At 40.8% G+C, this 72,089-nt stretch overlaps 2 long non-coding RNA genes across 2 annotated transcripts; one reads left to right on the forward strand and one right to left on the reverse strand.

Annotated features, from left to right (window-relative positions):
* Positions 1–17,796: 17,796 nt before the first annotated feature.
* Positions 17,797–35,182, reverse strand: LOC310708375. Its single transcript, XR_014526968.1, has 3 exons — positions 35,055–35,182; positions 34,184–34,225; positions 17,797–18,311 (listed from the first exon to the last, which is right to left on the reverse strand). It is a non-coding gene; the product is annotated as an uncharacterized lncRNA (long non-coding RNA).
* Positions 35,183–36,210: 1,028 nt separating this feature from the next.
* Positions 36,211–43,673, forward strand: LOC310708381. Its single transcript, XR_014526978.1, has 3 exons — positions 36,211–36,302; positions 36,648–37,093; positions 43,555–43,673. It is a non-coding gene; the product is annotated as an uncharacterized lncRNA (long non-coding RNA).
* Positions 43,674–72,089: the final 28,416 nt, after the last annotated feature.

Below are 72,089 nucleotides of genomic sequence, written 5' to 3' on the forward strand. Positions count from 1 at the left end.
ATAAAACTACATTTAAACAGCTAAGATTTTCTGACAAGGATCTCTTCTGGAATCAAATAACTATAATTATGAGTCGGTATTCTGCTCTTACTTTAGAAAACATTTATAAACTAAGCTAATTAAAATTCTTAGTAATAAAGTAAAACTTATTATTACATGTTTAAATAGTAGAACTGTAGTCATGCCAAGCTGAAGTGCTTAAAAAAAATCCAGAGTGAGCTTAAGAGCAGAAAATAGTCTACAAACAATTGTGAATGAAACTAGGGCAGCCTTCCCCAAGCTGCTGCCCCCAGATGTTTTTTACTAACGCTCCTATCACTCACAGCTTGCATAAACAGGGAATTCTAGCTCAGATTATCGAGGGTACCAGTTGTGGAAGGATGAGTTAGGAACCTACATAGGGACGTGAGAAGACACCATTTTTCATTCCAATATGTATTTGTCAATATCGGCACTGCCCATTCCACTACAGTTTCCACAAATGTCTGCTTAAAAACCTCCAAGGAAGGCGAGTCCACAACGTTCTGATGAAGTCAGTTCTGCTGTCAAATAGCTCTTGCCATCAAAAGTTCTTCCTTATGTTTAGTCAGAATCTCCTGTCTTATAACTTGAAGCCATCAGTTTGGGTCCTGCCCTCTGGAGTAGGAGAAAACAAGTTTGATCCAGCTTCCATGTGGCAGCACTTAAGATACAGTGGTACCTCGGTTTAAGTACTTAATTCATTCCGGAGGTCTGTTCTTAACCTGAAACTGTTCTTAACCTGAAGCACCACTTTAGCTAATGGGGCCTCCTGCTGCTGCCATGCCGCCAGAGCACGATTTCTTGTCTCATCCTGAAGCAAAGTTCTTAACCTGAAGCACTATTTCTGGGTTAGCGGAGTCTGTAACCTGAAGCGTATGTAACCTGAGGTACCACTGTATTTGAAGATGGCAAGCACATCTTCCCTCAATTTCCTCTTAACTAAACATACCCAACTCCCTCAACCATTCCTCACAAGACTTGCTTTCCAGTTCTTCAGTCATCTTGATTGTCCTTCTCTGCACACCTTCTAGGCTTGCCAATATTCTTTTTAAACTGTGGTGTTCTCACCAGGGCAGAATAGAGCAGTACGTATTATTACTTCCCACTATACTTCTGTCGATGCAGCCTGGAACAACATTAATTTATTTATTTTTGCTCCTGCATCACACTGTAGACACATGTGAAGCCTGTGGTATGCCCTAGATAATGTTCACATGTACTGCTGGCAATACAGTTTTCTCCCATCTTATATTTGTGCAGCTGGTTATTCCTGTCTAAGTGTAGAATCTGACATTTGCCCCTTTTGAAATTCATTTTGTTAGTTTTGGCCCAATTGTCCAATCTGTTAAGTTAGTCTCGAATTCTGATTCCACTTTCTGAGGTACTAGCAACTCCTCCAGGTTTGATGTCAACTGCAAATTTGATCTCCTTACTTCCTTCATCCCAGTTGTTTATAAAGATGTTGAGCAACAATGAGCCTAGGACAGAACTCTGCAGCAGGCAGAGTCCCCCCCACCCCCAGGCTGACAAGGAAGAAATAGTGAGACCTGTTGGGCTTGGTCATCACTCTACCCAAACCATACACTCTCTTCAAAGGGACAGAGGATGACTACCAAAAGTAGAACCCTTTCCAAGGTGATACTGCAATGTGGATCTAGCTGTGTAAAGCATTTTAAGCATTCCCTCTACTAAAACATTTTGGCTTTATGAAAACTTCAAGGGGCTTGCTAATGGCTCAATTTGAGATGAGAAAATGCTCTGTTTATTGGCTTATTTAATGCAATTGCTGATTCTAATCTTGTGCTAGGGAAAGCAATCCTAACCATTGGCTGGGAGCAGGGGTTTTGGCTTAGCATATCGCCTGAAGTGAGCCCATGAGTTAGAGAACACACTTTGAGGTCTAGGTTCAAATACTGCTGTATAGCCCTTGGCTACCCTGATTATTACAGCCAATATATTGTTTGTCTCATAAGCAATTTGATTAAGCATTTTGATTTATTCTTGATTTTCTTTCTAAGGGTTAATAGTATAATAAATGCCTATTCCATCATTTTGCATTACTTTAGTATGATCTTAATAAGCATCCAACCTGCTGTAAAAAATAATTTAAATGAGTCTATTTTGTTCCAGATTCTTTTAATATGAGACACCACAATAATAAAACAGTATTTTGGACTGGCAATAGGCATACTGTGCTGGCATAATGGTGCTTAAGCCTTTGGATTGCTTTACTGACATCTTTCTTCATTCTAATATATTATATATTAAGACTTTGACATTTATATGTAAGTTTTCTTTATCAGCAACATATTATTTAAAAAATCATTTGTATGGCTAATCTGAAAGACAGATATATTAGACCTGGAGAATGGCTAATTTTCAGTAAGTAACTTTAAACTATGTACAGCTTGTCATATGATTCAGGTCTTTCATGGGCTAGTAAAACAATAAGGAATTTATTGATCACTGCTTGATTAATCTAATAAACACTGTGGAACTTTGAAGTTCCACAGTGAAATACTGAAGTATGGTAAGTATATAAAGAATTTGTTATATTAGTCTTTAAAAAAACCCAGACATGCAAAAATGAATTTAAAATGAATTAAACTCTCTTTCAAAACTTACCAGCTCAACGGTTGCTTTCACTCTCACAAAACTCTTTGAAAATGACTAAAGTTTATCATATGCCTTAGGCATGCATACTTACTTGGGAGTAAGTTTGGCTGAGCCAAGTGGGACTTATTTTCATGTAGACATGCATTGGATCAGACTGTATGCCAATCTTTTTTCCATTGCCTTTCCTTTCATATGCACAGCAAATATTTAAAACCGTACCATATTGCAAACATGTAACAATGGGGCATATATCACAGGGAATAGTATTGTTTCTATTGTCTTAATAATGTCTTAGAGGACCTTGTATCTTGCTGGAATCCTCATCTACTGCATCATCTTGATAGATGATAGGACCAACTTTATTGCTAAGAAGTTTGCTAGAAATAACCAAATTTTCAAGGTCACTGATAATCTGAAATGAAGATGGTGAACGGCAGGGGTGTGTATCTGCTTTGTATGTAGCCCAGATTATGGGGCAGATTGGGGAGATATGAAGAAGGTTTTCCCATTTCATTAACGAGGCATTTGAGGTAAGATCAGGGGTCCCCTAAGCTTCCAAACGACTTTTGGGCTTTTGCTCCCAAAATAAAAACACTTGGCCAGACTCCTGCTCCCCCACTGATTCTGCATCCACATGCCATTTCCTCAAAGTTCCCATAACCGTTACTTGCCACATTATTTTTTGAGCTTTCACGCAACATAAAAGCAACTTCCGGAAGTATTATGGAATATGGTGCAAGCTGAGTGCCCACTTTTGTATTATTTGCAAATGAACAGTTTTGCAGACAGATGCAGACTCAGCAGTCCTCCTGGCCATCTTCTGACTTGCCTGGATTCAGTTTCAATTTGTTGGCCCACATGCAGTCTAGACACTGCTTCTGAATTCCTCCAGCTTCCCCGATGTGAATGGGAAGACAAGATAGACATGAGTGACATTTGAATATTGATGCCACCAAATCTCCAACTCTCTAGAATATCTACCCCAGCAATTCAACTGCATGCTAATGGTGCAGGGAACCAGCCAAGGTATCTAACAGAACCACCCCAGGTGAACTTTCTGGAATCTATCCTGAAATCAAGACAGCAAGGCTCTATTCCACATATATGAAAACCAATGTGCCACAATAGTTAAAGTGTTTGGCTAGGACATAGGAGATTAGGGTTCAAATACCCACACATTGATACTCATTCTATGTACTTGAGCTGGTCACAATCTATCAACCTAACTGATTTAACAGGACTCTTGTAAGGATAAAATGAGGAGGAATACAACCATGTACACTAACTTGAGCTCCTTGGAGGAAAGGTGGAATATGAATGTAATGATGATATAATAAGAATGTAACCTAATCATATACCCAATCATAAAACTTTCTGTCATGAGGTAGAATTATGATAATTCTTCATAGTCCTGTCACTAAGTATAAAATCTTTCCTATTGATTTCCCCCCCTTTCTCCACTCTCTAATACTGTGAATGGCTGTCTACCTTTTACAAGAAATCTCTCACCCTGAACTTTAAAGTTACTACTTTCACTGGATTAATGTTAGTCAAAGGGGTTTTTCTTCTGATAAAGGTGTCACCCTTGGTTCAAAAGGTTACCTTTGTTACCTCAGCAAAATGTGTTTTATGTAAATCAACACCTATGCTTTTCCTAAAATGGCTTTATAAATACCTGGAAAATATTTGTTTTAATAAAATTGTTTTTTGAGTTCATAAAAATCCCACAAAAACTTATCCAAATAATTGTGTGAAGTGTCTTTTTAAATTACCTTCAGTAAAGCTGAACACTTGCAGAATATGTCATATCAAATGCCGCTCCAGCCTGCTGGATTAGCATTGCACCGGGTAGCTCATAAAGTGGCCTGAGTTTCCCACTCCCCGTTCAGTCAACAGCCCTTTTAAAATATTACTCTTTTTCAAAATGTTATTACTGATTATGTACCCTAGTTTTAAAACATCATGCAGATTTGTTTTGCAAGCATTAAAGCACTTACGTCTCCTCAGAAACCGATGAGCTCCATTTCTCTCAAAGCTATCAAGAATTTCCAGCGTCTGGGTGGGTGGGGAACCACTTCCATCGGTAAAGTCTTAATCTTTCACTTAATGAAACCAGTGGAATAGGTGCCAAAACATAATGGCTTGCTGTATGTGCTGAATCCATTAAAGAGTTGCTTCAGTGCCAGTTTGCAAGGTGGGAAAATCATTTTTTAAAAAAGAAGTAAAAAAGAAATTAAAATGGGCTTTTTATTCCTTAGGAAGAATATTACTCTATGTGTTAAGCTAGGGAAATTGGAGGAAATCAGGATTTAGAAGACCCTGTATGAAAGTAGGACTGGGTGGAATTCATGCCCAGTGCCAGAATTCAGGGGGCCCTCAGCACAGTGCCAACAATGGTCTCTCACCTCAGTATAAATAGAAACAACCTCAATGTGGCCACACAGTGGTGTTTTTTTTTTATTGTACTGCTGCCATGGAGGCAGCAGTGACACTGCTTCCAATCTCCCTGCTGGCCCCCTAGACATCATATTTTTGTAAAGTGTTGGTGGTGTTTTAGAATGGGAGCCAGAACTACAGATTTCATAGATCTATAGCCCGCAGCATGGCATTTAGGGTAAATTAAGATGGCAGGTGGTTGTCATGGACTGGTTGGATGCAGAGAAGTGGTGGGAAGCACCGGCTGGGGAATGCCAGGGAAAGAAGGCTCAGAGCCAGGGGATTGGTGGTGGGATGACGATGATTGGGCAGAGGGAGAAGAGACAGCAGGCTGGGAGGATGAGGCGTTGGAAGCTGAAGAGGCAGCTGGGTTTAGTGAGCAGGAAGAAGCTGTGGCAGACAGCAGTTCAGACTCTGAGGCTAAAGTGGGGGATGGAGAAGAGCGAGGCCAGGAGACAGAGAGGTAGGCTGCTGAAGAAGCCAGTGAGTTTTACAGGTATTAAAGGTATCCAAGGGACTAGACACCACATATTTTCAAAACAGGGCTGGAAATGATGCTGCCCACAGATGTTGCTGTCTCTCCAATTCCCACCCACTACCATAGTTGAGCAAGAACAGTCTATCAAGTTGGTGGTCCAGGCCTTTGCATAGCCCATAGTTTGTTTGCCACTTTGATATTCTCTTTTATGATTAAGAAGTATACCTATGTGTACAAAACATTTTTTTTGTACCAAGACAAGCCCTACTCACCCATCCCCATAGATCTGATGACTAGATCCCAAGCTAGCATAAGTTTCCTCTCCACGTGTAGATCAAAGGAGCTGCACATTAAATTCCGTTGAAATCTCAATGAATATGTGGTGAGACATTGGTGCTGACAAGCCTATAACCATTATTATGTCAGCAGGGCTAACTTGATTTAAATACGATCACCTCAGTGTCACATCAATACACAATACTTCACAAAAATTGTGGTCTGGATGGTTTTTGAAGTTCTGGCAATCTTTAGGTGGAGGTTTTCTTCAGGAAATCTCCAGTAAATCCCTCTTGCTTCCACAAAATAATCTGAATCCTGGTTCTACTGTGCTGATCTTAATATAATTAACATTTATTGTACACTTAAGCTTTTCTTCAAAGAGAAAATAATTCAATTACAGCCAAGGAACTGTACCATACAATTAATCATTTCCTTCTCCTCTGAAGCTGCATTTGTTCTCTCCATTGCTACCATTGCTTCTAAATTACAAAAGTGATGTGTCCATTTGTTTCTCTGTAGAGCAGCTTCTTCCATCCATGAAGGCCCCATCTGATTGAACCTCCAGCTTCTCTGGATCTTATGAAATAAAGGAATAAATCTCTAGCACTTCCAGCATGTACATCCGATCTCTGATATTTCCACATGCAAGAAAATTGCTCCAAGAATAACACATAACATGAGTCAAGGGCTTGTTATAATATGACAAAACTTGAAATGATTCTTCAGGGGGATTGTGGTTTACTAGAATCTTCTTTCCTTATAGTCCATGAGCTGTTGCAGAGGTCCTGACACACTTCGCAGAGCATAAGAATCCCTACCCCTGTTACTAATATCACCACTTGCTCAACTTGAGTGAAAATATTCACAGAAGGGTTTTAAAGAACCAAAGACATGCTGGTTCATAGTTGGGTATAATAATGAAAAGCAGATTCACTGGGATGAGAGTTGCTTTAGCTGAAGCTGGGCTGAGTAAATAGCTTTAGAAAGATCAAGGGGTTGGATCTGGACTTCACATTTTGTGGACAGAAAGATTCTTTCTATTCATTGGAGGTAGTTGATTCCATAGGTTGAGGTTCAGCTAGAAAAGTGTGGCAGGATGCCCCTAGGAGAAGAAGGGGGAGAGGAAATCTCCTCCCTTCTGCTAGTGGAAGTGTCCCGTCAATAGAGCTATACTTTAGTCAGAAGTGAGTGGTGAGAGAAAGCTGAATCTTCTCCTAAGATGTTTAGGTTAAAAAAAAGCGCACCGCTGGTTGACTCACTGACACACACTAGGGTTATTTATCTGTAACAGATATATTCTCCTGATAAAACACTTAGCTTTTGGCAGAGTACGGTATATCTTACAATCAGAGTTAAGATTACATTTTCCAGGGTAGCTATATTGACTCCAAAGTGGACCTACCCAAGAGAAAGTGGTTTGATAGCTGTACGCAGCAACAAATTTATTCTGGAAGCGAAACTGAAGCCCTTCGACTCACTTTGCCATTACGCCGAAGACACTTAGGAAGCAAATTAATAAACAAAACGCTTCCACTGCCGAAGACAAAGCTCTGTCGAGTCTTTTACAAGGCTTGTGAAATGAAGTAATTTCCTTAAATGAAGCCCCTACATATTAATCAGAAGTTCCACTATTGATTTCAGGGGCATTTAATTAGTCTCCAGTTGTAGAAAGGGGGGAAAGTGCATCTAGTTCGGCCATGATAGATTCTTTGAGAATTCATTATCTGTTTTTCACTTTAAAAAAAAGGTGCACAGAAACACACACACACACACACACACACACACACACACACACACACACACACTGTCTTTCAGTTTCAATGAATCAATCATTTTCCATCAGCACCACTCCTCCGATAAGCTAAGCCAATCACTTTTTTAATCGATTTGGAGTGGTGAAAAGTTGCCACAGATATGGGATCCTGCAGCAATCAAAACAGAGAGCAGCTTCAGAATTGAAAGTGACAGATTTATTCATCACATAGTTAACAAGCCTTTGAAGGGAAAGAGTGGGCCTGTCAGAGTTCTTAGGCTGTGTAGAAGAAGACTCTAGTGAAATACTGAAAGAATTGCCAATGAGCACTTCAGTGGAAAAAAGACTAGATAATATTTTCATTAAAGTTCCAGCATGGTAATGTGCCCAAACACTGAACCCTACATTTAGATGTCCTTAAATTAAATGTTAAAATATTTGTTTTTTAAAAACCCAACCCAATACTGGTAAACCTATTGTCATTCACCCACAATAGCTGTAATGGAGGGTCGTGTGAAAATAGCAGATTTTGACATTTTTGCACAATTTCAAACTGTTCCAGGCTAAGTTTAGAAGGCACAAAGATACGCTGAAACCATCAATTTAAGATCTCATCATTTCCTCATTGTTATGTTCTGAAGGGCCTTTTTGTCTTTTTGGCTCAGTGCCCTTTGCAAAATATTGTGAGAGCCCTGTGGGGATGTTTATGGGATTCTGTAAGATCCTGCTGGGTTTCTTTCTACTGTACTTTTAATGCATTTGTGAATTCACTATGTTCCCTGTCTGTGAGCACAGTAAGCATGTCACTTAACCATCCATTTGCAGATCATGCCTCATGGCAGTTTGTCTAAGATACCAGCCTTTCTGTCACACTGCAATTAGAAGAAACTTTATAAAAAAAAATCACTGGGGGAAGTGGGGGAGGAGAGAATCCTCTGTTAAAGTACAGAGTTCATATATAAAGCTGTATCAGTTTAAATGACAAAAAGCACATGGAAAGCAGAATAATTGTGACTGTAAGCATGAAATGAAGAGAGAGGTGGCACAAAAGCGATTTTGGAAAACATGGCCGCTGTTTATTTACTCTCAGCAGTGTGGCCTTGTGGGAAACAAGTAGTTATTCAAGGGTGGGTAGGGAGGCCTTCCTCACCCCAGTGGCGGAGGAAGCCGCTTGGGTGCCTGGGGTGGTGCGCCCATAGGGGTGGGGCACACCACAGGGCCTGCCTTCTCCCACTCAGTCGCCCTACAGCTGGGAGGGGGGGGGGAGAGGCAGCGGGAGGACCATTTGGGGCAGTGCGGAGCCTGCACTCGCCCAAGCCACCGCGTCTCTCCCAGGAGGCTGAAGGCCCTGTGGTGAGTGCTGCCTGGCATTTTTTCGCTCCCTCAGTGGTGACACCTGGGCAGCCCACACCCACCGCACCCACTTCCTCCACCCTTGTCTTACCCACCCCATCTTGGTGCCCCACAAATCCAGGTGGGTGTTACAAGATAGCACCAAAGATAAGCCTTACTTAGACAACAAGCCCCACAGATCAGGCAGGCACATTTTGTGTCTCACCTTTCATCTTAAAGGTGCCTAAAGGTGCTCACCACTCCCTACCCTCTGTCAGCTCGTTGGCTTGGAGGTAGCAGTCGAACCGAGCGAGGTAGGAGTCCCATGATTCAGAGGCTGGCGCAAACGGCGGGAGAGGCACAAGTGAAGCCATGATTCCGATGCCGGCTTGGAGGGCGATGGATGGAATACCGTGCTCTAGCCAGAACGGTCAGCTCTGAATTGGTTCTGTTCAGTGATTTCGCTCAGTGATTCAGCTCAGTGATTCAGCTCAGTTCAGAGGGTGGCCGCATCTGGCTGTGCTCTGATGTCCATCGATCCCACCTTCATCACCAGTGTTAAGTTGTGGGTGAACATATCAGACAACACAGCGATTCTTCAAACAGCTCTTGTTTATTCAGAGGCCAGAACTGAACTGAACTGAAGGCCTCAGTCAGCCTGCTTATATAGAGCTCCAGTACAATGTTACTGTAGCAACTTTCTAAAACTATCCAATCACTGAACGTCACTTTCGATCCTTCATTTGCATAACTATCTACAGTATCCCCCTGCTGGCCCAGGGTGAGAACTTCAGTACATAACAATACCACCCTATACCCACAGGTCTCAGGGTGGTTCACAACATAAAATCACAATATAAAAACACAAAATACATAATAAAAACAATAACAAGAACAAGCCAATAATCCTCCCTCCCCAACACATTTTAAAAGGATATTAGATGTCAATATGACTGGCGCCTAAAGGTATATAGTGAAGGTGACAGTCGAACCTCCCCGGGAAGAGGAATTCCCACAGATACCTGTCAAATGTGACCAACTAAACTAGGAAACTAGGGAAATGCCAAGCAATCCAATTCACAAAGCAGCACATTAACCTATTTAAACAAGCCAAATTAGCACAATAAGAGAAGCAGTACAGAGTAGGCCAAAAAAAACCAACCCCATAATGATCAGTCAACAAGTGAGCCAATTGGCAAAAATATCCTGCTCAACTCCAAAAGGCAGCCAGTGAAATCTATACTGCGCTCAGGGAGGGTGAGTGGGTGGAGAATGAAAGAGGCAGGTGGTGGAGCAGAGTGGTCTTCAATCTAGTCTTGCAAGCCCCACTCAATCATAGCACGCATGAGCATGCTGCATGACTGAAGTCATGCCAGAATCCCATTCCTGGTTTGGCCACAAAAGCCCTCTGCTGCTTGAGCTTTGAAGCCCAGTAGCCGAAAAGGAATTCCTCTCATCAGTAGTAGCCTTAACAGTGTGTAATGCTGGCTACATTAATTGGGCTCATGTCTTCCTCTGATACCCTCATTACTGTCTGACTCCCTGTCTTTATATCACTGTAAATAATAGCGGGCTTTGATACATAATTAAGCAATAATTTTGTTTTCACAAATGCCTTTCATAAAGCTTCCCTTAGGCAGAAGCTGCTCATCCAGTAAACATGAGAAGGCAGAAATATTAATCTGTTTGGTGTTTTTAGCATCTATAATCCAGGTTTGTGGGAATGAAAAAGGATTTTAAAATAACAAACAATAAGGTATAGGTATATCAAATGTCAATCTTGTTCTGGTGCTCATGGATACATCTACCTACCATGGCTTTCACTTTCAAGGACATACATCGGTTTCTCCAAATTTGTAATAACAAGATTCATTTGGTTTCTGAGGGACATTTCTTTAATGTGCTCTTGCTCCTCGCCCTCTCTTCTAAAACGTATCTGGTGGGTTATGATGCTTGCACCCAAAAGCAGGTCAGAGCTGTGGACAACTTTTCTCAAGAATCAGATCCAAAGAGAGAAGCCTTCTCTGAGTTCGGACTGCTGAATCTCCAGAATTATGGGCAACCCACTTCAGTTGTACACCCTGGGTTTCCTTGTTTGTTGTTTGTTGTTTGTTTAGCTGTGCACAGATTACACTTTAAGTTTGAAAATGTAATTTAGCGCCATTTAAATGGTCCCTTGTTTCCTGGGATTCCTCTGGTTGAAAATGGAAAATAGCCTATACACAGCTAAACAAACATGGATGGTGCTGGTAATATTCAATATCTTCTAAATATGTTTGCATATGTATATTAAACTAGAGTTTGTATGACTTCAGCTGATTAAAATAGAAAACATGTGACACTGAGATGCAGTAAAAAAAATAATGCCTCTCTTTCAAAGTGGCATAATCACTTTGACAGGGAGAGTGAATAACAGATTATTACAAAGTTTGGATAGATGATAGATAGATAGATAGATAGATAGATAGATAGATAGATAGATAGATAGATAGATGATATATAGATACACAGATAGATAGAGTCTTATCTACCTAAGAATTTAGTTCTGGTATATATGGATAATAATTTCTTGTAATATTTGTTTGAGGTTAAACATTGCATTATAATATTAAATGTCGCCTTTCCCAATTTCTTAGTTAGTTACAGTAATTCTTCCTTTAGTGATTCTGTTAACAAGTACAGCATGACCTTATTAAAATGGAAATCCTGTTAGTCAGAAGGCCACATCATAGTTGCAAATCAGATGAAGAGATGAGGTTGAAGATGTGACCAATAGGTGTGCAGCTTGGTGTACTATAAACTTGTGTTTACAGCAAGCACAATATCCTACAAAATGACAGTTTCTTAGCACACACATATTTTTTTTCTTTGTGTGTTGTCACTGAACTGTGTAAATTGGTTTGAATAAGAGGCTAGAGATCAAACTTAATCTTATTCTGTTTACCCGAACTAGGATAAGTCCTTTTCAACAAACATGCAAATTGAATCAATCCAATTCCATGAATATGTCACTGCATATATTTCCCTGCCTAATAGACCAATTACATCTAGACTTTGTCTTCTGCTGCACATTTCCAGGGAGTGTAAGGATAGCAGGCTTGCTGAAGTAGAAAATGCATAAAACAAACACATGTCAATATGTTTATATTGAAGCACTGGTATGTGGCCTTCAGGGATTCCACCTTGAAACCTTTGAGATGAGGAAGCTGACTGGTTATGCCTATATTTGGAGTGCAAGAGAGTTACTTGTGCCCTGACCAACAAGGATGTTCCATGCTCAGAACTAGGCTTTATTTCAGATATCCCTTTTGTATCCATCTCTGCAGGCAAAACAATGTTGCATGAATGTTACCCCTTGTTGGATTTGGAGAGCAGTACATACATCGCTGCACAGATACTGTCTGTATTGGCAGCTCTGAGTCCAGCTATGGAACCCTTGTAGAACGGCCCTGATATGATCATAGCTATTTTGACCTTGTTGTTAATGTTGAGTAAAAGGAAAATAATCAGCTCTCAAATATTTTGTTGATAGAAAATGATTTTCACAAAATAGACATTGATTCCCACTGTGGCATTCGTACAGAGCTCCCGGTCGTTTCACAGACTATTGACCTGTACACCACTGCTTTATTCTTGCGCTGCCACCAACCAGGTTTCTTCTGGTGAAATACTGAGTCTCAGTCAGGTTGTAAAGTCAACAACAAAGATTAAAGTTTACTGAAGAACAAGCAAGTTTTAAATATATTCAGAATGGTTTCTCAAATCACGCCCTTAACTATCTCACACTGTCACACTCTTCTCTCTCAGATCTATCTCTGTCTCTCATTCTAGCTGTCACAACTGCTATGTTCGCCTTACTGACTCTGTCTGACTCTGACTCCTCTATCTTCCAATGGTAAAACCCCTGGGCTGAGCCTCAAAACCAGGTAGGCTCCACCTCTGAGCTTTCTCATTGGTCAATCTACATTAACCATTTCCATCCCCCTTTACAAACAAAATCACAAGGAATGGGCAAATGCCACACCCACCCATCTAAAAAAAAAAGCAAACTTCAGTCCCGACAAAGTACTGGGGCTTCTCTTTATATCTGCAAAGAATGTGCTTCACTTTCTGCTATCCATTTCTAGGGAAGGAAAATAATTGCAGTTACTGTAAATTTAATGTGAATCTACCAAATTGGAGTTTGCTAAAACAATACAGAGACTGAAATGCAGTGAGTCTTCAAAATCTGCATTGCACTCCACCCAAAAACATATTAGGGAAATATGCATGAAAATTCACATATTAGTATGACAGACAAAAATGCATTATATTAAGCAAAATGGCTTGCAAATTTTTCTGTGTTAAAAGAAATGCACACTAAAATGCTGGTAATTTTTTGTAAGGACTTTATTTTAAAAGAACAACACAGAAACAGATGGAGAACTCTGGAGAACTGAATGTAAGAGTGGAGAAACTGAAATTGGCAGGTTCGTTCACACAGTGTGTGTTGTGTGTGCAGTGGCAGGACTTTGCACAAGTGGAAAACATGATTTTTCTGATCCTGTGGACTTGTGGCACTGCATACATCCTGTTGCAAACTTCAGTGTGTGCTGTTGTCTTTAAGCCATTTGCTCATTGTATGCACATAGAAGTGTCTTAATGTCTAAATGGGTCATCTGATAGAAACAATGCAGAGGGAGGAAAATCTGGTGTAAGATTTATGTGATATTCAAACATTGATTCAAAATGTATCCCATTCATTTATACAAGGAGCATGACACTTTATGCAGTCTCTCAATATATATTATGACACCAACAATATTTTGCAGACTAAATTTCTTTACTACCAGAAAATAAAATAACAAAAGTGATGGAAACACACTCATTCATCATTCAGCACCATTTTAACCCCCCTACCCCCCGACTGAAGGACTTTAGTTAACCCCCAAAGAGCACTTGGTTATTTGCTTTTGTCATATGCAGAAACTACTATTACTGGGGGGACCAAATAAAAAAAAAAGACATTTCACCACTTAGAGCAGTTGAAAAGATGCACAACCCTATGTGAAGTTACATCCAGGTCAGGCCTGCATAACCTGAGACCTATCTGGCTGAGTCCAGTCCACAACCCCCACCCCATCCTGGTACTTGATTATCTCCTGTATCTGCTTCTTAGCAAGGTCTATTAAGAGAGAAAACAGTGCTGTTAATCTGTTTAGGTGGGTGACATTTGGAGGACCTAATTTAGCCCTCCAATATCTACACTCCTTATGATGGATCAAGCTTCCCCAGGCTAAGAAAATGACAGGTTTTGTTCCTTTGCTTTAAAGCAGATGTATGGACATTCTGGCCATAGCTGTCAACTTCTCCTTTTGTTTGTTAGAAATCCTATTTGGAATAAGGGAATTTCCCTTAAAAAAAGGGAAACGTTGACAGCTATGATTCTGGCCTTCCAGATGTTGATGGGCCAGATGTTGCCACACCATCCCTTAACATTGGCTATAATGTCTCAAACTTATTTTTGTTTTTTTTAAATGATATTTATTGAGAATTTAAAATTACAGAGAAAAAAAGAAAAAGGAAAAAGAGGAACAAAAAAAGGAATTAAACAATACAAGTCAATAAAAAGAGAAAAGAGAACAAAACACACAATACATGAAAACCAAAAACAAAAGCAAACAAAAAATTAAAAACAAATCCAATATTCCCAAATCTTTATCTTTCGTTAACTTGTTTCATCGACCTCCTCACACCTCCCTTTTTTGTATTCTAGTTATTAATTATCTGAGCAAATCCTTTCCATCTTTCACTATATTCTGTCATTAAATTGTCTTAATTTATTTTAACCTTATCTTACCATAAAAAGCCCTAAAACTTGAAACTTATTTGTACATAACTCCTTATAGCATTTCTACTAAAGCCAAATATTTTCATTCCAACATTTTTTCTAACACTCATTAATTTTACAATAATTCTCTAAATGAATTTTTAAACTTTCTTCCAATCTTCATCCACTGTCTCTTCTTCCTCGTCTCGGGTTCTGTCAGTCCTTTCTATCCATTCCATCTAGTCCATCAACCTGGTGATCTTCTATTTGAGGCTCTTAACACTTTTCCATGTCCCTTCTGCAAATCTTCTTCATATTTATACCTGTACTTTACTTTGTCTTCTGCTGATCTTGTTCTTAATTTCCTTCCTTTATCGCTGAGGAGTAGATCTTGGGGAGACTCCAACCTAACAATGTCTTTATCCCTTCTCGACAGGTCAGCCCATTCTCCATAGTCAGCAATAAAATCCAAAAGGTATTTGAAGGCATGTTTCAAAGTTCCTCCAAAGTTAAAGGCCCCCACAACTCCAGACTCCCCCTGGCCCAAAACCAGATCCCAGAAGCCAGAACATCCCTGCATAGGGGGATCTATCCAACTTCCCATCTCCAAACCAAACGAGACTCCATCTCTCCAAATCTGACTTTCTCCAGATTCAGTCATCAAAAACAACAGCTTATGTTCCTGCAAGGCCGCGGCTCTCTCCACTTGTATTACTTGAGGTTCAACAACAACCTCCTCCTTTGTCTTCTGCACAACTTGCCCTGTCAAAGCAGATTCCTGGGTCGGTTCCTGAGTGGTTTCCATATAGGTATTCACTGTTTGTCCAAAATTATTAACTGCAACAGTCATCAAATCCATCTTCTCATGTAGCTGTTCCAGTAAAGCGCTTGTCTTGCAAAAAGCAATCATTAAGGCTTCTTCTGTGCACATTCTTGTTCAAGGTCAATGTCTGGTTCTCACGATCTTTAATCTCTGCAGCTGGAGAATTCCCCAGATCGACTCCAACAACAGTTGGAGATCGACTCCAACAACAGTTTCAAAAGCTCCCTCTAGGGGAAACAATTTCTATTTGTATCCGTCCTTTTGAAAGCAGATCCAGCAACAAAATTACTTTTGTTTTTCGACGAAAGTAAAAACGAAACATTTTTCAAATATTTTGTTCCTTTTAAATGCAAAAGGAAACATTGGAATCAATATGTTTCTCTCTTTTAACTATCTGTCAAGAAACGTTTTATTCACAGTCAATGAACTTTCCCAAAACGTCTGTCTTCCTGGCACCCCGTTTCCAGGTCCAAGACGGTGAAAATTTATCTTTCTTTACTCTCTCTCCTGCAGGCTTAAACAATCTAAGATTTCCCCCCTCTTCTCCTGCTTCCAAGGGGGGTTTAGTAGTTTTAGCTGATGGAGATTTAGTCCTTTACAAAAGACATTCCAGACTTTAGCTTGCAATGTCTTTGCTTCAATCTATTTACAAAAGCGGAAGGCGGACTTCCTGTTTAGAACCTTCCCGCTTCGGTACCAAATTAAGATGTTTCATAGTCCAATTTTCCGTTCTACTCACGGGTAGTTGTTTGAAGTCCAATTGTCCACAGGAAAAAGTCAGCGCTCTCCGGCAACAGCAATGCGGCTTCACTCCATGAAAAGAGCAGTCGATTCGAAGCACCGCGCCGCTCACCCCACGTCGCTCCGGATCCTCGAAACCGTGTTTCCCCGCAAGTAGGGGAGGCGCAAAAGGTGTCAGCCGAATCCCACGTCCACAGGCTTCTCCCGTCTGTGGTTTTTGGTGGGTCTCCAGTGTGGTGTAGTGGTTAAGAGCGGTAGTCTCGTAATCTGGGGAACCGGGTTCACGTCTCCGCTCCTCCGCATGCAGCTGCTGGGTGACCTTGGGCCAGTCACACTTCTTTGAAGTCTCTCAGCCCCACTCACCTCACAGAGTGTTTGTTGTTGGGGAGGAAGGGAAAGGAGAACGTTAGCCGCTTTGAGACTCCTTAAAGGGAGTGAAAGGCGGGATATCAAATCCAAACTCTTCTTCTTCTTCTTCTCCGCCTCGCCGTGGCGGTCCAGACCCTAATTTCCACGAAGCGGATTCCTCCTGATCAGAGGAAATCCGCCATTGCTGGAGGCGCTAACCCGAAAGTCTATAATGTCTCAAACTGAGGGGAGATGGAAATCAACAACATCTTAAGGGCCAAAGGTCCCCTATCTGTATTTAAAGGCACTTGGTGACAATAGCACTTTCCAATTCATGACACCCAGCCTGTGACGTAGCATGCATGGCTGTTGTGGGCGCACCCTGGGTTGGTGCCCTTGGTGGGTGCAACAGGCATGCACCCAAAGGGTGCACTCATGCCACCCTGCGAGCCCTGCACCCTGAACAGGAAGGCAAGACATTGTGGTATGGCAATCTAAAAGCCACAGCTCCATAAGGCAACAGGTACTGCCATGTAAAAGGAATGCTAGACATCAGGGCAGAAGCACTTGCATCAGTAAAACTAGTACAATAAACCCCGTGTGTGAATGCAGTCTGGAACAATCCAGTACTGGAACATACTTTTCCTGGCCTACCCCAGATAGAGCTGACAAAATGGAGTGCCCTGTACATCATTGCCAAGAAAGGTTCCATTTGTAGATCAGGATCTGACTCAGCTCTAAAACATCTGTATTGAAACTTCAAAGTAATGCTTACCGAACCACCTTGTGCTTGGATGAATAAAAGTTGGATCGCACGATAAAACAACTGACAACAACAGCAGCAGAAAAGATCATGGTGCTCATGTGAGAAGGATATATGCCCCTATATGTGGGGGTGAACAGGTGTTCTCGAATCTTGATCAGCAGGTGTCTGCACTTTCAAAGCAAATATGTGATTCACATGAAAAATAACTTTCAGATTGGAATGTCCTTTTTTCTTGGCAGTCTGGAATACAGGTGTGTCATCTATTAAAAACAAGAAGCATTTCCTGCTGTTAAACTTCATGAAAGTGCATATAATATTAGCAAATGCAAACAAACCTGGCTATGGCTTAGGCAGACTTTTTCAACTTTTCAAAGCCTTTGGGAAGCTGCCCTTTTAAGTATTCTGCATTCTTGTTGCTCTGTCTTGCTCTGCTTTCTCATTTTGTTTTTACTGCAAAAGTAGGAGATTTCGTACTTTAAAGAATATGGGTTGAAAAGAATTTAAAGGAGCCGTTTTAAGTGAGGGACCAGGGAAGGTTTGTGATGTGCAACTATCAAAGGACAATTCACTTTTTTAAAAAAATCACACAACAAAATAACCTTCTCTGTGAACTAAATAATAATTTGTTTCTCTCATTAAGCTGCCAGTTTTAATTATGAGTGCACATATAGTTCTGTCAGGGCAGCTAAACTATTTCCACAGATCGCCTTTTATTCATGCTGTTTCTGCCTATTTGTGACCTGATTGACCACTGCTTTTTGTCAAGTTTTTTTTCCCCTTTTCCTTTTCCTTTTTCCATTCCTCAGATTGGTGATTCTTTCTGGGAGTAGCCAGCTGTGATAAGTGATGAGACCAATCATTATGCCTTGCAGCCCATGAGATTCTTTTAGAAGTTGTCCTCCACGCATTCTGTGAAGAATCAGAAAAAGTCTGATATTTTTAAGATGCTCTATAAATAGAAAAAATAAGAATGTTTATGAGTATAATAATACTGTTGTGTTTACACCTGGGTAAGAATAAGTGATGAAAAGGTCAGCGCTAGCTGAAGTCCAACTGTTATTTCTTATACATCCTGCTGTCGGCTCCTACAGTTACAAAGAAAGCTGCTACAGGCCCCAGTGGTTAACACTTAAAAGCTTGCCAGCTTTTATACTTGGCAGGAGGCTTCAAAAGCTCAGGATTTGATAGGCTAGTTTTCTCCATAGAAATGGATGTGCAGAGAGATAAGTAATTAAAAGTCATTGGTCAGAGGGTCTTGTACAAAATTGTATTATATAAAGGGCAGTTGTCCACAACGTGGTCAATGTGTGGTCTGATGATCAGCCAGCACAGTGAAGAAGAAAAATAGAGAGAGAGATGGAAGAGAGGGATTCACTGAATGCAAAAGCTCCAAGAGATCACAAAAAGAGGAAAACTCCAGTGGCCAGAGTTACAGCAGCAGGAAGTTGGCCCCAGGAAGCAGGAAGACGTTAGAGGAGACTAATGCGTTGAAGTGACGGACATGAGGCAGGAGTTGATAATACAGGTGAGCTGCGCACAGGTGAGCTGCATGCGAGCTGCCAGCCAGCCCTGTGGAGCCTCCTTTCATTGAGACAAATATGCAAACCCAAGCAGATACATTTTGGGCTGTGACCTTTACACATCTGAAGAAAATAAAAGAGGTATCCAGCCTCTTTTTCAGTACTTTTCTAATTCTCTATGATAATTTGACACAAACAAACTTGAAAGTCTCATTATCACCTCACTCACATGCCAGAATAAGGCGAGTCCCCCCCCCCCCCGCCAATAATTCTTAGAATGCACCTGCAGAAATCCAATTACAGTGGTACCTCACGTTACATACGCTTCAGGTTACAGACTCTGCTAACCCAGAAATATTACCTTGGGTTAAGTACTTTGCTTCAGGATGAGAACAGAAATCGTGCTCTGGCAGCGTGGCAGCAGGAAGAGGCCCCATTAGCTAACGTGGTGCTTCAGGTTAAGAACAGTTTCAGGTTAAGTACGGACCTCCGGAACGAATTAAGTACTTAACCTGAGGTATCACTGTAATATATCTTCCTTTCGAGGCATTAGAGAAATGGTCCCATGAAAGTTGAGATATTCTCTCCACCACTTTAGTTTTAGTTTGCTGAGAACTATAACTTTTGCAACTTCATTTTGATTGTGTTTTATTCTTTGAGCTGTTTTTAGTATATATATTTTATATTATATTCCTACTGAAGAGCATGATACACACTAGTTATTTGCTCATTTACAAATGAATGAATGTTTGCTGGCCTGTGGATAAGCGTAAGATTCACTAATGTATCTGGACAAGACAGTATCTGGTGCTTTTTGCTAATGAAATACAAGGTCAGACGTTTGCTGAAAGATAAATTGTAGACAGCCCTGCAACTCTTTTTTAAAAAAAAGAAAGCTTTGATCTATCAGACAGCATTAAGAGCAAAATATAAAAGAGCTTAAACAATGAAACGCCACCTGCATAATTAAATTCTAGTATTTAGCTCTTTTGTGTACACACAAATCAGAACATCCTTTCATATTCTGTGGTGTTTTCAGTTCCGCTCATGTAAATACTTTGTTCAAGGTAGGGAAAGGATGCCTAAAACAGTAGCCTGGGCCTCTTCAGAAATACTTTTAAGACCCATTACTTTCATAACTATCTGCCACAAATTATCTTAAAAGGAAGATTAAGCAGTATAATCCTTTCATTTAAGGAAGCTGGCAGCTACATCAGTCAAATTTTGAGCAAAATAGTTCCACTGGTATTAGCGAGTGACATAAAAAGGATTCCATTCATGTGAGATAGATAATGGTTAAAGGTTAATCAAGCATAAGTGACAATCAATGGCAGCACTCCCTTGCCCTATACATTTTGCTTAGCCCAGATAAGCATAGCTAGACATATAGTACCAACCTGGATACTCCAGAGACTGAGTAGCTTTTACAATAACACTTTTACACAATATCATCCAGGAATACAATAATGTCAAATAGTGTTTTTCCTATAGACTGCCACTTGATGAATCCTCACTCTTCATAAGGATCTGATGCTGCAGCCTGGTCCTGGTCACCACCATAAGTGGCAGAGAATCTTTTGGCATATTTTGTTGTCCCACTCCCATTCCCTCAAATTGCTGCCTCTCCCCCTTTCCTTTCCTTTCCTTTCCTTTCCTTTCCCCCTTCCAAAGTTGAGCAGGTTTCCCAGGGAGGACTTCTGGTTCAACATTACTTATGAGTTAACCAAGGTATTTTAGGAAGCTATCTTTGGAGGCTTACAAAACCAGTCCAATATGCAAGAAGAAGAAGAAGAAGAAGAAGAAGAAGAAGAAGAAGAAGAAGAAGAAGAAGAAGAAGAAGAAGAAGAAGAAGAAGAAGAAGAAGAAGTTCATTGCATTAAGTTACCTGTGTAAAAAACAAAAGAAAGGAAAAGAAAGGAAAATATTTATTGGACAGCTGAGAATCTGCTACACTCGGCAATCAATATGATCTGGTGAAAAACATAGTGAGGAATTCCCCTCTGTATAGAAGCAGAACCCAGCAGTCAAAAACTCGGTGTACTACTTACTAGACCACTCCAAAATATCTCGTTTTGAAATGATGAATGGCTATTGTCTTTCCGCTGTTTGCAGGTAGTCAGCGCTGGGGGTGGGGGTGGAGAGACTGGTAGCTAGCCTCATGATATTATAAATGGCAACAGCTGCCGCTATTATGCCTCACTTGCACAGAAAACTTTTAATCCAATTAGATTCAAGGCGAGGGGGTGTTTTGCATTGTTTACACTCTTAAACAGGGGATACCAATAATGAACTCTCTCCCCACCCTATTACCTCTCACAGTCTTCCTTCCTTGACACTCTCTCTTTAGCACACTTCCTGACTATCTGCCTTGCATGGTATTTCTGGCATAGACAATTCCCTGATACTGACACTTCTGCTCAGACCCCTTGCCCCACCGAAGCCTTGCCTACTAGGGTCACATGGTGGATTCCAGTGAGATCTCATGGAATGTTTCCTAGAGTTCTCTGAGATCTTGCTAGAGCCCATAGTGGTGACAGGGGCAGGTGGGGCACCCATGGGGGCACCGCCCCCCAAGGATTCCACTTCCTGAGGCAGCTGCTTCAGCCCACCTCATAGGCTGGCTGGCTCTGCTTCTGTTCATTCATCCTGCATTGGCTACACCACTTTCTTATTTGTTTTGCAGTCAGCTACTATTGCTTGATAGGGACGCAGGTGGCGCTGTGGGTTAAACCACAGAGCCTAGGACTTGCCAATCAGAAGGTCGGCGGTTTGAATCCCCGCGATGGGGTGAGCTCCCGTTGCTTGGTCCCTGCTCCTGCCAACCTAGCAGTTCTAAAGCATGTCAAACTGCAAGTAGATAAATAGGCACTGCTCCAGTGGGAAGGTAAATGGCGTTTCCGTGTGCTGCTCTGGTTTGCCAGAAGTGGCTTAGTCATGCTGGCCACATGACCCGGAAGCTCCCTCGGCCAATAAAGCGAGATGAGCGCTGCAACCCCAAAGTTGGTCACGACTGGACCTAATGGGTAGGGGTCCTTACTATTGCTTGATGGTCCTCCCACACCCTGTATTAGGGCCTACCTATAGCTTAGACATGGAGTCACTGGTGTGGTGAGCATGGGCACCAACATAGTTCCTATGGCACCCAAAAAGTATCTTAGTAACTATTCCCTGCAAAAGCCACAATGCATACGAGACTGTTTGCTCTTCCTGCTCAGCTCTGGCTTCCGCTACATGCTACCGTGGCAGCCATTTTATGACAGGTGTCACTGGAATTTTCTCAAAACTCTGAATATGCCTACTGGAGTAAAAAGTGTGGCAGACCCAACGAACACATAAACAGGTCTGCAATGAAAACTCTGCTTTCTCTAAGAGCAATATCTGTTTTTCTAGATGGGGGGTGTTAGGAGGGGATTTTGAGTGGAGAATCAACCACAGATGATAGGTTGCAGACCTCTTTTCATATAATCTGTTTGAACCCCCTGCCACTTTTTTCCACCTGCATTTTTTCAAAAGCATACTTTCTTGCAAATATAAATATGTAATAGGAATATGTGGAATATAAATATGTGGGAAAGGGGGCTGGTGTGGGGGGGAGAGAGAGAGAGACACACAGACAGAGAATTAAGAATATGGTAGTCTGGGACAGAAACAGGATTAAGCAAGGCTTTCCAATTGCTTCCCCGCTCTACATTCTCCTGCCACAGCTGTTTTTTCCCTAGGAATGAGCAGATGTCACACTTTCCTTTCATCTGTATCTGTCTGTAATGTGCTCTTACAAGCCATGGTGAAGAGAAGGTTCTGCCCATTGGCTCGAGAGAAACAGCCACCACCTGAACAAATGGTTGTCTGGGTTTCAGTCTCACAGCTATTTAGCTTAATTCCCTGAAGAAGGATGTCTCTGTGCTCTAGACCCAGCAGTGGTCTCTGTCTGTTAAGTAGATCTTGATACCCAGGATGAACTTAAACCAAATGCCAAACAGTGGAAGCTTTGCCAGGATTTCTACTGTTAGTTTTGCAGAGTAAAGTTAAAAGAGCTTGACATGCATCATAGCATTTTGCTGCAGCGTGATAAAATTTATAGCACTGGCGAGCAGGGCCTTAGCTTTGGAATTATCGGCCTATCCAGCTTGATGCTGGAAGCAAAGTGCATGAATAGAGTCCAGATCCCGGCAGTGTAAAAATGCTTTCCTAACCAATGATGAGCTAAAATATGAAATAACTGAAGGGTGAACCAGGGAGTTGGCTTTGGTGAAGAATGTTTTGCCAATCATTCAGTGATTGCTGACAGGATTACAAGCTGAGCTTTGTCGGCCAAAGAAGAAACAAGAAAGAAAATGAGCAGGAGAAGCTCATGCCAAATGGGACACTCATAGCTGTGAACGAGTGAAGTACTATCATTTCAGCTAGCAATGCACTGCTGGAATGGGTTTTGTAGGGTCTTCAGAAATCGGAACCACAACAGATTCAACCTTAATGTGTCAAAAGATGGCACAATCACCTGATGTGCGCTACATTCTGCCACTAGCATGTAGTGGAGTAAAGTGGGAAAAGGTAATTAGCATAGTAGATGATAATATATGACAGCTGCCATTTTATCAGGATAGCAGTTTGGAGTGTGCCTGCAGATGGGAACTGGGAGTCCAGTCCAAGGAGCAACAAAGGTTATCAGAGGGTAAACCAGAAGAAACAAACACAGAACAAACCAGGACTAAAGAAGATCAGAAATGAATATCAGATGAAGTTAAGGGGAGATAACTAACAATCCCTTATTTAGGGACTTCTCAGCCAGAGGGCACAGCCTCTGACCCAGAGGATGGGTCCCCTACAGTACGTCTGTCCCTCAGCTTCACATAAGACAAACTTTACAAAATAATGTGAAGACCCTTTAAGCAAACATCTCCTTCAGAAAGTGGAGACTCCTCCACTTCAGATCTAGTCAGCCTAAGGTAAAGGTAAAGGGACCCCTGACCATTAGGTCCAGTCATGACCGACTCTGGGGTTGCGGCGCTCATCTCGCTTTATTGGCCGAGGGAGCTGGCATACAGCTTCTGGGTCATGTGGCCAGCATGACTAAGCCGCTTCTGGAAAACTGGAGCAGTGCACGGAAATGTTGTTTACCTTCCGCCAGAGCGGTACCTATTAATCTACTTGCACTTTGACGTGCTTTCGAACTGCTAGGTTGGCAGGAGCAGGGACCGAGCAACAGGAGCTCACCCCATCGCGGGGATTCGAACCACCAACCTTCTGATCGGCAAGTCCTAGGCTCTGTGGTTTAACCCACAGCGCCACACGCGTCCCAGTCAGCCTACATAAGGTTTAATTCGGCTCCAGCTCTCTGTGAACCAGCTTCTCTTGCCTTAGCTTCAAAGAGCTGTCCAAGGTTCTGTATGCTCTCTCCTTGGTTCTGACTTATGGCTGCACAATCCTTGCTTCCCTTTTGAGCCTTAGGTAGCCACAGAAAGTGGACATGTGTCTGGGATTCTGCATATATCTAAACATATTTATAAAGAAATGAAAAAGAAAATGAGAGCTTGGTGGTCTGGGGGTGAGAGATCACACTCTGTGGTCATCAAACATGGGGTCTTTCACCAGGTAGGCAGTGGTTGATTAAGGAGACCCAAAGTAAGAGAAGGCAAGTGTCCTTCTCAATTATTTGTTCCAATATCTAGACTCAAATGGCACATTACCTTGAGCATGGATGGAGGCTGTATTTACTTATCATATTTAATAGCCTTTGAAAGACCTTCTGCCCGTTAATTTGTCTAATCCCATTTTAAGCTTTAGCCCTACTATGCAATAACTGCAAGCATCAAGGTGATTTGGAGGAGGGTGGGGTTCTGGATATATCTCAGGTTCCCATACAATTGATGCAACATCTGTTTCTCTGACTTCTGCTTTTTTAAAAACTGTTTTAAAGAAAAGCTGAAATAGAAGTATGCAAAAAAGGATAACTTTAACAATTATTTAAACTGCAGGATACATAAATCTGTGTTTGGAAGATGGAGTAGGAAATAAAGCAGATTTGAAACTGTATATATGCGAAAACACAATACTATTGTCCCATTGGGGACCATTCAGTCAAAAGGAGTGTAATTGTTAAAATTTATTTGCATTCAGTATATAATTGCAGGATGTAAGCATTTCACTAGCAGGGCTAAGTACATGTGTGGTGTGAGATGGGGGATAAGTGCACAATTGTCGATCTGCAACTGATATAGAAACACCCTACCATTGTTCTGGTAGAGGCAGGTTATCCAAAAGATTATAATTATGACTCATGAGCACATATATATTCCTAAAAAAAAGTTAAAATACTATGATCTAAAATTTTGACTTGCACAAAAAGTAAAACATAATAATGCATTTCATTTATTAGTTCATAACGTTTTTGCATAAATCAGGCAAAGTCTATATTTGATTTCTGCACAATATATTCAGTTCTTTGTCAGATGCCCGCCAGTTTATTTTAGTAATTTTTATTTTATCAAAAGAGCACCATACTTGCATTGAATTTGTGCACCACTTTTGCCATAAGTCTCTGCTAGTAAATCATCAAAGACTTAATGAACCTTGTGGTTACCGTATTTTCATTCTTCCCATAGATGCCGGCCCCTGCAGACTATGCAAGCCTAACCATATCCAATCATAAGGACAATGTGGGGGGGAGGGACCTACTTAAACAATACTGTGAATTCACATTGTCTTTTCTAGTTTTAAAAGCACCTCACTCTTCTTCTTCTTCTTCTTCTTCTTCTTCTTCTTCTTCTTCTTCTTCGGTAAGGGGGAAACATTTAGCAGCATTTTCTAAAAGCCCTATACTGTTCAGTTCACATGCAACAAAACATAGTTTGGAGATTGACAGTGCAATTCTAGACACATCTGCTTGGAAGTAAGACCCAGTCAGAGGGGCATAATCCCATATACATAGGTGGGCATATGATTGGAGCCTGGAAATATGGCAGAGATTCAGAAGCTGCCTCTTTGCCCTCTCTTTTTGTATAGCGTTCTTCAAGTGTTCAAAGCCTCACCTGATGAAGGCAGAATGAGGATGCACTAGCTGGTCTGCCCCTCCACATCACATTTTCATCACCTGGCACCTCTTTTCATTTCTTTTATTGCTAGGAGGCACCCTCATAATATTTATACTGACATGCTCATACTAATACTAATAATACTAATAATGCCACTGTAGGCGGCTCCCAACAGAATATTAAAAACACGATAAAACATTAAACATCAAAAACTTCCCTAAACAGGGCTGCCTTCAGATGTCTTCTAAAAGTCAGATAGGTGTTTATTTCCTTGAAATCTGATGGGAGGGCATTCCACAGGGCGGGCGCCACCACTGAGAAGGCCCTCTGCCTGGTTTCCTGTAACCTCACTTCTTGCAGTGAAGGAACCACCAGAAGGACCTCAGTGTCCAGGCTGAATGATGGGGGTGGAGACACTCCTTCAGGTATACTGGGCCGAGGCCAGAAGTCATGATATGCTGTGGTAAGAATGTGGGTTTCTTTGTCATATTTGAATGAGTTGCTACATCACTTTGCCTTTGTGAAATTTAATTTATCTCCCTTAGACAGCTATATCCCAGGATAAAAGCAAACTGAAGGTGGCTTACAAATAAAAATAAAAATCTGAACAAAAAATAAAATAAACCTAAAAAATAAAACAAAATAACCAAGCAGTGCCAGGAAGCATTGCCACAAGTTTAATGTGATTTACATAATTGTGAATATTGTCATATGGCTCTGTCCAAGAATTTTTGTCATACAGAGTGCTATGATGAACATGCTAATCCTTGCAACAACAACAATAAAACCCTCCCGAAAGCCATTATTCACAAAATGACTGCTACATGGTGTCTGTTTTGTCTATGCTAGCCTGACACATTTATTTTTGAACCTGTTCTCCAAATATAATTACTGGTAACTCGCCCAGCTTTTCATCCCGGATGACTCTAAATATTAGGTGAAAAAGTTAATGATGCTGTTTAATGGGTATCTTTTTGAATCACATTAAATTGTCCATGGTGAACGATGTGTTTATCATTTCGTAAATCAACATGGTCAAAGCTGTTCTTTCTGAAAACAACACATGAAGAAGACGTGGCAGGTATATGCACAGCTGTGCTGAGTTTTACTTTAAAACCTTGCTATTGGCATGGGAGGTTGGTGTGGCCAGATATGTTCAATTGCTTTTCTTCCATATAAGCTGTCTAGAATAGTAAATCATCTAACAAGGAGTGCTAGGTTTCTTGTGTATTGTAAAATGAAAGTGTCTGAAATATGGAGCAGGGCAGCTAAACGGTTTGGTTACATTTTACTGGTAAAGTCTCATTGCCATTCTCTCCTGTATGCATTCCAGATGTCTGCATGCGTTGAGGCACACATTTTCTGAATCTTTCAGATCCTTTTGAACCCTTGATCACTTTTTCATCCCCTCATCATTAAATCCAGCATTGACATACAAATACAGCTTCTACCCTACAAGTAACAATCAATACCCCAGTTTAGAAATAACATATGGGCTGCTGACACAGTGAGTCCACATTGGCTCCTATCCTTGAGCACTGGCTTATTGTATTTCCATCATAATCAGTTCCTTTGTTTATAGCCAAACACTCTGGAATATCTGGGAACAACCTGTAATATGCTCAGTATACTACGCTGCTGTGGTTTATTCATGGTAAAAAAAAACCCCCAAAACAAATCACATGCATGATATGCCATGGCTGCATTCCTCGAAGAAAAAACAAAACAAACAAAAACCTAAGAAAAAAATAGGAAATAAGTTGTATCACTTACTGACCCAGTTTGAGTCTTGGAACCCTGCAGTCCCTATCAACTCTTTTCTTAGTATTGATTTGTCAGAGAAGGATTTGGGTACTAGGAAGCTAATCAGACAACTGAGCCATCTACTGTAGTTCGGTATTGTCTACCCCAGAGGTGCCTAACCTGTGGCCCTCCAGATGTTCTTGGACTACAAATCCTATCACCCCACCACCATTGCCCATGACTGCTGGGGTCAATGGGGCCAGCAGCCCAATAACATCTGGAGGACCACAGGTTAACCACCCCTGGTCTTTACTAACCTGAAACAGCTCTCCAAGGTTTCAGAGAGAAGCCTTCCCCAGCCCTACCTGGAGATTACAGAAACCAAACTTAGGTGTTTTGCATACCAAGCATACACTCTACGACTGAACTCTGGCCCTCCCCAAAACCAGAGATGCCTGGGAATCCATCTGGAACCTTCTTTATGCGAACCATGTGTTTCTGAGCTATTGTGAAAAGCTCACCTCACAACTGAGACAAGCTTTTACAAGCCCCTCAAAGTTATTCCCTGAACCCAACTCAGGAGAACTTCACTGGCACCTCTACATGTAAACTCTCACAACTTTCTAGCCAATAGATTGGAGAAGTGATTGCTCTTGATTAGGGGGGAAATAAGCAAATACCCTTGCTTATAAATATAATACATGAGAGAAATCTAAGCTAGAACCTGTTATCCATGTCAAGATTTGAGGCTGAATGAACCAGGCCTATGTTTTGCAGAAAAAAATGATTGGTAGTCTATATTCACAAGTTCTATCATCTTGGAAGCCAACAGTGTATTCTGTCCAAGTCTACTTCGAAGTAAGAATCACTGATTTAAATGGGGCTTACTTCCAGGCCACGTGTGTGTAGGACTGAAGCCTGAATGCAATGTACAGAGTCAACCTTTGTTCACATACAGACCTGACTGTACAAGGCATACATTTCATGTTAAATGAAGAAACTATTCTGCCCCATATTCATTTTGCTCTGAGAGTCCTGTGTGGCCATATTTTGATTTATAATATGTTTTGCTATGTGATGGAGGCAGCACAAGATAGCTCTTGTTCCTTTTTGTTATTATTCTTTGTGTGTTTATTGGCAAGGATGGGTAGGTGGGTGAAAAAGGTTGTATATGATGAATGGATTTTGTTTTCTGGGTGACAGAGATTATTAGTTAATACATCACTTTGTACACTAGGGGCTAGCACCTGAACAAGGATTATTGGCACCATGCTGAGGGGTTGTGGCTCAAATTCCAAACAGGAGAGATATCCACTGAGACTATTTAAAATGTTCTTACATTACATGTGCAATCTGGGGATTTGAGATGCTAATGTGAAAGGTATGCTGCATTACACATTCTTAGATAACAGAGCTACTCTTTCTTCCATGCGATTTTGTGTTAACTTTGAACTTGATGAGAACAGCGCAAGATGAAAAATATGAGAATCAGAAGTAGAAAATAAGAAACACACACACACACACACACACACACACACACACACAAAACCTAATGTTGCTGTGTATCTTTCCTACTGAAATGGTTCAGTTAGCCATTCCCTCTAAGCAGGGTATTGTACCTTACTCTTCTTTCTCTTCATCCTATTTTCCCCATAGACCTTTTCCAGCTGACCACATACCATGGCTACTTTGCATGTATTGGCCTTATTGGGTTATTTTTATTGGGGTAGGGATGCCCCCTTAGTATTTTCGGGGGCAGATCTGCATCTGTGGACCTCAGGATTTGCATGAACATGCTGATGCCTTGCTATTTTTTCCTCGCTTGTCCCATTTTGGATACAATTTTGTTGGCACTCAGCATCTGTGTCCACTGTGGAAGGGTATGGTATCCTGTAGTATCTATGAATCTGCATAAACCACTAAGGAGTCCATGCCTTCAAGCACCTGATAGATAAAAAAGAGGAATAGACCTGTGATGCCCTAATTCTCATACCAAGTATGACTGCCGACACCACTTTTTCCCATTGAACTTGATTGAGAAGTCCACACCTTCCTTCTGTATGCTATTTACTCTGTAATATAGACTGTAATATATGAATGAATTTATTATTTCGGTCAGAGACCAGTTCCAGCTCATATACAAAAGCAGGGAAGTCATGAAACACAATAGGGATACATTTAAATTTGCAGTTTGGTATAACAGCGACGGTACAGATATAGCAGCAATTAAAATATATAAATTAGATCTTACTCAGACTGTAATATAGTGCCTTCTGTCATTCTAAAAACCAAGATTGTCTGTTCTTCTTTCAGATAAAGATAGGCTAGTCCAAGCCAATTTCTCACAAATATATATCTCAAGCACCTGAAATATGAAGTAGCAGGCTCTGCACTGCATGGTATTTTAGTGTTCATGGTCATACTGTATGTTGATATTAGAAATGAAGCATCTGCTCTTCCACTCTCCAATATTTAACTTCTGGAGAGACTAGGGTGGGGAACACCAAAGAAAGGCGTGTTCCATTACCACTGCAAGCAACCAGTAGCTTTTATTTTGCAGCTGGGAATTCTTCCTGTTGTCCTCATTCCTCCCATATTCTGCATGCTCACCTATTTTGGGCCTTTAAAAACCCCATAGACCAGGGGTCAGCAACTTTTTCAGGTGTGGGCTAGTCTACTGTCTCTCAGACCATGTGGGGGGCCGGACTATATTTTGAAAAAATAAGAAGAATGAATTCCTGTGTCCCACAAATAACCCAGAGATGCATTTTAATAAAAGGATATATTCTACTCATGTAAAAACATACTGATTCCCAGATCATCCGTGGGCCAGATTGAGAAGGCGATTGGGCAGGATCTGGCCCCCAGGCCTTAGGTTGCCTACCCATGAACTAGACAATAGTACCTCCATGTGACTTTTAAGGTTATGGGAGAGGTTGCCAAATTCTTCTTAAAAAACTTTACATTGGCCATAGACTGATGTTTTTAACTACAACTGTTTGTTCCTGATCCCTTGCTGGTGCCTAAGAGGAGGAATGACTGCTGGGAGGAACACTGAGAGAAGGAGCACAAGTGGACATCTTTAACTGTCTCAGCTGCAACAAAACATGTCTCTTCTCTATTTGGTCTCTGCAGCCATAGCAGGTGCTTTTGTAACCTTCCAACAGTTTGACTTCCACCCCCAAAGGCACACTCCTCCATTTTCTCCCGAGACAGATGGATGCCTACAACAATTTTGTATACAATATGCTGCTTATGAGTGTCAAAGATCACTTCCTTGGCAAAGATCCTATTTCTACTTTTCAAGATCCAGCTAGAGTATATATAAAAAAACCCCAAACAATTTTACTTCGAAAGGTATCGTTTATTGGAAATGACCTTTTGTTACTTGGTAACTGTGTGATTTTCAGAATATATTAGAAAATTATAATTAGCATGAGTTTAGCATAATCTTTTCTGGTCTTAGAAACATTGAGTCTCACTATGGGCATGTGAATTAACACTGGGAAGTTCACCTTAGGGTCACTGCAATTGTAAGATAATGCTGAACAAAGTCAAATTAATTTAGAGCAATCTATAGAAAGACTTGCTACCATTCTGCAGAAAATATGCAGTATTCTGGAAATTGAAGGGCCTGCAGAGCAAAGATGTCAAGCTCAAAATAAACATGCGCCTTTCCAAAACTGCAGTAGAAATAATAAATTGGAAATGCAAATCTACTTTAACTCAGCGTGAATCTTCCAAACCAACTTCATTTTGCAAAGTTCCTATTTTCCATTTTGACTAGTTTGCATTTTATCACAGTAACATTTTTACCAAACTTAGGGATACAGGAAATTTTCCTAGGCTAGGGATGGCTAGTGGGAAATAATTTTCTCTTCCTGGTTATAGACCTACATCACATCAACAGAAGCATTGTAAATATTATCAATATAAATTACTGGACTAATTTTCTTTTTAATCAACTATCAGGTTTGACTGTTGCTCAGAGAGAAGTTCAGTCGTGAGATAAGATCATTGCTCCTCTTATGCATTAGTAACTGTTGACAGATCAGGAAGTGGAAAATAGAAACAAGTGGAAATTGTTGCAATGGAGGGAAGTAATAAGTGGGGTCCTCTAAGGATTTATATTAGGTCCAGTGATAATTCGTAAATGATATACAGGAGGAGTGAAAAGTAGGATAGCCATATTTGCAAATGACTCTAATAAAAGCCTATGCAGACAGGTTTTAATAATTCCTTTAAAAAAGGAGAAAAGTACAGTCGTACCTTGTAAGTTGAACAGCCTAGTTCTCGAACGTTTTGGCTCCCAAACGATCAAAACCCGGAAGTAACTGTTCCGGTTTTTGAATGTTCTTTTGGAAGCTGAACGTCTGACAGGCCTTGCATGGCTTCCGATTCAGAAGCCAATCAGAAGCCATGCTTTGGTTTTCAAATGTTTTGCAAGTCTCACAGACTTCCAGAACAGATTCCGTTTGACTTCCAAGGTATGACTGTATTTGTTTTAAAATTAAATACACATAACAAAAAATTGTTTTCATATAAATCCATCATATCTTTACATTACTGTAAAGATGCTGTAAAGATACTGTATTAAGTTAATCTCATCAAATAATAAAATGATAACTTTTATCAAACAATAAAATAAACCTTGTTCAATCTCTATCTTCTCCAGTAATACCATCAACATGAAAGACAGTTACCTGAGAATTCAAAGAGCTGGCAGGCTAGATGGACCCAATGATCTGGTTCAGTAAAGGGAATCATGACTAACTTATCTCACTGATTCCAGTGTGACTAAGTTAACCTGGATCCAAACCATGTATGTTTATAAGTCAGATTTTGCAACTGCAATCTTATCTTGGAAAATGGGGTGGAGACCCCAGAGCTATTGGGTTTAGTCAACATATTTTTTTTCTGGCAAACAAAATACAACTTGACAGTAACACTTGGGAACCATCGTGTAGACAATGTACCAAAAACATAAGAAGATCCTGCTGGATCAGGCTAATGACCCATCTAGTCCAGAATCTGTTTTCAAAGTGGCCAACCTGGTAGAAGACAAGCTATTTGCCAAATTACAAATGAGAGTTTTTCAGTGTCAGTGAAGAATTCTTCTTAATTAAGACCTGCATAAGGGTGAAGCACTTCAAGACTTTTACCAACAGAAGTTCACATAAATGCATCAGTGTCTTTGCTGTAGAGGCAACCCAATGAGTGCTTACAAAGGCAGAGATTATTTCAGTTTTCTAAATACAGTGGTACCTCAGGTTAAGAAGTTAATTTGTTCTGGAAGTCTGTTCTTAACCTGAAACTGTTCTTAACCTGAAGTACCACTTTAGCTAATGGGGCCTCCCCCTGCTGCCGCACCGCCAGAGCACGATTTCTGTTCTCATCCTGAAGCAAAGTTCTTAACCCGAGGTACTATTTCTGGGTTAGCGGAGTCTGTAACCTGAAGCGTTTGTAACCTGAAACGTCTGTAACTGTACATCAGTTATACATCGGTATAGGTGATCAGTAAACCAGCACTGATGTGTTTTGCTCATTGAGAGCCAATCAACAATAACACTGTACAATTAAAAGGATTCAGAAAAAACCCCCAATTCCATTGGCAAATATGTTGCATGTCCATAACTTTTGTTTTATCACTGCAAAGTAAAATAGGATTGTGACAGATCTGAAAACTCATGAGGAAACTGATAAACACAGATCATAATAAATCTCCTTGTAGAACTTGTTTCAAATTTGGAAAATATTATTTACATTTTGCAGTCAAATTCACACCTGTGAATTCATAAGAACTGAATATTTAAATCACTTTAATCACTTGTTTTCATCATCACTAGTATTTTCATGTAGATAATTGCATTGCAAAATAAGACCACTTCTTCAGTGATCAAAAGCACATTATCCCACATTCCCTAGCAGAGGAGCCTCTTTTAGATACAAATATTTTAGTTTGGGTAAAACAACCTGAACATAACAAAGGATCCATCTTGGAACTTGAAAGTTACAGACTGATGAAAACAAGTTCATTGTACCCAGATTGATGGGCACACATTGTTGATAAAGATATGCTTACTGGAAGGGAACACCAAAACAATGTGACAGCTGTAAAGGTTCTGTGCTTTGAAATCTTTCAGAAAGATAGTATTTCTCTTGAGTGATGCCTTCAGTTCCTCTGCTGGTGACCTCTTGGGAAGCTTGCAACTTCTGAGCTGTAATGGTGCCCATCAAAATTGACACACACTTTATTCTGTGAGTCAGATGACTCTCCTGTGGATAGATTTGTGTGTGTGTGTTGGGTTGTGGGGAGAGTTAGCCTTCATCACATGTTTGGGCACAGACCACAGGCATCATAGTATGTTATTAATGCAATGCAAGAGTTACAATATAGTGAAAATTATAAATATTACCACACTACATATCTAAAAGTTTCAGAAGATTTGAAGCATGCTCACAGCTAACTATCAGCAATTGCCCTTACCTTTTTTCAATGTCTTTGCTATTAAACAGAATGACAGGGATCCTTCAAAGGATGAAAAAGATCACAAATGATTTGAAAATGCATCGTACAACATAGCCATATCTGTCGCTTTTAACAACGAGGAACCCACAACCCCAGGAACTGTATTGTCATTCATTTTCATATGCTAGCATACTGAATTATATGCCAACAGAAAATTGCTTATTACTTAATACTTAGATTGAAGAATCAATTCTGGCTAAGTCACCACACATCTCAGCCAGGTTTCATGAAAACTATCCTGGTGGCAATCTTTTCTTCCTAATTACAAAACATATTTTTTATTTATTTTAAAAACAACTAACAAATTGCTTTGGCACTGGTGAAGCCTATTAAATTGTGTGATTTTGCACAGTCAATAAATACAGTATAAGCAAATTCTCAGTCTTGGGTGTTTTTTTAAATGATTATTTCACTTTAGTGATGGGAAAGTATATAACAAATTTTAAACTGATGACCTTCTGGCCTTTGTACTTTTTGCTTCCATGTTAACCCAACCCATGAAGTTAGACACACCTTCACCTGATTCCCGTTTATACCCACCTTTCCTTACTTTGCTACTAACTGCACCGAGCTAGGCCAGAGATTCATTTAATCTTTATGACTCCGTTCTCACAAAATAAGGATTTGCCATGGACATGCAGATATTTTTCACTCAGCAAGAGTGCCTGAGCAGCATTTGGAAACGTGCTTCCATGTATGTGAAACAGGCACAGTTTACGTGCATCTTCTGCCCCAATCAACCCTGCAAACTGGGGTGGAGAATAAGGGAGTGTGTTATTTGTTACAGGGAATCTGAGGCTTGAACCAGGTCCGTCTAGGTCCACGCTACCCGTGTTTGTAGTTTTCAGTTCCTTGAGCCCTCATTCTAGGTCCAGAAGGAATCAGACATTTCTAACATCAGCCTCTGGGATTATTGGGCAGCCTGACATTCTGTTCTTATATGGGTAACAGTGTTTCCTTCCAGTTACGCTCAAGCTTCCAACTGCCACACGGAAGTCACTCAAACACCACCTCACTTCAGATTAATGCTGAGACTCTAGACTAGAGAAATCCTATTCCCAGCTCTGATTCCAGATATTGTCATGAGTCCCAGGTCTCAACAGGAAGGAAAACAAGCACGCCAACCTTAGCAGCAGCAAATCAGTGGAACTTACCACTCATGCAATGGGGAGGCTTGTGAAGAGAACCCTCTACTCTGATTTCAGGCCTCCCTCTCCACCAGTCACTGCCTGGCTTCTGGCAGATAGGAATATAAATATTTATCTTCATTAAAGTATAGAATTTATATCCCTCACAGCCAACATAAAAAATACATTCCCATCAGGAACATAAGGAAAGAGGGAGAGGATCCAGTTATCTTCAGTTATCTACATTTAAGATTTGAAGTCTATTTACTTGGTGTTTTGTGTGGGTGATGTATTAAAGTGGGGTGTGTGTATGTGTGTGTGTGTGTGTGTGTGTGTACACACAGGTGTATTTGTGAAGAATATTAGAATGTCAGAGCTTAATATAGAGTTAATGGAGAAAATTCGACTTAAAAAGGAGATGAGGTCAAATGCATTTTTTCCCCTGCCATTCCCCAAACAGATTGAGAGCTGCTGTGAACCTTCTTTGTATGTTTTGAATAAGTGCGTTCCACTTTAATGAGATTATTCTGATGCCTCCATTAGGTTTTGTCAGCAATTTTCTGCTGCTTTTTACAACAAAGGCTGATTTGGGTTTTTCAACAGAATTTGCCTTCTGTAGCTTTAATAGTGACATCTTCAGCACGTTCAGAATGCAGAGTTAAATTACCAGCAATTGTTTTCTACATATGTTCAGTAAATTAATACTGATACTCTGAAGTTTTGGTTGCCTTTTCCTTTTTGACTTATATCCAGACTTAGTCGTGGTGAACTTGTCCCTGTGATTTAAAGTGTGACTAGCTTAGTCTGGATCTGAGCTCTTATCTCTTGCAGTTCAGTTCATTTCCTGAGATGGATGCTGTTTACTTTTCCCCAAATTCATTTATTCTGCTTGGAAAAGAAAGTTTGGAAAAGACAAGAAATAGTTCAATCCTGTACCTGTCTACCCAGAAGTAAGTCTCATTACTAACTACTACTTCTTCTTCCTCTTCCTCTTCTTTTATTTATTTACCGTATATTTTGCTCTATAAGACTCACTTTTTCCCTCCTAAAAAGTAAAGGGAAATGTGTGTGCGTCTTATGGAGCGAATGCAGGCTGCGCAGCTATCCCAGAAGCCAGAACAGCAAGAGGGATTGCTGCTTTCATTGCTCAGCGATCGCTCTTGCTGTTCTGGCTTCTGAGATTGAGAATATTTTTTTTCTTGTTTTCCTCCTCCAAAAATTAGGTGCGTCTTGTGGTCTGGTGGGTCTTATAGAGCGAAAAATACGGTAATTTGTATAATGCCCTTCATCCATAGATCTCATGGTGGCTCACAATAGCTATTCCTAAGAACAACATCTAAGAAGAAATGCCAGATAATTCCAGTGGAAATGGAAATGGGAGCAAAAAATGCCAGTGTTCACTTATTTATCTCATATCCAGAAATCAATCCAGCAAATATGATTAGTATTCAAGTTTGTTGATGTTTCAGTCAATAAATAATATGTAATTGATAATGCTTCTTCCTCATTTGCATTGCATTTCCTTTGCACTGAAAGGAATGGAGTGAAAGAATGTAATGGCAACATGATAATGTAATTAATTATGCACATTATGTAACTTTGCCACAGCAGACAAGATGAATAATGCCATTTTAAAAAAAAAAATTGCAGAAGATGAACTGCACTGAAATGGAAACAATACTGCATGTGACAACTACAGGGCGGAAAGGAAAACATTGCCTTCTTATAGCCATATTCACAAGTAAGTAGCAGTGCCGGATTTACGTATAAGCTAAACAACCTGTCGAGTCAGATTCGGGGAGTGGCTTCTTTCGTTTCCGGAACCAACAAAGTAGGCATGGAAACCTCGCGAGACGTCTTTGATCTTTACGTTTCATTTCCCTCCTTCCCTGACACTCATCAAACCTAAATCCGGCCCTGGTAAGTAGGTATGGGAGTGTAGCCCAACAGCACTATTAAGATTTCTAGAATTGTTTGCATACTCAATAAAACTCAGTTCAGTCAAAACCATTCCTTGCTATTCTGAAAAGCGAACAAAGCACATCTTAATGCAGTATTTCAGCTGCCATTCCCCCCTCCCCCAAGAGGAAAGTGGTTATTGTAATTCCAGATTAGTGGAAATGTGCATGGCTTATTCATCCTGTGCATAAAACTGATAACCCATGCAGTTGGGACTGTTTATTTATTTCTTATTCATTTGTTTCAGTCTTTGTGAGTCATCTGAGCGTTTCCCATTTGTAATGTGATTCTGGAAAATTATTTTGCATATGTAATAGTAAACACTTGGCACCACATCTTCGCTGAGAATGAAAATGATCTAAACAATTCCCATCGGCCTAATGAGCAGAAACGGTGACTGGAACTGTGGCTAAAATTTTGGCAGCAGAAAACCGACTTGGATCATCTGTACTTTTGACTAGCAAGCATCTTGGGAATCAATTGACATAGCTTTGATTTCAGCTTAGAAAGGCGTAAGGAGGGAATCTGGTGTCCAAAAGGCAACTCCCTGATACTGTCACAACCAAAAGCCTAAACAATATTTTAGGTTTTTAATAAATAGATTTAGAATGAAAATATTTTATATATTTCATCTGGGCAAGATGAAAGTATTCTGTTAGTTCATTAAGGATTATTTTCAACCCAGTATACAAAAAAAATTGGTATAATCAGAAAATTTCAAGAGGTCAGGATAAAGAAGTGCATATTAGGTAAAGGTAAAGGTAAAGGACCCCTGGATGGTTAAGTCCAGTCAAAGACAGCTATCGGGTTGCGGCACTCATCTTGTTTTCAGGCCAAGGGAGACAGCGTTTATCCACAGACAGCATTCCAGGTCATGTGGCCAAGATGACTAAACCACTTCTGGTGCAACAGAACACCATGACAGAAACCAGAGCGCACAGAAATTCCGTTTACCTTCCCGCTGCAGCGGTACCTATTTATCTACTTGCACTGCTGTGCTTTCAAACTGGGAGCCAGTGTGGTGTAGTGGTTAAGAGCGGTAGTCACGTAATCTGGGAAACCGGGTTCGCGTCTCCGCTCCTCCACATGCAGCTGCTGGGTGACCTTGGGCCAGTCACACTTCTTTGAAGTCTCTCAGCCCCACTCACCTCACAGAGTGTCTGTTGTGGGGGAGGAAGGGAAAGGAGAATGTTAGCCGCTTTGAGACTCCTGAAGGGGAGTGAAAGGCGGGATATCAAATCCAAACTCTTCTTCTTCTTCTTCTAGGTTGGCAGGAGCTGGGACAGAGCAATGGGAGCTCCCCCTGCCACAGGGATTCGAATCACTGACCTTCTGATCAACAAGTGCAAGATGCTCAGTGGTTTGTACCTCAGCGCCACCCACATCCATATTAGGACATTTGGGAAAGGTAGGCTGGTGTACATAAACCACTTTTGGGTGGGGCAAATGAAGCAGCACCAGCAGTTACAGGAAGGATGGTGCTCCCAACAACCAATAAGAATCACAGCAGAAGGTACTAAAATGGAGGCAATCAGGAATATCTATTGCAGGGGAGAGGAGATGGTTACTGCCAGGTAAAGTATTTAATAGGTGATACATTGTGACTATAGAGACCCATACTGATCCTGTATATCCTAATGCCAGCCAGTGTTCTCTAGGCGTTCTTATCTGCTATCTAAAGTAAAGGGGCATGATCTTACCTCATATTATTTTCTGAGCTGGCTAATTGTGATGTTTTTGATACATTAAGAGGTCAATCCTACACTGAAAATCAGTCAGATGAGCAGCCAGGTCTACCATTACACCACAACAGATATACCACTGGGATATCCCGTATAATATAACTTTATGGTGCAAGCGTGTTTGTGTCACTCACCCCTCATGACAAACTGTGCCTGTAAATAATTTTTTTAAAAAAAATAAAGCTCACTATTTGTATAGCGGCAGGAAGATATAGAAATCCCAATGCAACTATCACAATAACCACCATACACAGTTCTTCATGAATAGAATAATTGCTATTATCTGCTAATATAAATACATAAATACATATCAGCCTTGCACTTGAGCGTTTCCACATATGGTAATGCAACCTGACACTCCTTGTGTCAGGATAACAGACAGAAATTAACCGTCACACAAGAAACATAGGTATATGAATAGTTACAGTGCAAAGCTACAGCAAATGAAAAGAGAAATCATTAAGAAGCTGCAAACACTGTTTCCATTTCTGTATCTGCACATGGTAGTCATCCTTGCTCAATGAGCTCATTAGAAAAACAAAACAGCTTTGTTTGATAATGCACCATGGTGTATGTGATACTCCATAGGGACCACAGCAAGGGTCTTGTAACCTCCGGCACAGAGCATGAAATCTATGTGCTTCCCATGGAAAAAGAACGTCACGTAGCACTATACAACAAATATGGAGCTAACACCCTCTGGGTTTCTAGTCAGTGATCTCACAGCTAGTAAAAATGGCGACTCTAGTTAATGTAAATACAAGATAACAAAAAATACAGGCCTTCTCCGATTTCTTTGCTTGGGAAAGCTGTATTTTTCAGTATGGTGTTATAAAAGTGTCAGGGCTGGGAGCTCTCGCTTTCTTATATAATAGAATTGTATTGTGTTGGTTTGTGTGTGTGTAAGCATATGCACACACAGGCAATACTTGTCAAAAATTGCTTTTTGGAGAGTGAGTGTTAGAAATGCCATTCCTAATGTGATTTCTCCTCATAAAAGGAAAACATATTTTGATGGCTTTATTATTTATGTAGTAATGACCTGTGTTTTTAATTAGGATTGAAACAATAATATTTATGTTCAGCTGAACTACTGCTTTTTAAAAATATATTTCCGAACACATGCTGAAAAGTTTGACGTCTCTTTCAGCACCCTAAAATGAAATGCAACAGGGAGGACTAAGGTTATAGTTTCTTTTCTCTTCTCGGCATTCAACAACTACCTTTACTGTACTGACCAACAAGTTCAGTGTCAAATATGCAGTGATTAGAAGCAGCAGTTACAGTTTCAGCTGTAGTGGCAGCAGCAATGCTGGTATAAATGTAATATAAAAGATGAATACAAACCCAAGTCATCTCTGGGCAATGAAGAGTCAGGCTGGATGATTGGTCTGCCTCTGCCCTTGTGACTTTTGCATTGCTCATAAGTAAAACAAAACAAACTCCTTGTGAACATTTTAGTACTAATTTCACCAAATACCCAAATTTTTGTATGCAATTTCTCCTTATATACACATTTGGCAAAGCATTTCTGCCTAATATAATGCATTTATGTATGTTATTTTCACCAAAATGCATGTTTTATACACATTAGTTGGTGGGAAATCTGCACTGCAAAATTCAGAAAAGTCAAATTCAGAATAATGGCTGTGCTTTGGTTTGCATATTGTTTTGTAAACTGAAAATTAGGTAGGTTCACTTTTAAATATGAGCTGAATTGAATTTCTCCCCCATCCTTACATTTCAGAGACAAAAGGGAAGAGTCAGACATCAGGCTGCTGCTCTTGGCATCAGCCATGCTTCGCCTAGCATGTAGTTACACTCTTATTCTGAGTCACACCAATTGTCCATCTAGCTTAGCCCACCCAGAAGCAGATTACTAGAGTTTTGATGTTATAATTCCATGCAGCCAGCCAAATGCAGAATTGCTCCTGGGCCTGGCTGGCAGTTCGTGATCACAATTTTCGAAGATGATGCTGAGAATGCTGTTGCTTCGTGTATATGAGCAATTTCCCTTGTGCCCTTCCCTCTCCCTTTGGCTATCATGATGTGAACATAGAAGTAAGCATACGTTTGATGGGTTTCTTGGGACGATGGTGTCTGTAGGCCCTTTCAGCCAAACATTTCTCCATTATCCGAAACTCTTTAACTGCTGGTAATGCCTTTGGGATTTTATGCATGCAAAAATATGTGCCTTTCTTCTCGGACATGGATAGCAGGCATGCTATATTAATAGCAGAATGAAAAATATGGGTTTTAGTAAAGCCCACCCCTCCTTTTGGCATTAGCTCTGGTCATTGAGCCCTTTCCAGGATGCAGGGATGGGCTGTGCTTTGTAATTGTTTGGGGAGGAGAAATTTTATGAAATTTCTTTTGTATAATTGAGGTCGATATTTATTGTTCCAAAAATGTGCAAATCATTTTGCTGATTTCATATTTTTCTGGGCAAACTACTCTGAGAATTATTAACGTCCATTTCTGGAACTGCTATGAAATAACCAAGGCTAACGTGACCACAGTGCTGGAGGAAAAGGCCATAATATCACTATTTATTTCTTTGGGATAGGCATGATATGCTTTAGCTTCCCCTTTGCCTTGTGTTTTTATTCCCACCCTCTAAGTTCAGTAGAAGTTAAACATTCGGTTCCTCCTTTGAACTTTCAGGGAATTTCTACCCTCTTGTCTAAGCTGCCTTTTATAAATCAAAATTTGTTTATTGAATGTTTAGAATAATATAACAAAATAACAGAGAGAGAGAGAGACATCAGAGGGAACCACAAACACAGAATAATTAGGAGATCAATAAACTATTCAGGAATACATAAATGACTTTACAATGACCTTCTCCAATAAAAGAGATGAAGAGTGTATAGGCCATGCAAATCTTAAATGCTAGTTACAGTGCCAAGTGAATTCAAGTAGGCTGGCAATGTTGACTTAGCTGTTCTAATTGTGCAGAGCTTGGCAGATCACAGAATAAAAGAACAGTATGGAGAACAAAAGACACAAGCACAACAAAGAAATATGCCTAAAAGAAATAGACTTGAAAGAAACAGTTGGGAGAGAAACAATAAATAGAATCAGGAAGTTAAGTCTGCATAGAAAATAAAATACGTAGCAGTATGATAAGTTTTCCACCAAAGCTTAAAGTCAAGTTTATCACACTGCTGCTACTTAAAAACACTTCCCCCACAGGAGCTGAACTTACAGTTTCCTTTTGTATGCCATCCCATCAGGAACTGCTGTGAATCATAGCTAGGGCCTTTGAATGTCGATCTGACAGATTTCACTTCTATATGCACTTGATGGCAGATCAGGGCAACATGAAAGTGGTCTGCCTTCAAGAATTGCTCCCTCCTAGTTTTTCAGCCAAGGAACCAAGCATGATATGGAAACATGCACAACAGGAGTGGTTGTTGTGCTTGGGCAGAAGTACTTACCTGACCTCCCAGCAGTGGAGTCACTGCTGCAAGACAGTGGGAAGGTGGTGCAGTGCAAATATACCAGCAGGAGTGCTGGATTGCCGCAGCCAGTGTGTTTGCACCACACTGATTGTACCACTGTCTATCTCCCCCTCCCCTTTGGATATGCAGCAGCAACTCACATGCTGGGAGATCAGGTCAGGTAAGAGCCTCTGTCCCACCATACCACCTGCTTCTGATAGATAAGGATCAGGAGCTGTCACCTGACCTTTTCTGGGTTAGTGTCTGATGTGGATACCTTGGATAGAGTGGTCCACTCAAGTCAACAGTTCAATTTCTGCTGCAGTCCTGACATCTTTGCACCAAGGGGCTCCATGAAAGCAGGAGTTTCCCTTGTTCTGTAATGGCAAGGAATATGCCACAAAGAACATTATACCAGTTACGTCCCCTTGACACCAATGTGTTCATTATTACATCTGCAATGTACTAATAAACATTCATGCATACATTGGGGAAATTCTTGCTTCCAACATACATTCTTTCTGAACAAAACAACTGGAGGTGAGGTGATCAGAAAGATGCTGTACAGTATGTCCAGGCCTATGTTTCTATCTGCACAGACCAACAGTATAAGGGAGTCACTACATTTCTTTTCATTCTGGATGACATTTTATGTTAAAGAGCATGACAGCTTAATTTCAGTTAAGTACTGCTAACAATAGGAATTCACACAGAAAGCCAGCAGTCATGCAGTCATTGATCGTGTATGTAAATGATGTAACCCATTGTGTTTGGTCATTGTGAAGATTCTCATTATAAAACCTTCCCTCCTGTCACCTATGTGCGTGACAGACATTAGCAAATATGCTGTATGCAGCCACGTGAAAGCTGGCACCATCAAAACATTTTCATTGGGGATAGGATCACGTAAGTTGTGGGTTGTTGTTTGTTGCTGCTGTGAGGCACTGAGAGTTCTAACAAATGCCCATTAGAGAATAATCTGTTCTGAACCTTAAAACATACTCCACTCAAATTCTTTTTGAACATTTGTGTCTCTCCCCCACTCTCTTTCAATCCAGGGAACAGAAGACATGACTTCTTCCTGATATTTGTGCAGAGTCAGGAAGCCCAGCCCATCACAGACATCTGCCCAGTTCTATTTTTCTAGAAAAAGAGGTGCGAGAACTCACTCTTGTTCTCTTATAATGGCAATGGTGCCCACCTGAGAGGTGCCGCAACTGAGTTCTGTTGAGTTCTGGCTGAAAAAAGCCCTGCACCTACCCCATCTTTTCATTACCTAACAGTTTTAGCTGGCTTTAAATAGTGCAACTTGGTTCTTAAAGGACTCCTGCTGATATTTCTTCTAACCCACAGCAAATCTCCTGTCTCCTCTCAGTTCCTGGAATACTACCAGGTGACATTTGCCCAGAATTGCCTCCAGTTTTGCTAGTTTAAGCCGCAGGAAAGGGTGCTTCCTGTTCTGGCTCCATGTAGCATCTAGACTGCCAGTGTTCTCTTGCGGCGTTCCTGCAGCCTTGCTTCCTCTTTGTCTGCCTACGTTCTTATATGATCATACAGAGGCTGGGGAAAATTCAGACGGCCAATTGCTGCCACACCCAGCTTCTACCACATTCACATCCCATTGGTTGATGGAGCAGACATAGTCCCAGCTATGCCAGCCTTCCACCATACCCTCCTGCTATAGCTCATACTTGGAGCGTGATTCTGTGGAAGGTTAGGGTTGGGTGGGTTTCCAAGTAAATTTAAAAACAGTATAATAACAAAATGTAGTCCCGTACATTCTCAAATTTATTGAAAGTGGCCTTACACTGAGTTGAACCATTAGTCTATCTATCTGAGTGTTGTCCACTCTATACTAGGCGACAATTCTTCTCCAGAGTTTTGGAGAAGAGACTTTCTCAGCCCTGCTTGGAGATGCCAGAGATTAAACCTGGAACTTTTTCTACCACTGCACTATAGCTCTTCCCCATAAAGGACTGCTGCTGCCCAGGACTGACCTGCTGGGAGCCTGAAGGGCCCTGCCCTGCCTCTCTTCACCTGGCTTGGGGCGGGGGCTGGAAGGCTCCATAAAGGACTGCTGCTGCTCAATAGAGATGGATGCTTTTTTTAAAAAAATATTTTTTATCTATATCATTTTAAATTGTTATTGATATTAATGTTGTATTTTTTAGTTTTAATTTTATGATTTATGTGGAAATTGTTTTCCTTTTGGTTGGGTACCTTTTGATGTGCTTTATTTATTTATGGTTTATGACCTTTGTTATGCTGGTAATTATGTAAATCTTGTCAGGCTGTAAGCCGCCTTGAGCATTGTTTTAACTATGGAAAGGCAGCATACAAATAAAAAATGTTGATGATGGTGGTGGTGATGATGATGATGTTTTGACTGTTAGACAAAATAGCCTCCCTCCCCAGTTTCTGCCTTGACTTCAGAATGACCACTGATAAATGCACCAAGGAGAAGTTTGCAGCCCTCATATATAGTTGATTTTGAACTCATTAAAAATTGAATACAGAAATATGTCTCTGAATCAAGATGTCCAAATACAGAGAAGCCACGAGAGCCTGCTGTTCTGTAAAGTGCACAGGGAATGGGTTTTGATTTGTATCCAGCTAGAAATAATATATTGTTTAAAAGCAGTGCGAGCAACAACAAACCTCACCAACCTGACACCCCATTTTGAGTTGGTTTGTTGAACATTTCTCAACAACGATCCTCACCATGCTCTTCCTTTCTTTCCCCCTCCAAGTAAAATAAACATTTTTGTGTGTATCTATTTCAACCAAGGGCAAAAGGCAATTTTGGAAAGAACTTTTCATTAAAATTGTTAAGTTCAACAAAATCATTTGCTTCGGGATTGTTAGCCACCCTGAGCCCAGCTTCGGCTGGGGAGGGCGGGATATTATTATTATTATTATTATTATTATTATTATTATTATTATAGAAAGAAAAACAAATAAATTTTGCAACTGTTTTGCTTACCTTGAAATGGGCAGTTTTATCTGTAATTTGAGGGGGGTGAAACAAAATTTTATGTGTGTGCTGTGTGGAGGAGCGATCAGAATGAGTGCCATTTTACTTTTCTTATTTGTGATGTATATAGGATTAGACTTATAGTGTCCATATTTCCAGTGCCCTGAGTTCGACTGACAGATCCCTGCAAATTCAGAAATGCTTCATGCGGATTTTACATGGATATATGCTTCAGTTGGGCATAGTCCCATGTAAGTGCTATAGGCTGTAGCCCAATATGTGAACTTCAGCTGAACATGGAAGTTGTTGTTCACATATTGGAACAACAACATATGGAAACAACAACAATAATAATGGAATTTATTTTTGGAAGGGGGGTTGAAAACTTAACATTTTCTAATAAAAAGAAATGTTTAATAGAGACTTTATTCAAGATACTATTGTTTGAGGTCAAGCAGATTCCAGACTTTACGGTCCTTTATGCTTCCTGCTCAGCCTGCAACAGTACAGTATTATTAGCATTTTTATCAGTCAGAAGCTGAACCGTCTTCAGATCAGAATCAGGTTAGTTCCTGTAAATTAATGATGAGATCTTTGTCATCATTGCTAGTAAGATATGTGATATTTGTATCAACAGTCAATTGATGCTGGTAACACATTTTCCTTTAAGCGAAAACAGGTAAGTTTAATGGCATTTGGGATAGAATTGTGGTTTGGCTGGGGGAGACAGAAGTAACTCATAGCTGTTACAATTACAAAGCAATTTTCAATTCAGGTGGGGACACGTTTGTCTTCACCCATTTTTTCCATAAAGATGGCTTGGGAATTTGATTCCCAAATGGAGGCATGGAGTGGAGGAATTACATGGGTGGCCAGGAGGAGGACTGAAAGCTAGATATCTTAAGACAGCTCTGCTCCCATCTTGGACTTCTCTCTTGCCATGCCCCCCTCCCGTAAAACAGTGTGGACTGTGCTCATCAGCTTTTAAAGGGACAGAGTAGGATTTTTTGGAGGGAATCTTCAGTAGGCCTTTAAGACTCTTCATCTTGCCTGTTTCACACTTCTGGGGGTTATAATTGGGAGTGCTGCTTCACTAATTTGGTTACATATTTGGCATTCAGTGTGGGTAAGAGGAGAAATTCTAAAAACATGAAGAATGATTATTGGGTTAAGGACACTCCTTAGTTTCTTTCTATTGCATTTGGCTTGTTTGGTGCAGTTAAGGCCTGAAGTGCACATTCTGATGAAAAGTGGACATGATCCTCTTAGCAAAAATGGAGTGATTTGCTCCCAAACCTTGACAGGGAAGTCACAGACTGAAGCTGAATTTGTCTAATCGGGTTACAGTTTCTCTATATGTTATATGACCATTTCTACAAGCTTTTTGCCTCTTGAGTCTTCTTTATGGGTGTGTAGTCAGTTGCCTTAGTTGCACTAAACCTGGCAGGACTTAAACATTAAACCCTTATAATAAGGAGGCTATCTACAATCTTTGAATCTGAATGAATGATATTTGGCTTCATAGCCACTGAGGAAAGCTTCTTACATCTTTGATATTCATTTTATATGTGATGTGCAAATCAGACCGTGACTACAATATCATAGTTTGGAAAAGGTCATTCTTGCCCTGAGCCCTTATTAGAGATGGGGATAAACACAAATGAATAAATAAAACAGGTGAAAGGAGGGAATTAAAAACCTTGTACCAGTTCTTCAGCCTTTTATTTTGATTTGAAGTGATCTGCTGTTTCTGTTTATAATAAGCTCTCAACTTATGTTGAAGCTGTATGGGTCTGATGTTTGACATAATATGATTAGGGTAATCATGAGCAGGATAAATTCACACACCCCCCTTCTACTATTGGCCAGAGACATTACAGCTACACTGCTATGAAATATGCCTATTGCTGCTCCTGTGAGACAATGGGAAGAATCTCCCCTCCCAGGGGCCACCCCAAGACATTTTGGCACCTGAGGCAAACTAAAAATGTCACCCTTTTCGTTGCCAGAGAAGAAGGGGTGAGTGAAGATCTGTATCAGGAACAAGAGGGGGGAAAAGATATAAAGTGGGATGTGCTGCCTCTGTGGATCCTGCCGCCTGAGGTGGTTGCCTCACCTTGCCTCAGATTTGGGCCGGCCCTGTCCCTCCCTGTCATTTACATTATCAGCAGGGAAGCCCAATGTTTGATTTGAAGGATGTGAATTAAAGAACATTTATGGTAGGGGGATTCCAATAGATGAAAGGAGATGAGGACTCCCAAAATTTGTCAACTGACAAATTATTAGCTAAGGTGTGCAAAGAATCCAAGGCAACAATCATAAATATTCAGAAGTCAGGAGAAAAATGTTAGATGATCCTTAGCAGCTTCTACTCATATTTTCAGAATCACACTCATTCCTACAATGCTCCTGCCATTGCAAAGAGTTCAGACAAACTGGTGTACTGGCTAGCACTGTGATTCAGGAAGTTCTTCCCTTAGATTTCAGCTGAGATCAATTTAGTGTGTGACACTCATCCCCTATCTGCAATATGAACACTGGCCTGCCTTAGAGCTTTGGCTTCAAACAGTCAGAAAAAAAGCGGACCATAAATGCCAAATCAACGCTACCCATTTCAAAGATACACTAACTTAAATAGAACACAACTAAGAATATGCTAAGAAAGAAATATGAGGAGCTTATGGTGCAACTGTGTGCATGTGTACTTGAAAGTAAGCTCCATTTGGTATGAAAGGCCTTACTACCAAGTAAGTGTGCATAGGACTGCAGCCTCACCATCTTTTAGCATTAACTAGAGCATAGCCTTTGTTGTTGTTTTTATTATTATTAGCAAACTCTGAAAACCTCACTGATTTATTTAGCAACCACATCATACCTTTAGGCTATATTTTATATGCCTCCTACCCCTCCATAGTAATGTTTCCTCATTTCAGAAAAAAATAAAAATCTCAGCCTTCTGCTGCAATTACTGAATGGTATTATACACTTCCTCCTTGTAAAAATAAAAAAGAAGAAGCAAATATTCTTGCTACTGAGAGGAAGGGTGGCTGAGAATATATTGTGCCTTTCAGAGCCACATTTCATATTTTCTTCATTCCTCCCTTTCATCTTTCTGCCAGCTGATGGGCAAATTCCTGTAGAAGAATATTTATGCTTGTAATTCTCCAAAGCCTACTTGCTGATTTTTTGCAATCTTGAAAGTGCTGTTCATACATTCTCTACCTTCACAGTGAATGCAGACTACAGCATATCCAGAGAGTTCCACTCCCTTCTTCATAGTATCACAGGCACTAAATAACTCACCCCACAGTCTATTTATGGAAAGAAGAAAGCCCTAGCAGCAGGATGTCAGTGTCAGTTTTTCATGGGGTTCTCAGAATGTCATTTCCTTGGCACGAATGTTAGTGTAATTAAGTATTCTCCATGCAGCTAAATTGATTCTCCAGCCTGAAGTTTATAAACTTAAGCATTTCTTTGTGAATGCATCGCTCATCTGCAAAACACTGGGCCTACCTTCCACAGCACACTAAATTTTCATAGAAACTTGCAGGAGCTGCCAGGTTATGAAAACAGAGGCTACTGATATACAGTCAAAGAATACATGAGTTGTTCTGTTATTTCTATTCTAATTACACTTGTCGACAAATTCATGATTCATGTCAAGAACGATTGTGAGAGTAGTAGGAATAACTCAAATCCTGGTAAGGGGATGGAGCCAATGCAACTCATTGCAGTTTATAGTATGACAGGCTATACTGTTTTCTCCAAGATCCCAGACTTTGCCATAGTGGAATAGTTGCACCACCCTGTGGCTCCATTTCCAGTAAGATCTATCTATAGGAAATTGTGTGAGTCCTTTCTAATGAGTTTATTCATTCATAATAACGAGAGACAAAAGAATGCAGTCTTCCTACCGATAATGGCATTGTTCCAACTGAGCTCCTCCTCCCTCCCTTCCTAGCAACAGTATCAGCATTTCTCTTTATAGTGTCCACCCATAGCCAACTGTCTTTGGGTCCTTTGCTCTTGCACTCTTAGTGAACACAAAGTTCTGGGGGAAGGGAGGTCAGAAAAGCTCTGCAGTGATAATGTGTCAGCTGGCTGCTCTGTCTCTGTCTCCCCCTTCTCATCTCCCAACACCTCCCAACTCTTCTTTTTGCCTGTCTTTGTGCTGTGACCTTCCTTAAACCCCTGCTGTAAATCAATACTGCTTTCCTCTCCTCTGGAAGCGTCAGGAGAAGGGGGGCGCCATTCCTCCTCCATCTCATCCCCTTCAGTCCAGTCTCTGACACCTTGTTTCCCATGCCAACCCCAGTGAGGGCCAATGGTGGCATGGAAAGTGGCCATGACAGCAGCTTGTGGTTCCCAGTATACAGGTTTAACTATTAGTATTTCTTCTTTCAAAATATTTTCAAATACATCTGTAGTGCAGCGAAACATCCTGCATATTAGAGTGGCTAAAAGTCACTTAAAGTCTATTGCCTTTTATTGAGCAAGTGTCTTGGGCACAAAGAAGCAAATTTATAAATCTTAAACATACTGAATTTTTCAAACCTTCACCTCCACATAAAATTATTTGCTTTAATACCAAGTAAAGTTGTTGGGAACTATTGGGACATGCTTGGAGATAAAGTGACCTTAACAAAATCTCTCCATGCGCATGGAGGAAGCGGTGGGATCACACCAGTACTGCCACTATTGATGTCCCACTGGACTCACTCTCAGAACTCAGTACTTAGAGACATCTAACTGGTTGTACAGTATATTGATAGTTACCCTTTTCCAGACCTACAGCTCTCCACACACTCAGGTCTGGAGGTAAAGCCACTGGAGTGTGATGATGTCATTGGCAGCAACAGTAACATGATCCTGTTCTACATATGGAAATAATAAACCACTACTCCATTTATGAACATTTTAAAAATTGTACACACACACACACACACACACACACACACACACACGGTATCATTGGGTATTTCTGAGTGCAACATTGGTGGAATCATTCTGATATGGTAGATCTTACCTTACACCTAAAGTGGACATCTCACTTTGCTTCACGCAGAGAAGCCAGAGTTATACAAAGGAAATAAGGAAATAAGTAGGTGCTGCCATGGTTATAGCCTTTCATGAGAAACAGTTTGCTTATTTGTTTCATCAATTTATATACTGTTTAGCCCCAACATTTCAAAGCACAGTACAATAAGATTACAATTAAGCATAAGTTTGCACATGCTCAGACTTTTTTCAGCTGTGGGGCTCATGTGAATACAGAGTCATATGGAGCATGTATACATCTGTGGAAGACTGACCCTGATATCAAAACATTGGTGGGTTGCAGCATCTTTGAGGGAAATGAGAAGGTGGGGGAAAGAGGTCAGAACAAATGAGGGTCCAGTTTTATGCATAGTAAGGTATATATTAATATAATTTATATCCCAACCTTTGTCCATAGTAGGTCTCAGGATGGGTAATGAAAGAGAAAGTAAATACAGCAATCAATATTAAAATCAGTAAAATAAACCAAACCCAGATCTCTTTGAGATGGAAAATCAGTCAACAAGAGATAAATGGTGATAAGAGACGAATGATGATAGCGATAGGGCATGGCTGGTTCTTCTTCAAAATAAATAAATAAATAAATAAATCCCCCACTCATCACTTTCTTGCACAATGAGTTCTAAAATAGGACATCTGGAATTCACATGGCTCCATTAGAAATCTACAAATAGTATGGACAGGGAGAAAACAAATTCAAACAAAACAAATGCTTAAGATCAGTGATAAGAGTATATGATTTCAAAATGCTGAATTTTTACTTCCCCTTATTTGTCTCGCCCCCTTCATCTTTATTTTACTTATGTCAGCATAATAATAGTTCCCCGCTACCAGCAGGGGAAATATAATTGTCCACATCTTTGTATTAGAATCGGCTGTTTAGCAGGCCGATTTCTGTTTGCTCCATTAGCCACTCATACTGATGCATAGATACCACCCACACCTTGAACTTCATAGATCCAGAAGGAGTTATAAAACCTAAAATGCCTACTATTTGCCTGTTTGCTCAAAGAAACTTGAACGGACAGCCCCTAAGGAGATTTAGTGTTTATGTACAGAAATAAGATTTTGCTTCTGTTGTTTTGTGAACATAATTTCAGGCTTCTGGAGGACAGGTTTTGGAACAAGTCTCTAGATGGAAAGGAGTAAAAATAATTCACTTTTTTCCACTCCTTTAATTCAGGGATTCTGGAGTGGGCATCAAAATTACACTCAGATTGGGTTTCGAAGACTTTGTTTTTCCTTCAACAAAGCCAGCTGTTGAAATGTTAATGGAGAAAGTATGTGTAGTTCCAAATGTATTGCATGCCAGTGGTGACTGGACTGGTTGGGACACTGGAATTATTACCAACTGGCATTTTTAACAATGAAAAAATAAATGAAGTCAGGCTCAGTGAGGGATTACCAGGGAGAAGAGGTAAGAAAGGCAAATGTTTGCATTAAGGTGTAGTTGCGTGCTGAGGTCCCCCAAAACCCCTACCCCAATAACTCAGACATCACACGTAATTTTTGTTTAAGGTTTTTGGCATAATTTTGGCCACAACTTTATTTTCATACAAATTGAGAGTGGTTGCTTAGGCATTGGTTATGACTGCCTGTCCCCCCCCCCACCTTGGGGGGACAGCACTGACTCCCTAGTCAGTCTCGGAGGAAACAAGGTCAGAGCCAGATGGAGCTGCGTCACAGGCCCTCATCTACTCCGCGCATGTTCCTTGAAGCTTACGCGGCCCGCACCCTGCCGTCAGGGTTTGGACGAAGGGGGTGGTAAGCTTCAGAATTCCTTTAACGGAATACCCGTCAGCAGCAGCATTGGAGGGGCAGGCACAGCCAATCCATACCCCTCCACCAACCAATTTTAACCAATGCCTAACCGCCAACCTTACAAGTTGTGACGATTTGCTAAGCAGTAGGCAAAACCCAAAAGACACGTACTAATCAGCCAATTGGACAAATTCCTACTGGGCCCCCGCACCAATGCAAACGACCCCATGACAGGCAGAGCAAGGTCAAAGCGCAAGTCCAATCAAGGGAGGGCGGGCGGGAGATCTGATGTCCACAGCGAAAGAGAAAGAGAAAGCTGTGGACCCTGCTTATATAAGGCCATTAATCCCACCCCTAAATTGGCAACATCAAATTTACCCCAGTAACAACATCATCCAACCTGCTCCAGCCCATTGCCATCAATGGCCTGGTCGCTAACTGGGGGTTTTGTTCGGCCCCATCCGCAACACGTGCTCTCTCTTTTATGAGAACACGCTTTAGGGCAAAATGAGGCTGAAATACGGAGCAGAAAACAACAGGAAAGCAAAGTGGGGGGGGGAGTGAGCAAGAAGAGGAATCTTCCATCAACGAGAGAGGGCTTGTAGTAATGAAAAACATCAAGCATTGTCTGGTCTTGCCAATCAGCCGGTGAAAAAAGACTGCCCAGAAGGAATGATTATAGCTTTAGAGCTGTGATTGCTCCTCCTTGCCTCTGAGTGCTCATTAGGAAGTATCTTACTATTCCTTTCTTTCCTGCAGATCTATAAGATGCTTCTAGGTTTCGTTAACTGATGAGGGGGAGGGAGAGAAACCATTCTATGGATGCTTGTGGTACCACTAGTACACTTAATTAAAATGCCTTGAAATGAATGAGATCCCTTTCCCCAGGCATCCCAAAGTTTTCTAAGACTCTGTTAAAACCAATCTTCCTTGTAGGCTTGTCGTGTCCCTAGGCCACTGTATCCATATTTTATTTTTTGAAACCAAAAGAGTGCATCAAGTTTGTGGGTGTCCCCCTTTCCTTCTTCAAGACCTCGTACACATCCGCAGCATACAATACAATAGGGCATTGTTAAACACATGGTTGGCATGCGATCAACTTCCATTTTTTTTATTTTACTGTTGAGTGATTTGTTACAGTAGATAGAAATCATTCAGTACCACTGACAAAAGGCAGACGGTCCATAGCCCTGAATTACTTGTGGGCAATTTTTGTAATGAATGGAGACTTAATTTCAGCTCTGTTGTCTTGGGAGCGCCAGATGGAATTATGTAGGACTGAAGGAGAAAGAAAAGAGGGAGGGGGGAGACAGAAGGGAGCATTTAGGATTGCATAACAATTTACATTGCAGGTTTGCATTAAATACTTTTCAGTGCTATGTCTTAAAGGGAGTTGCATGTGAAGACCCCCAAAACCACCTCCAAATGAAGAAACAATAGACACAGATTTTAGTTTAAGGTTTTTGGCATTAAATTTTGGGCACAACTTTATTGATTACAGCATGGGAGTGGTTGCTTAGGCATTGGTTCCAGACTACCTGAACCTGCACGGTGGCAGGAACAGGACTGACACTGGGCACCACCATATGTCAGTAAGGGAAAGCGTCCTGGGGGAGCAAGAACTCCTTCGATCTCACAGCTCACCCCAGATGCTCCCAGGGGCTCTTGCATGGCCCTAGCCCCTTGACAGGGTTCAGACAAAAGCAAGGCGAGCTCCTGGATTCCTTTAATGGAATTCCCTAGCAGCAGCAATGGAGGAGCAGGCACAGCCAACCACGTCCCCTCCCAAAACATTGAACCAAATGCCTAACCGCCAACCTTACAAAGTTGTGACGATTTGCTACATGGTAGGCAAAAGCCAAGTGGCACCAGCCAGTCAGCCAAATGGCAAAATTCCTACCGGGCCCCTGCTCCAAAACAGACGATCCCTAGACAGGCATAGCAAGGCCATAACAACAACCCTAAATATAGGGAGAGGAGGGCAGGTGATCCGCTGCACATCGCAAGAAAGTGAAACTCTCCAGCGATGTGCAGCAGCTTAAGTAGCCCGTCAGCAGCCAATAGACAACCCAACTGACCAAATTTCTGCCCCAGAAACAGAGGGGCAACCAATGGGGCATTGTGGCCATCCAAACGGTCCTGCCCTACAACAGGGAGGCAGTTTCTGGTGATCTCACAGCAACACATACCCTCCATGATGGAGGACCCAACTAATCAACAAGCATGCAAAGAAATGTAATAAAAAATTGGCTGTCAACTAAAGAAACATTATCAAAGTAAAGCTACCAATTAAAATAACACATTTAGTCAATTTTATATTGCAATGATTTTAAAATTTGAGGCTGAGCCAAAAATGGCTATTTGCATGAAAAAAGCAGTGGTGTGTGATGGGGTCCTCACATATAAGCAAGGAAAACCACATGCTTCCAGAAGAGACAGTCACCACACCAGCATATTTCAAGGGTTCTCGGTCAATCTGACGTAATGGAAATTGCTTGCTGAAAAGGAATTCCTTTCTTGAAAGGTTTTGAAAAGTTACAATGCCAACTGATATTTTTCCCTTTTGTAAAGGTTATGAAAAAGACTAAGCTCCATGTGGGAAATATTAGCACATTGCTTTAATGCATTAATAGAACACACATATTCTGGTGTAAAAGAGACATAAAAACCTGTTAGAAAGAAAACAAGATGCATTGAAAGGGAAATGTAATGAGCCACATCCATAACAATTCTTACATTATGCCCAGCAGCCGTTTATACATGAAAGCAGAGAGAAACTGAAGAGCGTTAATGCTATTCATCCCCAAATGACAGTTCTCACTGCTAAGTTTTGAGGACACAGAAGGCATCAAATAAAATAGGTACCTCACTGCTCCCCAGTGACTATAACACATGCCGGAATCCAAAACTATATCCAGATATTTGGCAAGCAAAATGACTTCTAAACTTGTCTCCATTATTTTGCTCCTCTGAGAAAAGAAACACATAACGAGGCTGGGAAAGCTTTTAAAGTCTCCTTTCTTCAGGCTGAGCTTTGTTAATTGTCTATTTTCAGATCTATTCCTGTGGTCATTTTGCAGTATCAACCCCAGGGTGTGGGTGCAGGGGATAAATGTGTCCCAACATTGGGGATGGGGAAGAAATTTTCTTTGATTTGTCACTTATTTCATACTTCATAAGTTAACAGAAACTGTATTTTGAAATTTGCACTTTTTGGAATGTTGCTGTGCAACCAACCAAGCAACATGTATCTTGATGGAAAGTGTGCAAAATACATATGCCGATGAAAGTAATATACAAAAATAATATGCAATATACAAAAATGCATTATCTTAGGAAAAAATACTCACAAAAAGTCAAATTTTCACTTAAAATGCTTACTAGTTTTCATGACAATGCCCTCACTCCCCCAAAATTATTCAAAGTGCGGCAGCCATGTGCAGATCTGAAATTGAAGAAGAGGGAATGAGAAACGGAGAGAAACCAAAACTAACAGATTCATTCATCTCTAGCGAATATCTCCAGAAATATGCCTAAGTGAGATCAGGGAGAGGGTAGATTCAGTGGCTGAACCCAAGCTCTGGAACTTTTTCTCAAAGGAGTTTTTCTCTAGGATGATCAGAAATTTCCATTTTTAGGTTGTTTACTTTTTGAACTGCTTTTAATTGTTTCTTTAAAATACTATAGTATTTTAGAATTGTAACATATTGCTATACCAATCCAAAGAGGTGAATTACTTACCCAGTCTTGGTTGCCTTTGGAAGCCAATTAAAGCAGATTGGTACCATGTAATTATTTATTATTGTTTACAATTTATATACCTCTTGATTGTAAAAAGAAAAAGTAAAAAACATCAATGTGGCAATATTCATGTTTATTCACATATATATATAGGTTGGACACAAATGGAGGCACAGCTTAAGCAGTCCAACAGAGAGCCAACAGGCACTGTACCTACAATAGATTCTGAAGAAGAAACACTCAGTATCCCAGCATGCTGTTAGCTTAACATGGTCCAAACTCAGTTGTCTGTAGCTCTGTGCAATTGGAGTCATATGAAGGAGAGAATGAGAACATGCCTGTTGAACCCACTCCTCCATCATGTCCTCAGCATTTGGCTCCACCACTCTTCACATTTTAGAGGGGGGAAGTCTGAACTAGAGAGACTGCTCTATATGGTTAGGCTCCCTGCATTATTTAAACCTGAAAATCAGGTGTTAAAAATATGTGGGAAACCTCCATAGATGCCGAAGACTCTCCTCTTCCAATAGTTCCCTTCCATGACTTGATAAAACTGTGATGGAAGGACCAGAGTGGCTCTTATAATATCTATTGTCTTTCATTCCTTGGATTCATCCCAGTCCACATTGAAGGAAGGTTGGTTGTTCTCAGTTTATTCAGAGGTACTGAACTCAAAACAGATTTTTAATTCGATGCACAGTGATTAATAATTTTATCCACTCTTTTCCTTCCCGCCACAGAGAGATTTGTAATTATCCTTCTTATACACACAAAAATCTAGTCCGAAATAAACAAAGGGAGCAAAGGTGCATTCTGATTCCAAGTCAAAGAGATCCAGGCAAACATTTTGTGTGTTTTCTTCAAGTGTTGTGTTCAAATGGAAGGCCCCAGGAATACAATGCTAAACATGAGTGATGCCGACAAACAGAAGCTCTTAAAAGAATCGGAAAGAGCTTTTGCCAAAAGGGCTGCTCGTATTTGATCAAATAAACAGTGTATCTAGGAACCAAAGTAAAGTTAAATGACTCTCAAATAAACAACAGTAATTTGTACTCTAGGAACATCGTTATTGCAAGTGCCTCAGGAAGAGAAATCTTTCTTTTTAAAACAACAATTGCCATGTAGCTTCTTTAGATAGCAGGGCATTGCTAATTTTTCTAGCACCCGTGGTCACTAAACGTAGGTTGGAAATTTGTAACAAATGTGTAAATCAGTGTGAAGCAGCTGGGACTATCTCCTCCTCTGCAACCCTTGAGTTCTAGTGAAGTAACCTTGGGGTGCCTTATTATGTTATTGAGATACAGGAGGTTTTAATAGGGCTTAATTGTAAACTTTTAATGGGTGTTGTCTACAGACCAAGGGTGGTGTCCATCATAATGGGAAGGCTCTTTAATCCAGTGAAGCCTTTCTTCTCTAGAATGAAGTGAGTTTGACAATTGCCTCCCCCTCTATGGCCTCCTCCAATGTGCCCTCAAAGCCTGGTCCTTATGTCTGTGGGATCCTTTGGAAAAGCATGTGACATGAAATGCAGGGGCGGTGCACAGATTGGCAAAAAATAGCCTCCCTCCCCATTCCACTGATTGCAAGAGACACAACTCTATGCAACTCCTGAAACAGCACTGAGGATATGCTTTCGAGATGATTCTTAAAATTAAGAAGCAGACTTTTTGTTTCAGGGTAGAAATCCAAAATAAATTTCACAGAAACCTTTTTTAGAGGTCAAGGCAAATCATAAAACAGTGTCACTCAAAGTAACACTGTAATTACTGGAAACATGACACGCATGCATTTTGACCAGTCAGAATACTTTCCTAAATACTTCTCAAAGTACAAAGGTGGTGGTAGGGTTTTAAAATATTGCAAAACAACTATTTTCAAGCAATTTCAGACCAGCATACCTGACACACATGTCATAACAACCATAGCAATACTCCTCCCCACTCCTATACTTCCTCAGGTATAGTGTGTGCAAATACATGTCTTCATGTCTTCTTTTGTCTTAACAGGTCATTCCACGATCTTCCATACATCCGAGGGGGATCTCTCAGTTCTTTTCTTTATCACACTGAGATCTCCTTGAGCCAAATAATTTACATCAGAAACTGCTGATATAGATGGCTGCTGTCAATCACAGACACCTCCATTGGGTTTCGGCGTTCAGGAATTCAGGTGTTTTAAAATCTCACACAGTCAGATGAGGGGTTTGCAGTTCTGTACCTCAGCAATTGTGGGTGCGTTGTGTTGATGTTTAGAGCCTCGGGGCACTCACTAGGACTCCAGGTCATCCCCACACTTCCCATGCAGGTTGCAACAAGACATATAAGTGAGACATGCATTCCCATAGTATACACAAAGCATGTACACAAACCAAAGCATGCATTCCCATATCATGAACAGGCGGTTCAGGACAATAAAGCCTGAATCCTTCACAATCTTTCTAGAACACTTTCACAAAAGCAAAATGAACTTTTATGGAAAGGTTTGTGTGGATATAATGAAGGAAGGAATGAACAAATTGAGGTGTGCAGAGCAAACTGCATTCCCTCCAGTGTTAACACCAGTGGCAAATCAGGAGAGAATTTCACCCTGAATGCATCCTTGCTAGCCTCTAATACGATGGCTAAAGGAACTATTGGAAGATAGCTAGGGCTGTGTGTCTGCCCAAGATGAGATTTACAGGTGACATCACATATATGGCCAGATCTGTTGCCTTCACCATGTGTGCATTATAAAAACCCACACAGCCAGCTTTGGAATCAGTCTGGTATTTTATAGCCAAGCAATGTAAAATGTATATAGGGCAGCTACATTGACAGGATCACAGCTGCACTACTGCAGTTTCATTTTGTTCCTAACACAATTACCATACCACTGCCTCGAGGCCACGGGTTATGTGTTGCTGTTGCGAAGAGACTGCGGAACAAATAAGGGTGCAGCCCAAGTGCTCTTTGAAACTGAACTATGTTAACACCATATATGAGGCACAGTTTTCCACAGAAAGGCTGCCATAAAAATAATGTCAGTTTTATAGCTGCACAGCTTTCTTTCTTTCTTTTATTCCTCCCGGGTTTTGTCAATCAGTAAAGATGCTAGAGGAGAAGAGATTATCTTCCAAATTATAATTCCTTTCCTCCCTGGAAGGTTTGATTTATACAAATACTCATGAGCTCTATGGGTGAGAGCAGTGAACGGCTGAGGTAGATGGACTGGGATCAGAAGCTTTATTCTGAAAGAGGGACTCAAACTGCATGAAATCAGGGATACTTCTTAAATTGTGTTTTTCCTACACAGGAATTGTATCTGTGTGGCAACCACACATGTGTGTGAACTGAAATACTTAAGTATGTGATCATTAATCAAGATGGTTCACATACTTCTTGTGTGCTTATTTTGCATGGAAAACAACATGTATGAATATACTCCTTTTCCATGTAGGGAAAAAATATAACACATTAATATTCCCCAAGACAAAGGGAATACATTCTATATGAGCGCTCTGAAGGTGCCAGTGTGGTGTAGTGGTTAAGAGCGATAGACTTGTAATCTGGGGAACCGGGTTCGCTTCTCCGCTCCTCCACATGCAGTTGCTGGGTGACCTTGGGCCAGTCACACTTCTCTGAAGTCTCTCAGCCCAACTCAGGCTCACCGAGTGTTTGTTGTGGGGGAGGAAGGAGAATGTTAGCCACTTTGAGACTCCTTTGGGTAGGGATATCAAATCCAAACTCCTCTTCTTCTTCTTTTTATTCCTTCCATCTGACTTCAAGAAGCTTCCCATTTAGATCCCAGTTTATAATGCATCTTCTTACACAAATATCTATCACCCCCTATGTATCCCACTTGCCCAGTCCAAAGGTCACATGCAGCTTACTATTAGTGCGTGCAGTTTCAATGTTGATATTGTTATGAAAGCAACAGCAGTAGTGCAAGAAGTCACACAGGAAGCAGCATCACTGAGTATAATAGGAAACACAATCAAAGGGAAGCACTATAATTGAGTATAATAATTATAGTGTTCGTGCTAAGTGTTGCACAACATATTTTGCAAGTGCAAGGCAACCATTGGAGTTGAGTGTTGCACTACAGAAAGACAGGGCTCCTGCTAGCAAAATAGTTGTTGTATTAGTGGACTGTACCAATTAAATATTGACCTGGGGAGGGGGAGGGGACAACAATGACAACAACACACATACAGCATAAGTCCATAAGACAATAAATCTTGCTAAAACTATGTTGCTGTCTAGTCTATATAAAAATGATCTGGCTATTGAAGGAGGCGAAAGGTTAGCACTTTCTCTGTCTGCTTCAGTCCTGATAAAAGTTGCCTCTCCTGAAGCTGCTGGTTGGAAGAAAGCTGCTATTTGTACCAATGCCCTGGTTTGTCTGTTATAGTGGTACCTCAGGTTAAGAACTTAATTATTTCTCAACGTGAAACCGTTCTTAACCTGAGGTATCACTTTAGTGAATGGGGCCTCCCACTGTCGCCGCACCACTACCACGCGATTTCTGTTCTCATCCTGAAGCAAAGTTCTTAGTCCGAGGTACTATTTCTGGGTTAGTGGAGTCTGTAACCTGAAGCATCTGTAACCTAAGGTACCACTGTATTTCTAACATGTTGGGCCTGCAACAAAATGTTGTAGCGTAGCATGGTCCTAGTCAGGATTCTATCCCTCCCCCATGCTATTTTCCATTCCATTCTATTTCCTCTCTACCCCACTTTCCAGTTTTTCTTCCACTTCCTCACCAAACAACATGTTCATTGAGCTGTTTATGGCTCGTTCCTCCAAAACACAACTCCCTGAAGTCTACCAATAAGGCTACATAAGGATCCATAGTTTGAAAAATGAGTTCACTAGAGCATATGTGATACATGTAATTCCAGGTTGTTTCATGCCTCAGCAATAATTTTTATAGAAGCTAGAGAACATCATTAAATAACACTACAATGCTTCAGAAGAAGGACTAGTGACAGAAGTGAGAGAGAGCTAAAACAAAAGCCTTTTGGTTCTTCAGTGTTTGCTCATTTGAGAAATGCCGCAGCAGTGTTTCACATGGACCTCTTTACATACACAGAGCTTCCCCCACAAGAGAACTGTGTAATCCATCAGGCTGTGAAGCTGACCTCCTGCATCCCTTTTTCTTTTTAGGAAAGAATTCTACCCAGCTAAGCTTTTTACCATTTCTATTAATTAAGTATCATCTCATAGTTTAAAAGAAACAAGAGCCTGAGGCTTAATGCTGAATACTTATATCCTGCACACAGGAGCACATTTAAAGCACATGGCTTCCCCCAAGAATCATGGGAACTGTAGTTTGCCACCAACAGAGCTACAATTCCCAGCTACCTTAAAAAACTACAGTTCCCAATGGAATTTGTGTGCTTTAAATGTGCTTTAAATGTATGGTTTATATGCACCTTCGATCAATATATTTAATAAAAGGGAGATATTTCGATCCTGTTTCAGGATGGGGAAGATGAGCAATTTTTACTGGTTAGGTACCTCTTCACTCCTGAGAATGAGCACAGCAGGCATATTAATTGAATGGGGCATCCCTTTGCAGTCTGCAATCTACCATGTGCCCATACACCTTCATTATTTGTTCTATAATTAGGAATCTAATCCCTCCTGGATCTGCTTTGTTTAAAAATGCATTAATTCTGCAAGGCATTTCTACTGATACAGATTCATTTTTTGTCGATCATAAATGACTCCTAAGGATCACAACCCCTAAGCAGAATGTCTAATTCCACAGGAAGCGGCAAGTATTGTGCTAGTTTATTACAGGAAACTTCATTTCTGCCAGTATCAATGTCACCTTACAAAGTGCAGCTGAGGAAAATAGCACATCATCAGACAGGGAAATATCTAGCTCTTAAGGGCTGTTATAGGTCTGATCATCATTTCTTGTGAATTATTTGATTCAGCCTGTGTATAGCAGAATCCCATAAGGGGAAATTGCCCCATTAGTTTATGACAATTTAAACAAGCAAGATACAATTGATGACACTGATATTATCCCAAGCTTGATAACTGTTGCCATTTTTTTTAATAAAAAAACAAAACAAAACCCAACAATTGTAGGAAGATATATATTTTACGTATAACAGGTAAATAACATAATGTGAAAGAGCTATTACTGAAGGATAAATAGCTACACTTGCATTTGGATAAGGCTGAATACTTAGCTGTTGACACACCGTGCCATATTCAGTCCATGGCAGTCCTTAAACAATCAGATAGGCCAAGGGCCATTCTATGAATTGCATCCTTTCTGAAGCAAGTACAGAAGCTTTTGTAAGCAAGGAACTCATCACGAGTATCAGAACTCTCAGCCTGCAAAGAATTGTGGAACGGGCTAAATAACTCTATTTATTTATTTTTATTTACTTATTAAATTTCTATACCACCCTTCCTTCAATGATCACAGTACTCCAGTTCCCATCAGCCCTGCTATATGGCCATGCTAACTGGGACTGATGAGAGTTCTAGTCTAGCTACATCTGGAGGGTTGGTTGCCCCTAGACTAAGGTTAAAATCTTCAAAATCTGCACCTTGGAGGTGGAACCAGGAGTACATTTGATGGCATGCAGAGATGCTTAGAAAGAACACAGAGATGCTTTAAAGAAACTAGGATGCAGGGAAGGAACATGGTGTTACAAATCAGAGAGACACTAATGGCTTTTAACAATCTATGGCTCCTGTTTGAATTAAAATTGGCTGGGTGGACCGTGTGACCAGAAAAACACATCTCACTGCCTGATAAAAGATTTTCAAGACTATGGAAAGTGTTTACATAATCTTGAAACTCATCATGGGGTTGAAATAAGCCAGATACAGGATATTATTGAAGTTTCCTTCATCTTTATGTGCATACCTCCAAACAGCGTAATTGGTACTCGACAGCCCAGTTTAGGAATATTCATTATTAGCAGTAGTGTGGGAGATCCCAAAGAGTGAATGTTCCCGTGCTGCTTCAGCAACATTTGAAAAAAGCAGATCAGTCATGTCAGCAGAAATGAAAAGGTTGCTTCTTTGCCAGCCCTTTGGCAAGATGGTGGTCTCATGTGAAGTAACCACAAAGCTGTGCTCCTGCACATTAGATGCTTCCTGAAAATGTTACTGGTTCACACCGAGAGCAGCCATGATGCAGCACTATTGCTGGTACAGAAATCTGGCCTTAGTTTGAATGAAACTCGTGTGTGTATTGCATAAAAGCTCTAATCTCAGCCTTTGCATCATGATGACGAACATCTTGTGCATGAAGGAAACCGTGGATGTTTTCTTGGAATATGGAGCCAAACGCAGGTTTTGCCAGCACATTCTCAAAGACTCAAGAAACCACAACTGTGGCAAATAAAATAAAATACATTTATTCAAATGACACAATGCAGAGCATCTGCAAACAACCAAATAAACACAATTAGCCAAATCAAAACATAGTCCAGACAAGGAGATTCTGTAAGGTGCGAAGGTTTGGGTCCTTCCCCACTCCTGTACATATTTACACCATAGTTACACCTGTGGCCCTGCAGCAAAGCAATGGAACAAATTATTTCTCCCTGCTACAAAAAACTTGGGTATGTGAACCCGGTAAGTGCACTATGGCACAGCTGCATTGGTGTTCACCCTGGTCCACTTGCCGAAAGGGCATCACAAAGGGCCCAATGCCAAGGCACCATAGGGTGACGGAGAGTGCTCTTAATACCTCAGGTATTTCCCACCCCCTCAGATCATAACTTTTCTTTCCTGTCTGGACTGAAAGCCAATTATAGCAATAAAAAACAGGCCTCCCAATAGTTTGGAGCAGGCAAAAACAGAGGAGTTCCAAGGCTAATTCGGGGGCTCCACCTTAAAATTTTCACTCAGCCCCCCAAACAGGCAACTAGCAAAGTCCATACTGCTTGGGAAAGGAGGAGGTTGCTGCAAAGAAAGGAGTGCAGTGCTTTAAGGATGAGCCAGCTTATAAAGCTTGGCTTTCCCTCCATCCTGATTGGCCTGATTGTTCACCCAACCACTCCACTCCCCATCTCCCCCAGGGCAAAACCATTTTGAGTCTTCTTTCTAGGGGAGGTGTGGTGAGCAAACTATTCCCGCCCCCCACTCAAGGTGGATCAGCATATGCATCTGGCTGGCCACTGTGAAGATAGGATGCTGGACTAGATAAGCCTTTGGTCTGATCCAGCAGGGCTTTTCCTATGTTCTCTGAAAAGTATTGCTATGTATCCTATTAATGACTCATAGATTGGGTTGGGAATATCTTTGAAAATGGAAATGACAAAATGAGTCATGATCTCGAAATAACCCCTCCAGCATGTGCAAGTCTTTTCCAATGTGTTTTCAAAAAGTTAGTATATCAGAAATAGTCACATGCGACCATGCCCCTAAACACCAGATAATGTGAAAGCAGCAGATCAGTACTAAACATGCTTTGGCTATCACATGTAACAGCTTTCGCATGGATGGTATTTCCAGTGTCTTCCACATTATATTTACAAAATGTGTAGACTTCCCTAGAATTCCCAGTGCCTAACCTTTGGTCTTCATTGAAGCCAAAGCGCCGGCTCTCTGTTTCTCTTGAATATGCACTTTGAGATAGCTTTTGAAAACATGATGGAGCCACTAGTGTTTGTCTGTATTTACCATTAAAGCTTCACATAAAAGGTTAAAATCATAGTTCCAGTTTCCTTTGTTAGCTTCTGTGCAAACTTCTGCTTAGTTTTCCAACACTTCCTAAGATATGCAGAATTTTCATGGACTTTGTCGCCGGTTTATGAATATTGCATGCAGTTTTGTGTTCACACTGTACCCAATAACTTTTCGGAACAGGACACTAGTACACTAAGTCCATTCTTAAATAATACAGCAAGTTTTAGCTGAACCTGCTAAAATGTTAAGACCATGAATGTGCCATCAATGGGCTGCTAAGGCTCTAAGTGAATGAGTTCTGAATGCACTCAGCATTCCATTATACAATTCTGTATGAGACAAGGTGATTGGAAAGCCATGGGGGAAATGGTAGCAGTCATCAAGATCATCATGCTTGTAACAGCACCTTCAGCCTTGTGCTGCTGCTACTCTACAATAACTGGATAGGGTATATTGGAGGAAATACACAACTGGTTTCCCTCAGTCAAAATATCAGAGAGGGCTGAATGGTGATGATGATGTTGTTGATGATGATGATACTGAAACCCATCACACATGGACCATCTGATCACTATAGCACAATGACCGCTCCCCGCTTAAAACGGGGGGCGGCCTTTGCGTGGACGCGTGCAGCCCCTAGATCTGGAGCGGCCCCAACAGCATAGGCTTGGCTTTGCCTTCCCTCAGGTGGGATACCTGGAGGTCTCCGCCTACCTCAGTCAGTTGATGTTGTTGATGATGATGATACTGAAACCCATCACACATGGACCATCTGATCACTATAGCACAAAACTTGCCCCTGGGCAAACATGACATCCGGTGTGTGAAATGGAAATTCACCTAGGAATAGCCTAGCATTATCTCATATATTATATGGCTCTTCCAATACAAGTATCTTATTGTGAAGAACAACTTAATATGTGTGAGAGAGTTAAAAACACTGCTGCACAAGAACCAATTCACTTTCAGTGAACCCTTCCTAAAATGTTTAAAGCACTAGTTGTTAGTGTTCTTTCACTCCTTACTAATTTATCATGCTATTTCATTTATTTATGTTAAGCAAAATTAACGGAAGAAAAGCACGGGGTTTCTGAAACTATCACTCAGTGTGTTGCCTCATTCTAATAAATCCATGTTCTGAAAACACTAGATCTATTTACTCTGATCTATACTTCTGAGGCATAAAAGAAAGACCAGCTTTTTAATTGGAAGATGTTTTTCAGTGTTGCCCAAAGGTCAGAACTATCAATTAAGAGGCACATTTGTAAAGAAGAAATCTTGCCAGCATTGCAATATATTCTGAAATGTCTAATTTGTTCACTGTAATAAGGCCATGCCCGTCTATTGATTAATCAATCACTGTTGTCTACTTGATGATTATATCAGAGGAAGTATCTTAATTTAATGGCATATCATATGCAGAACAATACGATATATCACAGATATGTTTATCTCTAGAAATATAATAAATGTTTAACTACTGCCAGTGTGAAATGGAAGGTCTCTTCAGTAGAGCTCAATCTCATTAAACACAGCTGAGTATACAACTGTTCTATATTCACCATCAATCTTGCTGCTTGATTCTCTCCTCCAGTTTGTCCAGCTCTCATGCTTTCACACATCTGCAGAATGCAAGCTCGTAGCTTCTTGGCAACTGAGGCACATGCCTTGCTTTTAGCAGGGACAGCAAATAGCGCCATATAACCTACCACAGTGAGAAGAGACACCTGAAGTTTGCAGGGTAATGGGTCACTGAGGCTGTTCACACCGGTGACAGCAGTAGAGACTTCCTAGCAGACAGTGAAGCTTCTGTTGCCAGAAGTAGAGAACAACAACACCACCAACAACAACAACAACAACAACACTAATGTTCAACACATGAAGTTGCATTTAACATGTTTCTACCACTACCTGGAGGATGTAGTTAATGCATTATATAGAAGGATTCTGATGTGCAGCTCTGTATATTAGCCCCATGTGTCCCGTTTGAAGACAGGGCTGCCCCACTAATCCTGGAGTGGTTATTTGCAATGATGCTGGGAGTGTGAAAAATATAATGATAATTGCTGTCAGAATGTGTTTTAGACCTTATTGGAAAAAAACACTGATTGTTCTGCTCTACCACAGTTATGCATCTGTATTTCTGCAATTTGTATTTGATATTAGTGTGATCTTACATAACCACTGCAGTTATATTTTCATTACAGGGAGATGCCATACTAAATGTCAGCATCTTCATGGCCAGAAATGACATGATCGCTAGATATTTACTATAGAAAAAGAAGAAAGAGAGAAGAATGGACACTCCCCAAATACACACTACGTGGCGGTTATAACTATGAAGACTCCTCCACTGTTTCTGAGGGAGCATATCATTTACTTAGGTAATATAATGCGTAGGCTTCTTTCTCTGATGGTTCCCCAAAACACAATAATAGTATAATAAAATATGCCTCATATACCAGAAGAGCTATAAAATTCTGAGTTTTAAACATTTTATACTATAGCATGAAAAAAATATGATGGCTTTCTGTGATATAGGTACACAGCGGCTCTGCCAAACATTTTACACAATAATTATGGCCCTAAACAATTTCTATTACTACTACTACTACAACAAAAAGTAGAAACTATAAGGCAGGCACAGGCAAACTCAGCCCTCCAAATGTTTTGGGACTACAACTCCCATCATCCCTGACCACTGGTCCTGTTAGCTAGGGATGATGGGAGTTGTAGTCCCAAAGCATATGGAGGGCCGAGTTTGCCTATGCCTGCTATAAGGCATTATATCAATGCAGAATTCAGGTGTACGTAGCACGACCACTGAAATACACACAAAAGCACAAAAACTGTTTCTAGCTGCAAATGTGATTTTTAAATAAAATATATCTTTAGATTCACAGTAAATCTGGCAAGTTTTGCATAAGTGGATCCCCATTCCCGAATTTAAAAGCATGAGCTAACTGGAGATTCTACATGCAAGAAACAGATTTCACAATGTGTATCATAGATTTGGAATGAGACAGAAACCTGTGCAAAAGCATAGCAAAAAGCAGTTTTCAAGTGGCAAAGGTGAAGTAGGAAACAGCAAAAAGCATCCCAGTGGATGGGTATTTTCAGCAGGAGAAAAGGGATTCCAGAAGGTGGGTGCTAGGATGCAGCTGTTTGATCCAGAATGAATAGGTGGGACATTTTTATTTTGGTTAACTATGGTCACAACTCTATTAATATTAACAAACCAGATACAAAAATGTTAGCTGTGCAAGAGCTGGATATGGCATAAACTGTCTTGCAACCTTTTCCTCAGTTGCCTCACCAAGGGTCCTCAATAGCTCCTAAGAACTAGTAGTGATGAGCTGAAAGTACATAGTGCATCTAAGTAACATTTTCAGCCCCATCATACCCTTCTGGCAATCATTTTTTCAGCAGTGCCTGAAGGGGAAAAGGCCTGTTCACTAACATTGCCATCATTTTCTGCCACTCTCAAAATGGTCTCATTTGCTAGTAGCGAAATAGTCACATAGCCAAATCTAGTTTGCTCTGTAGCATTATGATGTCAGTTGTTTACTATATGGTCTTCAATTGGCTATGACTGGTCCAGCAAACATTGCCATTGCAACTCTGATTGGCTCTTAGCGTTACAAGCTGGTGATCACTATGTTAATTCCTGATTGGCTAGGATCACCTGTATGACAGAAAGAAGAAGTGGTAGCTAAATGGGTGGTGAATTGTGTCATAGCAGCTCCAGACAGATTAAATAATGGAAATAAGACAAAGTTTAAAAAAGGGTTAACATTTTCCCAGTCAAGGATTTTTGGGAGGAAATATTTATCTTCCTGAGAGTGAGTGCATTATATTCAGCATGAATATTAAAGAAGGACAACATATTTAAATAAAATACCTGGGCTGTAGTGCTTTCTTGGGAATATGTCCTGATTAACTCAATGGATCATATTTTTTAGTAAATATAAGCTACAGGTCCCAATTCCAGCATGCCCTTTGCACAGGGCAACATTTCCCTGTGGCAAGTTCATGGTGGTGGGGAGATCGGTTTTTATTTTACCCCACAATGCTCTAATGAGATCCTGTAGGATTGGGATCATCTCTACACTGGGCAGGATCAGCATAGTCAGGGATAGAGATATAAGAGGCCAGGGGCACACTCATGATTGGCCCAAGGCATGCCCTGAGCTTTGGCTGCTATATCTACCTGGCTGGAATCTGTCAGGAGCTTGTCCTACACTCGAGTAGGACCCTGGCAGAGACACGTGCCCAACTGGCATGTTCCCTCCCTCCTGGTCCATCGTTCGGGAGCTTCTGAAGCTTTCTTCTGCCCGAACATCACAGCAACCAATGCCAACAGACATCTGCACACTTAGGGATCTGCAGAGTCTGCACAGTTTGCGTGACAGACCTCATCAACTCAGCATTTTGGCTAATCTACTTTATTTACATATAAACACACACGGAGCACTGCAACATGGCTCCCTCTCTCTCTAGCATCAGACAGCAAAGAGAGAGAATAAAGGACAATAGTCCCACTGCATGGAACACAGTAACACAAACATCCTGTCTCCGTCACTTCCCACTCTGTGGAGTCAAAACATATACCATCATGTGATAGACAACAATCCCATGACTGCAATCATAGAGCCAGGAATTCTAAGAGAATCTTCCCCCTGCAAGTTGCCTGGATGTTTGGCGTGCACTGTGCCAGGGTTCAACCCTGGCCAACTTCCATGATAGGGGTTGGGTGCTTCCCACCCTCAAGAGGAATGCTGTTCCATCAGTAAGGGGCTGAGTGGAATATGGAATTGATTCTCACCCTACTGCCAAGCCAGCTCTGTTTATTTGCTTTTTAGTTAGTAAAGTTGTGGCCTGATTTCACACAACACTTGTGTTGCACCTGAGTTATTCCCACTGCACCCACGAGCCACAAATATGTGCCTGCATCTTGTCTAGCACCATGAGACTTTGGTGAAGAGGCAGTACAGAAATGTTTAACTAAGCAAGCATTCTTGCTTTTTATTATATATAACTCCTCAGGGTTCACACAACAGAGGATCATGAAACAGACATAGCAATTCAATGGACTTTGTTTTGTAGATAACTAGTTAAATGATGCTAGATAATATCACTATAGTGCCTGCTGAAAACATTACTTTTGTGTTTCCACAAAGAGTAAGTGCTCAAGCATTCTGAAAAAACAATAATGCTGCGTTGGCAGTTATTTTTTCTTAGCGAGGTCAGGGCAATTCTCCACTTCTCTTCCCCCCCCCCATACGCTGAGGAATGCTTCATGTATAAAATTAATAGTTCTACCCAGTGGAGATTCTGTATTTCATTAACATCCCCACCTGTTGAAAAATGAACACTAATGCATATGTTCATTAATTAAGTCTTATTGGTGGTGGAAAAATGTTTTTGTAACCACTAAACATTTATTTCAATGACTCTGCTCCCAAATCACAATTTCATTGACATAAAAGCTACTGTTTTCCTAATGAGTTAGCTGGTAAGGAACCCCTGGGAAATCAGTTATTGACTCCTATGGCTGATCTGCAAAACAGCCTTCTATCTTATGTTGTATTACACTGGCATTTTATGTTACACTTTATGTTCAGGAGCTATATTCAATTCAAGTGTTTGCTGTTAGATGCCGAGCCACTCCATTCATGGCTCCAAAGATGGCTGAAAACATTCTGATGGTTGAGGCAGAAGGCCCAAATTGTACCATCCTTCATAGTGAAAATATAACAATAAGCTATAATTGACAATCTACCCGCCTTTGATGTATGGGAAAAATCTGTTGAAAATTATGCACGCCCTTCCTACCTGTTGGTAGGGCTGGTCACGGGTGATGCAACTATTATATGTCCTGAGTGAGTAACAAAGATTTTGTGGAATATCAGGGCACACAGAAATGTCTTACTGTAGCCCAGCTAAACACTTCTTTTCCTTGCAGTGGGTGTCTTTTGTAGCATTCTTTTGTAGCATATCTGTGACATATATATATATATATAGAGAGAGAGAGAGAGAGAGAGAGAGAGAGATAATTGTTCTGTGGGTGTCTATTAATAAGGCTAAGAATAAGTGAACATTTTCATAACAGCTAGAAAATATAATATGCTGTTATGAAATAAAAAGCAGCAATGCATTGTGTAAAAGAAATAATGTATGTTGCTAGACAATCACAAGGAAAATTTGAAGGAGTTGCATAGTCAATGAGAGGAGTATTCTTCACCCTCTAAAGAACTCTACAGCAAAAATGGTGCTTGCCAGTGATGTCAGCTGATGGGGAGGAAGACAAAGTTAAATTCTGTATTGGCTGTACACTTGCACAGCCAAGGCAACAAGATCTAATCAGCTGGTGAGAAGGGCTAATATCCTGCCCATGCTATTTTACCATGGATACTCACTAAAGCCTGACTGCAGAGGAATGAATAACAAGGTGTGTCTTGGTGCTGTTGTAACATTTGCTATTTAACTTCTTATATTCACTTGACTTAAAAGGTAAAGGGACCCCTGGCCATTAGGTCCAGTTGCGGCTGACTCTGGGGTTGCAGCACTCATCTCGTTTTATTGGCCGAGGGAGCCGGTGTACAGCTTCTGGGTCATGTGGCCAGCATGACTAAGCCGCTTCTGGCGAACCAGAGCAGTGCACGGAAACACCATTTACTTTCCCGCCGGAGGGGAACTTATTTATCTACTTGCACTTTGACATGCTTTCAAACTGCTAGGTTGGCAGGAGCAGGGACCGAGCAACGGGAGCTCACCCCGCCGCGGGGATTCGAACCGCCGACCTTCTGATCGGCAAGTCCTAGGCTCTGTGGTTTAACCCATAGCGCCACCCACATCCCTCCTTCACTTGACTTAGTGAGGAGCAATTCCACAGCCAAAGGATGCTCATGGCCTTTTTGAATTGTTCTTTGGAAAGGCTATGTCTCTCAATCTTTCAGTATCCCTTGCACCCTATATTTATTTCAGCATTACTCCTTCTCCATTTCCAAAACTTTACTTTGCATTGTGTCATGACATACTTATCCTAAGTATGACAGTGTTTAAGTTTGATGAGCATTCATTTATCAGCAAGAGCTCATTGGACCTTTATAACAACATGAAAATATCCCCCAATATTCTTTTCCCAATATTTATTGGCTATCTAAAATCAATGGGTGTCAAGACTGGGTATGAGTCAACACAAAGGAGGCTTTTGAACATGCTTAGGAATGTTGGGGACTTAAAATATAAGCCATCTGAAAGTCCGAGCTTTTCTTGTCACAGTCTTTCTCCTTCCACTTGCAATGTAATTTTGGGCAATGGGGAAAGGAGGAAAACCAGATGCAGGAAATACCTAGGCAGCTGGTGCCAAGGTGACCTAATTAAAAGCCACACTTAACTTTGTCTTGGGATT

The sequence above is a fragment of the Podarcis liolepis genome (genome assembly GCF_965112155.1).
Source record: "Podarcis liolepis genome assembly, chromosome: 5".
NCBI classification, from domain to species: Eukaryota; Metazoa; Chordata; class Lepidosauria; order Squamata; family Lacertidae; genus Podarcis; species Podarcis liolepis.